Below are 72089 nucleotides of genomic sequence, written 5' to 3' on the forward strand. Positions count from 1 at the left end.
TAGAGTTGGACTAGGCGTATGCTACTACTGTGGTGGAGTCGGGCATCTGTCTTGGAATTGTCCAAAGAGGAAGAGACAGGAAGATGAGAGAGTTCATCAGTAGGAATATGTGTTTACTATGACGACGGATGGTGCTAAGAGGTTAGACACTCAGATTAGAGATAATTGTAAAATTGGTGGTAAAATCTTAATTGCTTTATTTGATACTGGGGCAACACAGTTGTTTATATCATTTGAGAAAGCTAGTGAGTTAAGATTGAAGATAACCATGTTGGCCTATGATTTGCAAGTACATACTTCTACCTCTGAGGCTATCGTAACTAGATTAGGCTATCAATAAGTTTCGTTCCAAATTAAGCACCGAACTTTTGTCCATGATTTAATTTTTTTGCCGATGATTGGCCTAGATATCATTTTGGGATTGGATTGGTTATTAAAAAATCATGTTCTGCTTGATTGTTCTGAAAGATTACTGCAGTTTATGTTGGAAGGTTCAGAAGGACCGGTGGTAGCGAATGGATATTACTTGAATTCTGTCATGGTGAATTGTAGTAGAAGTGAGTGTTTTGGATTCGTACTATTGGCTGCCAGTGTATTGGGCGATGAACAAAGTTTGAATTAGATTCCAGTTGTGAATGAATTTCTAGAAGTATTCCCTAAAAATATACCTGAATTTCCTCCTTCTAGAAAAATTGAGTTTGCGATTCAGCTGGTTCCTGGAGCAGGACCAATTTCAATTCACCTTACCGAATGTCGCCTTTGGAGCTAGCTGAATTTAAGGCTCGGTTAGAGGAGCTAATGAGTAAGAACTTCATTCGTCCATGCGTTTTTCCATGGGGAGCACCGGTATTGCTTGTTGGTGAAAAAGAATGATGGAAGTATGTGGGTGTGCATAGATTACAGACAACTGAATAAAGTAACCGTAAAGAACAAATATCCATTCTCGAGCATTGACGATCTGATGGACCAATTGTAAGGAGCTGGTGTCTTTTCCAAGATTGACTTAAGGTCTACTTATCACCATATATAAGTGAGAGATAAAGATATCCTGGAAATTACTTTCAGAATTGGATATGGTCACTATGAATACATTGTGATGTCATTTAGGTTAACCAATGTCCCTGCTGTGTTCATGGACTATATGAACCAGATATTCCGTTCTTTTCTGGATAAATTCGTCATCGTCTTCATTGATGATATTCTAATCAACTCTAAGACTGAGGAGGAGCACGCAGAACACTTGCAGATTGTGCTGCAGATTCTGAAAGAGAGGAAGTTGTATACTGAACTTTCTAAATGTGAATTCTGGAAGAATGAGGTGAAATTTTTAGGTCACGTAGTGAGTAAGCGGGGAATAGTTGTAGATCCTTCTAAGGTTGAGGCAGTAATGAATGGGGGATAACCTACATCAGTTACGGAAATTAGAAGCTTCTTAGGTTTGAGAGAATATTATCAGAGGTCTATCAAGGGATTTTCACAAATTGCATTGTCTTTGACAAAGTTAACTCGAAAGGATGCGCCATTTGTCTGGACATCAGAATGTGAGGAGAGCTTTCAAGCTTTGAAGCAAAAACTGACTATAGCGCCTGTGCTTATGTTAGCTGAACCTAATGAGCCTTTTGAAGTGTATTGCGATGCTTCATTTAAAGGTCTGGGGTGTGTGTTGATGCAACACCGAAATGTGGTAGCTTACGCATTGCGTTAGCTGAGACCTCATGAGATGAATTACCCAATTCATGACTTGGAATTGGCTGTAGTTGTATTTGCATTGAAGATTTGGAGGCATTACTTGTATGGAGTGAAGTTTTGAGTCTTCTCTAATCATAAGAGTCTCAAGTATCTCTTTGATCAAAAGGAGCTCAACATGTGGCAAACGAGGTGGATAGAGTTGCTGGAGAGTTACGACTTTGAGTTAAGTTATCACACAGGGAAGGCGAACGTTGTAGCGAATGCCTTGAGTCGGAAGTCGTTGACGGTTACCTGGATGATGATTAAGGAAGAGGAGTTGGTGAGCAAGTTTGGGGATTTGAGACTGGGTGTCAAAGAATTTAATGGGAGTGTATGCCTGAACCAACTGTAGATCTCTAGTGATTTCAAGTCTGAAATTTTAAAAACTCAACAAAACGATCAGGAGTTACAGAAGGTGTAACTGGCCATCGAAAAGGGATAGTGATGGGGAGTTTTGTGGGACGAAGATGGAATATGAAGGTACAAAGGTAAGATTTGCGTGCCAAATGTTGGGAGTTTGCGACAAGATATCTTGAAGGAGGCGCATAGAAGCGGATTCTCTATCCACCCGGGAAGTACCAAGATGTACCATAATCTAAAAGCAATGTTCTGGTGGCCGGGAATGGAGAATGATGTGGCGTTGCATGTTTCAAAATGTTTGACTTGTCAGAAAGTAAAGATTGAACACCAGAGACCGTCTAGAATGTTACAACCTTCAGAAATTTTGCAATGGAAATGGGAAAGTATCGCAATGGACTTTGTGTCTGGATTGCCAAGGACTCGGGCAGGATTTGACGTAGTATGGGTAATTGTGGATCATTTGATGAAGTTTGCACACCTTTTTCCTATCCGAATGAGTTATACCTTAGAAGAGTCAGCCCGTTTATATATCAAGGAGATTGTAAGACTGCATGGTGTTCTTACAACCATAGTTTCTGATAGAGATCCTCGTTTCAGTTCAAGATTTCGGGGAGCATTTCAGAAAGTGTTTGGAACTCAATTGAGCTTAAGTACCGCGTACCATCCTCAAACTGATGATCAATCAGAGAGGATGATACAAACACAGGATTAACCGGTGAGCTAGAATCGTTATATGCCACTAGTAGAGTTTGTGTACAATAACAGTTGTCATGCGTGCATCGGAATGGCTCCGTATGAGGCTCTATATGGGAGAAAGTGCCAATCTCTGCTATGCTGGTATGAAGTTGGGAAAACAAGTTTGTTAGGGCCTAAGTTAGTAGCTGAAACTGCCAAACAGATTAAGAAAATCCAAAGCAGAATGCTTACTGCTCAGAGTCTTCAAAAGAGCTATGCCAATTAGAGATGGAAATCGTTAGAATTTGATGAAGGAGATCATGTATTCCTAAGAGTTACTCTAACAGCAGGAGTGGGTAGAGCGATCAAAGGAAAGAAATTGAATCCTCGTTATATCGGTCCATTTCAGATCCTGAAGAGAATTGGGCCGGTGGCGTATCGGATAGCTCTACCACTGCATTTTTCAAACTTGCACGACGTGTTTCACGTGTCGTAACTTCGAAAATACACTTCTGATGCTAGCCATATTTTAGAACCTAAATTAGTTCAATTGAAAGAGGATGTGACACTTCAAGTGACTCCAGTTTGAATTGACGATACTAGTATCAAGCGATTACGAGAAAAGGAAGTCTCATTAGTAAAAGTTGCTTGGAGTTGAGCTGGAATTGAGAAACACACTTTGGAACTTGAGTCAGAAATGAGAAAAGACTATCCGCACCTATTTTCAGGCAATTGAATATGAATTTTGCGGGCAAAATTCTTAACTAGGTGGGTAGGATGTAAACCCCACAAAATTAATAAATAATTAGATAATAAATTAATTATTATTCAAAGAAATTAAGAAAATCAATTTTTATAATTTAGAGGAGTACAAATATATTAAAAATACGAACTTTGACACTAATTTTAAAGATTTTGACCCAAAAACGGACCAATGGATTGAACTGGTCAGACCGGGCCTAAACTGGGTCCAAGGCCCAACCTATTAAACACCGTAAAGGAGCTTCATCTGCTTCACACCTACAAAAAAGTTGAAGGAGAGAGAAATTAGCGTAAAATCCCTACCCTCACCACTGTTAACTTCCGTTGTCCATAACTTTCAATCCGGAGCTTTGATTGACGAGCTGTCAGCGGCTACGTATTTATCTTGAAACTCTCTTCAATTATATCTGAACAAAGTAGTAAGAAAGTTGCATTTATTACACAAATCTTCTTCTCCTTAATTTCGAGATTTTTGAGTTTGGGTGTTGAGAAATTGAATGATTTTGATGGTTTAGGTGAACTCTACCAGCAAAAAATCATTGGGTTTTGTCCAATTAATCTATGGGTAAGGTAAGAAACTGTTGAATTCTTATGAATAATTGAGTTAGTGAATTCTATAATGATTATAGTGATATTGTATGAATTAGATTGTGTTCTTGTTGATTTAGAGTTCAATTGGGTGACTTGGAACAAAATCCAGGTGATTAAACTTGAGAAATTGATGTTTGGAAGCTTGTAGCTTGTGAAAGGAAAGGTTTTTGAGGTGTTCCAAGCTTAGGAAAGAATCGGCCAAGGTATGATTTTGGCTTCTCGTAGTTAATGTTTATTGTCAAGTGAAAACTTAGGCTAGAAGACCTTAAGATAGGAATGAACTGAATGAATTATTGATGGATTGTGTATATAGTATGTGATGTGTGATTCAATTTTGTAAGCAATTTACTATTGGAGTTGGTTAGTTTTTGGAAAAGATTTAATATTGGAATTGGTTTGATTTTGAAATAATTTGATACTGGAAATGATTTGAATGATCGAGAGGAATTTGGTTTGGTGGTTGGGACCCTTAAGAGGTGGCAAAAGTTCAAGCTTTAGAGGAGATGTTGTCGAAGTTTTTATGAAAAATTGGAGGTTCCGTTTGAAGTGGTTATTTAGAAGGATTTAGGTTTAAGGATTTTATGATTTGATTTTGAGTTTGATTTATTTTGAAAAGAATGAATTAAGTTTTGAGTATGAATTTTTTATGAATGATGATGACATTGAAACTAGTTATTGACCCTCTGTCGCAAGATGTGATCAGACACTTTAACTCCCCAGGTTCCCTCATGGGCATGCATATATATATGGATTTTGAATATTATATTATTGAGCTTGGAGTTTGACTTTATGGAATATTATTGAGCTTGGAGTTTGACTCCATAGAATATTATATTTGAGCTTGGAGTTTGACTCTTTTGATATTATTTTGAGTTTGGGGATGCGCGCACAGAGGGACTGTCCAATGGTTAACTACCAGGACATATCGGGTTGGCTATATAACTGACAGATGAGACTCATCAGCCATAGGACAGGCATACATCATGTGCATTTGTATATTTTTCTTGGGTGTGCATTGTTTTGGTTTGCTTAATTGCTTAACTCTGCTTATTTGCTACTTATTCTATTTGCCGTAATTGCACATCTGTCTGTGTTTTTCTTACTTGAATTGTATGTGTATGTTTTCTGAGAAACCCCACTTTGTGGAGGTGTGAGGGGGGTTGTTCCACCGGTGCTTCGGAGGGTTTGAGGAGACAGAAAGTGAACTGTTAGGTTAAAGTTAGATTTAGAACTTGAATACCTTAGATAACTTACTTAATTTCTGGTTTAGTTTGACCTTTAAGTTGAAATCTGAGTGTCGAAGTTCAAGGAATGCCTCTAGCTTTCCCAGGACCTTTTATATTAATTATGCGGGCACCTTTACCATACTAAGAACACCCGGTTGTCATTTCATACATATTTCTGTTGTTTTTCAGATGCAGGTCGAGAGGCACCACGTTGAGTGTCTGGAGTTTCTTGTGCGAGCGAAGTTTGGTTATTTTGGGATGCTGTATTTTATATTTATGTTATGTATATATGTATATAGATTCTTTTCTGTATATATTTTATGTTTGTCCTTCTTAGAGGTTAATTTGGAGAAACATGTGTTTATTCTATAGTTTGAGTGTTATTTTGGGTTATATATATATATATATATATATATATATGCTCTGGCCGGCCTTAGCTTCGCATGTCAAGTCTGGAGTTTGATATATGTGTTTTGGAACTCTGATATGTATATTATATTTTCAGGCTTCTTTTGATCTTGTTCATTCTGTTTTATGCTTATTTATACGGGTGTGACACGATTTTCTATTTTTTTCTTTTTTTCTTAGCTTTTTTTTAAGGCTCCTCATTATAAAATTCTTTAGAGGTCATAATACCTCGCCACCTCTGCTTTACGACTTAAGTGTAAGGCTCTGTGTGGTAGGGTGTTACACCTCTCATCATCGTCCAGCTCCTCCCTTACTCCCTCACTTCCATCCAGCCGTCGGCCTACTACCGCTGCCATCGCAACTTCGAGCTTCGAAGCCACCATCGCAACTTCCTTCCCCTCCATCGTGTAGCCACCGTTTGTGCTTCGAAACCACCGTCGTTGGTCTCGCCTCCTACCTCCGTCACGCAGCCATTGTCCCGCCGACGCCAACTCTGTTCCACTATGTAAGTCACTATCTTGCTTAATCTGCTTATCTGTTTTGCTTTGTTCTAGCTTCTAGTCCTAGGTATTTTTTTTGTAACAATAATTGTTGAATAATTATTGTTAGTTAATCTGTGAACCTTGCTGTTGTTACTAGATTGAATAATTGTTGTTAATTAATCTGTGAATCTTGCTGTTGTTACTCGGTTGAATAATTATTGAATAATTTTGAATAATTATTGTTAATTAATCTGGGAACCTTGCTGTTGTTACTGGATTGAATAATTATTGAATAATTGTTGAATAATTTTGACATTAGATATTACTAAGGTGGAGTGGCTTAGTATGATATTGTAATTGGATTGTATTGTAATTGAATAATTTTGATGAATACTTAAGCTGCATCTTCTTTTTGCGTCCGTCTGGTGTGTCTGGTTGCATGTTGTGTTTCCTCTTGTCATTGAATTTTAGCATTTGTTTTCCACATGTAAGATGTTGTTTTAGATTTCATTTTGAATTGCTTGATTATTTCTGTGAGTCTTGTATCTAATCTTGTTTGGATGTTTCATAAAGTTGTGCTAAAATGCTGGTTTGGAAGGGTGTTCGTGACGCCCAAAACCAATGGCTGACATGAGTGACTAGTAATGCAAATTTGATCTTTATTTTTGCTTTTGTAATATGATTGGACTATGCTGAACAATTGTAATATGGTGAATACTTGATATTGTCTCGTCTAACCTCTGAATCCATGTTTTGTTAAACCATGAAGGGACCTGGCATCCAAATACAGAAGAAAATGTATGCAATCATCCGCAGCCTCCTTCCTATTTCTTTTTGCATATACTTTTACCTTTAGCAAAATATTAGTGCTAGATACGTAATATTTGCATCACTAGCAGAATTAATGGCATGCAGCATTAGTATCAATTACATTGTGGTTTATGGCAGATTTTGATGATTAAAATTTGGATGTTGACATTTTATGTTTGTTTTTTTTATTATTATTTGATTTGAGTTTGTATCTGAATGAGATCATAACATTGTGGTTTATATAGTATTTTTAAATTGGATGATATTTTTAAATTTATATTGGATTATAATTATATTTTAGTGTTTTTATTTATATTTTATTTATTATTTTATTATAAAATAATTTTTTTGGTCGACTAATATTGATTAAAAAAATTGGTTACTTAGTATTATTTTTTATTATGTTTTTGAAATTGTTTAAATGTGCTTATCTTCTTAATCTTTTAAAATAATATAGTGGGTTAAATACAATTTTGATCCTTAAGATTGAGGTTGGAAATTTTATTCGTTCCCAACATTTTTTTACATTCAAAGTCGTCCCTAGAGTGCTACTTGATTTTAAAATCATCCTTTAGACCAAAATACCCTTCATCTACAGCTTCCTCTTCATCAGTACATTATTCTCCTTTCAATTTCTTTCTTCCAATTTCCTTCTTTCTCTCTCGTAGCCCACCTCCTCTAGATAATCTTCGTCCTCGGCCTCCTTGTCGCCCTCTTCGCTGCCATCGCTCCCGCCCGCCCCTGTTGGACCTTCGTCATCTCCTTTTACATTCATCACTTTCACCGAAATCCACTCCTTCTGCCCATTTCCCTCTGAGATCTTCTTCGATTGCACCATCGAGGACTCCTCCGCCGCCATCGAGATTTATGGCCGCCCTCATCTTGCCGAACCCTCGCCTCGCCTCTCGCATCGTAGGGCATCCTCTCTGTCGTTGTCACCCTCCTCTTTAGTGTTAGTTGCAGCGCACTCATCGCTCTGAAATTTTCATTTTTTTAAATGTCTAAATTTTTTGTTGTTGATGATGGATTTGAAGGATCTGATGTTGCATTTAAAACAATAATTTTTGAAGCGTTGTTGGTGGTGGTGGTGACCATAGCTGAGCTTTTTGCTTCTCTCTCTTTTTCTAATTTTTTTAATTTTGTAATTCTTTTGTTAGGGATAATTTTGTCCATAAATTTAAGATTTAAATAAAAATGATGATTTTAAAACAAGGTTGAATCTTAGGGACAAATTTAAATGCAAAAAAAAGTTGGGAATAAAAAATTTTCAGTCTCAACCTTAAGGACCAAAATTGTATTTAACCCTAATATATTCATTAACATTTAAATATTTTAAGCATAATTTTTATAATTTACTCACTAAGGGTGCATTTATTTTGCGTTTTTATTTTTTGTTTTCATTTTCAGTGTTTTCTATTTTCTGAATATTGTGAAAAAAAATGAAAATAGGAGGTAAAAATAGAAAATAGAATTTTATTGTTTTCACTGTTTTTAATTTTTTCTTCACAAAATGTAAAAAACCAGAAAACACTGAAAATGAAAACGCAAACCAAATGTACTCTAAAGTTGCGAAATTGTAGCTTATATATATATGTGTGTGTGTGTGTGTGTGCAGTCAACTTTATGTGAAGTTGATAACTAAGAGCGGTTAAATAATTTGAATGATTTGCCTAAATTTTCATCTAACGACTCTCAATTATCAACTTTACGCGAAGTTGACTGTACATGAATTTTCACCATATATATATATTGATATAAAGTTTATATTCTTTTTAATTGTTGGACGAATGAATCTTGGATTTTTTATTTAAATTAAATAAATATAATATTTACGAAATGAAGAAACAATGATGTAATTAAAAAAATATATTTTGGAACAAATCTCGGATATTTAGGGGGTAATCACAAAATGGGAGTGTTACGAGGGTAACCTAAAATAGATGGATTGGGCTTGGATGGAAGGCCGAACGTTACAAGGAGGTGGTTACCGACTTGGTTTGCGTCTGGGAACCGCCGTCCGAGTTGTGAGTATTTGACAAAATGGCCGGTGGTACCTGCAAAGACACTCTGATGCCTAAGTTAGCAAGGGGGTAAACAGGTTTTGAGAGTATTAAAACTTTGCTTTACCTGAGTGTATCAGTGTATTTATAGGTGATGATCCAATAACCACCGTTGGAGTAGTTCTACTTCTGAAGGTGGATAACCATCCTTTTATTTTAGGGTTGTTGAGATATCTCTTCTAGAAGTAAATGAGAGATTTTAGAGGACAATTACTTATTTGAATAAGCGTTATCTGCCAACTCATGTCAAACCCGACTTCTTTGAGGAGGTCGGGTAGGTGGTAAAGGCCAACCTTTGGATTGGGCCTTTTTTAGCTTACTTGGGCTTGGACCATAGTATTGGGTCAGGGCATGAACATTGTCCCTACTCGAGTCCGATCTCTTAGGTATGAGTTGGATTTAAGTATTAATTAAACTCGGGTCCATTCAAGTCGGAAAATGACGTGATTTTAGCTTAAAACCGATGTGATTTTGAATTTTTTAAGCGTCGTGTCTAATCAAATGTCGCGTCCGTTTGGGATTTCGCATTTACACTTGGGGGCAGTTACATCGATAACGGCGTATTTCTTTAATGACTGCGTCGTTTTACTGTTATTCCCCTGGTCTGTTATAAATACTTTTTCCTCTTCTTTCTTTGTTTTCTTTCGTCTTCTCTTCGAAGTTTCTTTCCTACTCTCTCACTTTTTCACTCAAAAACTCCTTTTGGTCTTCTGTTCTCGGGTGCTTCGTCGCTTTCTTTTGCCGTGACTGTTTCTCTTCGATTCTACATAAAAGGTTGGTTCTTCTTTATCTTCCCTCGTCATTTATGTAGTGCTTTCTTTATTTCTGCTTGATGCACTTGCATGTTTGAGGGAAGTTTTATGCCTTTGTCGTTCCTCTGCTAAGTTTTAGAATTTTTGCCTGTTTATTTTTCAAAAATTGCCTCTTTTGCCGCCTAGTGATTGTTTCCTTATTTGCCTTGGAAGAAACTGTCTTGTTTTTGGGGCCCTATTTTTTTATGATTTTATTTTTCTTTGTAGGTTTTATTACTTTTATATACACTCACTTATTGCTGAAAAAATATCTTCCCGTATCCTTGAGACCCTCTTGAGATGGGTAGATGATTCCGTACTTATTGAGAAACCTCTAGTGGATACTAACTTCATAACCAAGCTTCGTACCCATTATAGGATTTGTAGACTTGAGGCTGACGAGCACAAGTATGATTTAGTGGCCCCAGATCCTAAGGACCGGGTTTGCTGTGGGAGAATTGCTGATTCTGATTCTCATTTTTTCTTCATGTACAACTGCCTTTTCACCTGTTTAGGAGTTTTCTTTCCTTTTTCTGATTTTGAAATGGAAGTTTTGTCTCACTGCTGAGTTGCCCCTACCCAGCTTCATCTTAATTCTTGGGATTTTATGAGGATTTACCAAATTGTCAGCCAAGAGCTTGATTTTTCGACCTCTTTAAAAATATTTTTCTATCTCTTCCACTTGACTAAACCTTTCACTGCTTCCAATAAACAAAACAAAGAGCAGTCGGTGTCTTTCTGGGCTATTCAAGGTCAAAAAGTTTTTTCCATCTTTGATGAGTCTTTTCATGACTTCAAAAACTTTTTCTTCAAGGTCCAGGCCATAGAAGGCCATCATTCTTTTTTCTTGAATGAGAACAACCAGCCCCGATTTCCTCTGTATTGGTCGGAGGCCTCCCCCGTTGAGAAATACAGCCTGAATGATTTGGATGAGATAGAAGAGGCCATTGTTGGATTTTTTCGAGAGGCTTGTAGGTGAGCTCCAAACCTGGATACTAAAAAATTCCTTGTTAGCTCTCCAAGATTCGTCCAAACTGAGCTAGGTAATTTTTGTTTCTTTGTGGCTGTTTTTAACGAGTTTCGATTTGCAATGTGCTTTCCTTCGATTTGTAAGCTGATTGACTTTTATTCTTTTTTTCAGAAATGGTGAAAAGCGGATCGAGTGTTACTTATCAAAAGGTGCAAAGGCGAAGAGGAAAAATTCGGACGGCTGGGGTCTGTATTGCCCTTCTTGATATACTCGACAAAACTTTCTTGAGTTCTTTTCAAAAATCCATCGAGGACCTCCAGGGGAGGATTGTCTTGTATCAGGAAGAAGAGAAGAGGCTGCAAGAGGAGAATTCCTGGCTGAAGGAGGAGCTCGCTTGGTTCCAGGATAGGGAGAAAAAGTTAATGGCCCAATGTGCATTGGCTGAGGGGTTGAAGGAGAAGGCGGAGTAGAATTATGTTAGGCTTTTTTTGAGAATATTGATCTGTAGAAGTAGCTAGAGTTGAATCAGGAAGCTTATCAGGACCCGAAGGATTCTTTCACGGTGTTCAAGGAACAAGTCGGAGTTATCGCTCCTGACTTGGACCTTTCACCTCTCCATTCCGACAAGGTCGTCATCGATGGGGTGATTCTCTCTCCTCCTCATCCTGAAACCAATTTTGAGCTGAAGACTCATGGGCAGCGTATTGTTGAGTCTCCTCCTTGTGAGGTGGAGCAACAGGAAGGATTCCTGCTGAGCTCTTCTAAAGCTCTGACTTCTGCCGCCGAAGAGATCCCTCAAACCCTTCTGATTCCTACAACAGACCCGATTTCCACTCCTGCCAATGATTCCAATCCTCTTCTTGGTTTCCAGTGATTTCCAGCTACTAGTGCCCGGCTTTTGGGCCTTTTTTGAACAATTTATTTTTATATGTTTGTTTGATATGGTGGTTCCTGACATTTGACCCTTAATAGGGTCATTAACAAAAATTATCTGTTTTGCTGGTCCCTTTTTTGGATAAGGCCTTTTAACAAAACATTTTGATTATGTATGTTTTTTATGCTTGACGGAAAATAATTTTTTGTAAAATGATCTTTTAAATTTATAAGGCTTTTTGTAAAAAATCTTTTGTTGTTTTTGAGCTTCTCAGTTTATAAAGGAATTTTTTCGTCTAAGTTAGATAATTTCACTATCGTCCAAAACTTTTTGAAAAAACTTTTTGCAGTGTGATTTTGAGAAAACCTTCGTTTCTATTCTTGGGGGATTTTTGTATCTCTTTTGTGTTCCATTATTTCGATTTTACACATTCAATTTTGTTTATTGAACTGTTTTCATAACTTAGATTATTTTTGTGATGCATTTTTTTTCTCGGGCTTTCCGACTTGTTAGTCGTTAGCGATATTGTTTCCGAGTTATCATGATTGTCTTTTACAACCTCTTTACACCCTCTTTACATCAACTTGTACCTCGTCATTTCATCTCGCCGACCACTCAAGTCAGTCAAAGGATTTTCACACTTTTTTTAACTTAAATCGGTGCGTTTTGTAGAATAATAATACTAATGGAATTATGAAGAGATAAAATAAATGCTTATTGATTGATGGAGATAACTTTTACAAAAAGTTGCTTTAGCTACTAAGGGATTTTCAACTTTTAACCCTTAGTCTCCACTTTGATACCTCGTTAAAACCCCTTTTAGGAAAACCTTTATTTGGGGAAACACCATGAAGTTGGAAAAAAGAGTACATCAGGAAGTGGAGTTCGCTTCTAGCTATAGTTTCTCCTCATGTTGCAGGCATGCCACGACCTAGGGAGCTCGGTACCATCCAGGTCGGATACTTTGTAATACTCTTTTTGGAGTATTTCAATTATCCTATATGGCCCCTTCCAATTGGCAGCGAGCTTTCCTTCAACTGACTTGTTCACGCCAATGTCGTTCCTAATCAAGACCAAGTCATCTGAGGTGGAGCTTCTACGAATGACTTTCTTATTGTATCTGTTCGTCATTCTTTGCTTTAGTGCTGCTTCCCTTATCTGGGTCTGTCCTCGGACTTCCGGGAGTAGTTCGAGTTCTTCTCTATGTGCCCTAAGATTGCCGACCTCATCATAGAACCTCACCCTTGGACTTTGCTCGTTGACTTCAACTGGTATCATGGCTTCTATGCCATAAGCAAGTCGGAAGGGTATTTTCTAGTAGCTAATTGAGGTGTGGTTCTATAGCCCCACAACACTTGAGGGAGCTCCTCGACCCAAGCCCCATTTGCATTTTGAAGCCTTTTCTTCAATCCTGCCAGTATGACTTTATTGGCTGCCTCAGCTTGCCTTTGCTTGTGGGTGTTCAACCGAGGTGAACTCGTGCTTGATATTCATACTGGCTACCAAGTTTTTGAATATAGAGTCGGTGAGCTGGGTACCATTATCCGTGGTGATGGAATAGGGAATGCCATATCTGGTAATGATATTCTTATAGAGGAACTTCTGACTTTCCTGAGCTGTGATGGTGGCTAAGGGTTCTGCTTTGATCCATTTCGTGAAGTAGTCCACTTCCACTATGAGGTATTTTACTTGTCCAAGCGCTTGGGAAAAAGGTCCGAGTAGGTCTAATTCCCATTTTTACAAAAGGCCATGGAGAAGTTATGCTTATAAGTTCTTCTGGGAAAGTGACATAAAATTTAGCATGCATTTGGCATGGCTGACATTTATTCACGAATTTGGTAGCATCCTTCTGCAAGGTCGGCCAATAAAACCCAGCTCGGACAACTTTTCTGACTAAAGACCTTGCTCCGAGATGGTTTTCGCAGATACCATTGTGCACCTCTTCCAAAACTTCTGTCGTGTTTGAGGTCGGGACGCACTTTAGTAATGGTATGGATATTCCTCTTCTATAAAGAATATTTTTCACCAAGGTGTAACTTTGTGCCTCCCTCCAGATTTTCTTGGCTTTTTTTCCTCCTTAGGTAGGATGTTGAATTTTATATATTCGATTAATGGGGTCATTCACCCAAGGTCCAAGTTGGACACCTCTAGGAGATCTTGTTTAGCCTCTATTTTCATTACAGAGGGCCCTTGGGGAGTTTCTTGGATCAGGTTTCTGTTATTTTCTCCTAGCTTGGTACTTGCTAACTTGGAGAGGGCGTCTGCTTTGCTGTTAAGATCCCAAGTTATATGTCTGACCTCGGTCTTTGAGAATCGCCTAAGGTACTCCAAAGTTTTGTCTAAGTACCTTTTCATATTTGGGTCTTCAGCCTGATACTCTCCATTGATTTGAGAAGTCACCACTTGAGAGTCACTGAAGTCCACTACTTTGGTTGTACCGACTTCTTCTGCTAGCTTTAACCCGGCAATCAAGGCATCATATTATGCCTGATTGTTGGAGGCCGAGAATTAAAATTTTAGGAAGACTTCTATTTGGGTTCCTTCTTGGTTGACCAGTATTATGCCTACACCGCTTCCGACTTTATTGGAAGAGCCGTCGACATACAACTCCCAAGTTGTGGAGGCGTCTTGATCCCCCGCGTATTCCACCATAACGTCGGTCCGACACTGAGCTTTAACCGCTGATCGAGTTTTATACTTTAGGTCGAACTCGGATAGTTCTATAGCCCATTGAACCATTCTGCCCGCAATATCTGTTTTTAGAAGAATTTGCTTCATGGGCTGGTTCATTCGAACTTTTATTGTATGAGCTTGAAAATAAGGTCGTAGCCTTCAAGATGCAACTATTAAGGCATACGCAAACTTCTCGAGTTTTTGGTATCTTAACTCAGGGCCTTGCAGAACTTTGCTAGTGAAGTATACAGGATGCTACCCGACCTCATCCTCCCGTATCAGTGCTGACGCCACAGCCATTTCGGCTATAGACAATTACAGGACGAGCTCTTCCCCAATTTTAGGTCGAGTCAGAACAGGAGGTTGGCTAAAAAACGTTTTGAACTCCTGGAACTCCATTCGAACTGACATCCTTTTCTTAGTAGAAAAAAAGTGGTAGGGATCTCAATACTGATCCTGCCAAAAACTTGGAAAGAGCTGCAAGTTGGTCGTTCAGCTGCTGAACTTCCCATAAATAGGTCGGGCCCTTCATTTCCAGGACTACTCTACACTTATCGGGGTTAGCTTCAATCTCCCTTTGAGTTAGCATAAATCCTAGAAATTTATCAGCCTCCACTGCAAAGGTGCACTTTGCGGGATTTAATCTCATCTCATGCGCCCTTATAGTGCTAAAGACTTGTGAGAGGCCAGTCAGGAGGTTGGCCTCATCCTTGGTTTTTATTAACATATCGTCCACATATACCTCCATTAAACTTCCAAGGTTAGGTGCAAATACCTTGTTCATCAGCCTTTGGTATGTGGCTCCTGCATTCTTTAACCCGAAGGGCATGACCATGTAGCAGTAATTTACTCTAGGCGTGATGAAAGATGTCTTTTCCTGATCCGGCCTGTACATTGCGATTTGGTTATATCTTGAGTATGCATCCATGAATGACAAGTATTGATATCCCGAGCTGGAGTCTACCAGGGTATCAATATTTGGAAGAGGATATGGGTCTTTTGGACAAACTTTGTTCAAGTCGGTGTAGTCGACACACATCCTCCACTTGCCGTTCTGCTTCTTGACTAGCACCACGTTTGCCAGCCAGGCCGGATACTTGACTTCTCTGATAAAGCCGGCCTCCAAAAGGGCTTGTATTTGTTCTTCGACCACTTGAGCCCGTTTAGGGCTGAACTTTCGTCTTCTCTGTTGAACAGCTCGAGATCCTGGGTACACCGACAACTTATGCGTCTTGAGCTCGAGATCTATCCCAGCCATGTCGGAAGCTTTCCAAGCGAAGATGTCAGAATTTTCTAGTAAGAGCTTTATCAACTTCTACTTCAAATCTCCTTTTAGATTGGCTCCTATGTTAGTATTTTTCCCGTCGTCTTGCCCGATCTGAACTTCTTCAGTCTTTCCTCTGGGCTGTGGTCACAACTCCTCCTTAACTCAGATGCCTCCGAACTCAATGATGTTCACCTCCTTGCCTTTACCCTTCAGGTTTAGGCTTTCATTGTAACACTTTCTCACCAGCTTCTGATCTCCCCTGATGGTTGTAATTCCCTCTGGTGTTGGAAATTTTATGCAAAGATGGAGGGGTAGATACCACTGCTCTAAGCCGATTTAGGGTCGTTCTACCTATCAAGGCATTATAGGCCAAGCCCACATCGACGACAATGAAGTTGATGCTTAGAGTTTTAGATTTCATTCCCTTTCCAAAACTGGTATGTAGGAGTATGAATCCCAGTAGTTTTATTGGTGTATCCCCCAATCCGTAGAGGGTGTCAGGGTATACCCTTAACTCCTTTTCGTTCAATCCAAACTTATCAAATGCTGGTTTGAACAGGATGTATGCTGAGCTTCCCTGATCCACCAGAGTTCTGTGTAGATGGGCGTTGGTGAGGATCATGGTAATCACCACCGGATCATCATGTCCTGGAGCAATACTTTGTCCGACTTCTTTGGTGAAAGAGATGGTTGAAAGGTCGGGTAGTTCACTCCTGACTTGGTAAACTTCCTTCAGATGTCTTTTACGAGATGATTTGGTGAGTCCTCCACCAGCAAACACTCCCGAGATCATATATATATGTCGTTCCGGGGTTCGTGGTAGTGGATCTCTCCTATCTTTCTCATCTCGCTTCCTCTTTCCATGATTGTCCAGCCTTTCTATGAGATATCTGTCAAGCCAACCTTCCCTAGCTAGCTTTTCTATTACATTTTTTAAGTTGTAACAATTATTGGTAGAGTGCCCATATAATTTATGATATTCACAATATTCGCTACGACTCCCCCCTTCTTGTTCTTGATAGGCCGGGGGGGAGGTAACTTTTCAGTGTGGCAAATTTTCCTGTAAATATCGACTATGGAAACTTGTAGGGGAGTGTAAGAATGATATCTTCTGGGCCTTTCAGACTCGACTTCTTATTTCTTCTTGGGCTCCCTCTCCTTTTCCTTTGATGAGTTAGGGTGCCCGGATCGCCAGCTCAGTTCCTGCAGTCTGGCATTTTCTTCCATATTGATGTACTTTTCTGTTATTTCTTGTACATCTCTCAAAGAAGTCAGATGCCTTTTAGGGATGGACTGAGAGAAGGGGCCTTCTCAGAGTCCATTTACTAAGCCCATGATCACTACTTCTGTAGGCAGGTCTTGAATTTCTAAGCACGCCTTATTGAATCTTTCCATGTAGTCTTTCAGGGTTTCTCGAATCTCCTGTTTTACTCCCAGGAGACTAGGCGCATGCTTGACTTTGTCCTTCTGGATTGAAAACTGCATAAGGAACTTACGTGAGAGGTCATCGAAGTTGGTGACCGACCTTGGGGGAGGCTATCGAACCACTTCATCGCCGCCTTTGTCAAAGTTGTTGGAAAGGATTTGCAGCGGGTAGCATCAGAGGCGTCGACTAGATACATCTGACTTTTGAAGTTGCTCAAGTGATGCTTTGGGTCGGTAGTCCCGTCGTACAAATCCATGTCAGAGCTTTTGAAGTTCCTTGGAACTTTTGCCCTCATGATGTCTTCGCTGAATGGGTCTTCTCCCCCCAATGGGGTGTCTTCTCGGTCAGCGTGAGAATTCCTATTTTAGAGGTGAGATTCTAGTCTTAAGAGCTTTTCTTCAAGCTCTTTTCGTCGTTAAGCTTCTCTCCTTAGGTTTCTCTTTGCTTTTTGCGCGTCATTCCAGTTCTTGCCCCAGCTATTCTAGCCGTCCTTGGTGGCCGTGTAGCAGCCCCAAGAGATCGACAGAGTGAGGTTGTCCCTCTTTCTCTGGTTTGTGCACTTTAGAAGAGATTCTTCTTGGGTCTTGCATGCCTGAGGGACCTTCTCTATGTTGTCTATCCACTCCTTGCAGAGATATTATGGCTCTGTTATTATTGACTGCATCTTGATGCTCTTACTTAGGTTCCGATGCAGTATGTCCGTCCTTGTTCTGGTCTTCTGCCATTATGGATTGATCTCCCAGGTCCGTGGCAACGGTGCCAACGTTACGAAGGTAACCTAAAATAAACGGATTGGGCTTGGATGGAAGGCCCGAACGCTAGAAGGAGGTAGTTTCTGACTTGGTTTGCGTCTGGGAACTGCCGTCCAAGTTGTGAGTATTTGGCAAAATGGGGGTGGTACCTGCAAAGACACTTCAATGCCTAAGCTAGCAAGGGGGTAAACAGGTTTTGAGAGTATTGAAACTTTACTTTACCTGAGTATATCAGTGTATCTATAGGTGATGATCCAATAACCACCATTGGAGTAGTTCCACTTCTTAAGGTGGATAACCGTTCCTTTATCTAAAGGTTGTTGAAATATCTCTTCTAGAAGTGGATGAGAGATTTTAGGGGGCAGTTACTTATTTGAATAAGCGTTATCTGCCAGCTGATATCGAACCCGACTTCTTTGAGGAGGTCAGGTAAGTGGTAAAGGCCAACCTTTGGATTGGGCCTTTTTTAGCTTACTTGGGCCTGGACCATAGTATTGGGCCTGAGCATGAACAGGGAGTATCTCAGATGCCATGATTCCGTTATGTGATAGGGTGACGGTGAATCACATCTTGGGTGCACCGGTGATATGCATAAGTGCTGATATCGAATACTCAGCATTTGCTCAAAAAATGATGGGGTCTCAGCACTTGAGATAAGAGCAACTCCGTAATTTCTCTCTCAGAGTCCAAGATGTAGTTAAGAACTCATGGTACAAATGAAACTGGTCCTAATGATTAGATTGTTAAAAGTTAAAACTCATGGGTCGCTGAATGGGGCGAGGGAAAAAAGCATATGTGATGGTCTTCGATTATGTGAAATCGCCATTAATGCTTCGTAATCGTATCCCACTGTTTGCCTATTTTCGGTGGATTCAAATTTTTCTAACGAATATTTTGAGAATATTTTTTAAAATTTTTATTTATAATAAATAATAAATTAATTAGAAATTAATTTTTTTATAAAAAAGGTATTTTGATAAATAATGAATAGGTATATTTTTTATTGAAATAAATTAAAATTATAAAAATATTTCATTTAAAATTTAGATAATTCTAGTTGAAATTAATAATTTAATTTAATTCAATTAAAAGAAATATACATATATTGTTGTACTAGCTATTTATGAATACTGCAAAATTAATATGGAAGATAGACGATTTTATCTCAAGTGACGTATTTTAAAATTGCGTAATTTAAAATTATCCATTTAAAACATAGCAATCAAGTTACGTAATTTAAAACTGTCATCAAATTATTTTTCTAAAAACCATCTCATTTTAAATGACGTGTTTAAATGGGTAGTTTCAAATTATTTGAGTTAAAATTGCTCATTAAAATCGTCTATCTCCCATATTAATTGAAACGTTCCAATTAAAATGATTATATCTTGGAGCCCTCATCCAAAACAATTGCATTTAATTGCATTTATCTCGGATGTTCAGTATCCAATATCAACGCATGTTCTTATCACGATGCATCTGAAATATGACTGACAATCACTCTATCTCTATCACAGAATATCCGAGATATACTCATTTTTTAAACACCCCTTGGCATGTGAAATATGAGCGAGTATGATTTTTGTAATTACTTCACTGATTATTTATTTTCGTAAATATTATATTTATTTAATTTAAATAAAAAATGAGTAAACTACCATTTTTATTCACGAAAGTTTTATACACTGACAAATTTATCCACAAAAAAAAGAAATTACTATTTGTACCCATAAAACATGAGTTCCATATAACAAAATTATCCAAACGTTGAAAAATAACCTAAAAACTCTAAATTACCCTTTTCCTAACCCTAGTCTCAATACCCCTCTCAGCAAATTTCAATCATCTCTTTATTCTTTTCATCAATTTTACCACCCCCTTCACCAACACCATCATCACCGCCACTGTCACCAACCGTCAGCCTTATCTTCCTCCTTCTCCACTGTCACAGCTATAAACAACAACAACTTCACTCTAACTTTTAATTTTACTTCTCATCATCACTTCTACTCCAATCCCAAATCATATCAATACTATTACCACCATTACCATCACCACCCTTCCTCCATTACTTTCAATATAATATCGGAAGGAGAAGCACCTTTGGATGCTGAAAATTGAAAATTTGGTAAGATCGCTTTGGTGGGATCGCATGTGAATAACACAGGAATCTTGCACATGATGGTGGTGATTTGAGAGAGTGAGAAATCGTTGACTTTGAAGAAGAGATGACGAAATCTGGTTTGATGGGGTGTCAAAGAGAACGCGCTTGTGTGCTCTGAGAAAGTTTTCATGGAAGAAACCGCACTTAGCGGTGAGGTAGGAGATAGTGAAAGAGTGGCGGTCATCGAAGTGGAGGTGGTTGAGAAGAGGAATGAGTGGCGGCATGTTTGTGATAGAAGAGGAGAAAAACGCAAGGCGTAGAGCAGATGAGCAGTTGTAGGAAGCAAAGGTTGCAATAAGCAAAGGATCATCACTATCGTTGTTGTTTATGGCTGTGGAGAAAGAAAAAAGTGAGGTTGACGGTTGGTGGCGGTGGAGATGGTGGTGGTGTTGATGAAGGAGGTGATGAAATTTCTGAAAAGAATAAAGAAATGGATGAGATTTGGAAGAAGGGGGTTGAGATTAGGGTTAGAAAAGGGGTAATTTGGGGTTTTAAAATGATTTTTCAACATTTGGATAATTTTGTTATATGGAACTCATGTTTTATGGGTAAATGATAATTTCCTTTTTTATGAATAAATTTGTCAGTATTTAAAATTTTTGTGGATAGAAATGGTAGTTTACTCTAAAAAAATCCATGAATCTTAGGAGAAAAGTCCTAAAAAAATGAAATAAAGAAAGAAAAGCTAGCAAAATAGTAAAGTGAATCCGTGAATAAATGTGATGAATCTAGATAATTGTCAATTTACTAGCAACAGAGACAATCAAACACAGAGAGCCTGTTTCTCTTTCAGTTCAGCCCAGCGTTCCCTCCTAATCCTCTCAGTCATTATTTATTTTTGGAGTAGAGTGACAATTAGGTCTCTGAAGATTATAATTTGGGACTAATTAGTTCTTAGAGAAAAAAATACCAATTTGATTATCTAGGATAGCAAATGGTGAACACATGATGTCCTTTTATCAATTCATCAACTAATATATATATGGAAAAAAGACAGATAGGTCACTGACTTTTTAAATTTTTGACAAATACATCCCTGACAAAATTTAAATACAAAAAGTTCCTGACTTTAACAAACGGAGGACAATTTAGTCCTTCCGTCTATTTGCCTCTCATACACCAAACGGAACTGGCTGACGTGGCTGAAACGGTGTCCAGGTGTCCGTTATGGTGCCACGCTGGAAGGAGAATAAAGTTCAAAGGACAAATAAGTCCTTGACGTCATTTTGCAAATAAAATTCGAAGGACAAATAGGTCCTTGAGAATTTAGTTCATTATACTTCTATTATACTTCTATTATGAGAATTTAGTTTATAAAATTATGCTTGTATTTTGAAATCTAGTTAACTTGTTGTATTCTGCAATTTAAATTATTTGTATTAAAATTGTAGAAATTGGGCTTATTCTCTTTCTACTTTTTTTCTTAAATTGCATTGTTTTAGTGCATTTGTGTATTATATTATAATTTGTTAAATTGTATTAGTTCAGTTTTTATCATACCAGTGGCATTAGTTAGCATCAGTTCATTTATGTATCAAGTTAGCATTAGTTCATTTGTGTATCATTCATGTATTAAGTTATCATTAGTGTATTTGTGTATTATATTAGAACTAGTATTTTTATCCATAATAACATTACGAGAATATTTTTTTTTAAATTATAGTTCACTTTGTTCTAACAGTATAAATTATGCATGGCACAAAAGATTTATAAAATCAAACTACTTTTACAAAAAAGTCGTAATTTGACAAAAATCTCTGGCTAAGAAGACCAAGATATCTACAGATAAAAAATTAAATAATAAGATTTTTAGTTATTATTTTTATATGAAAAAGTCTAATTTTTTATTAATAATTAATTTTAGCTTTTGTTATCTAAAATTTAAAATAATTTAATGTGTATATTTTTACATTTAAAATATTTTAATTGTAAAAAATTATCGGATGATATATTTTGATTTGTCAAATTACTAATATAAAATATAATTATATATAGAGTGAAAATAATAGAGAGAAATAGAAAAATGGAGAGAGGTAGATGAAAGAATTTAGGAAAGGAGTTTATTAATTTTGAAAAAAAATATTTTCTCTCAATTTTAATAAGAGTGTCATGTGACACATTTAATTATTAAATTAGATAGTAATATATGATACATATAGAAGTATAATGAACTAAATTCTCAAGGACTTATTTGTCCTTCGAACTTTATTTGCAAAATGACGTCAATGACTTATTTGTCTTTCGAACTTTATTCCCCTTTCTGCGTGGCACCGTAACGGACACTTGGACACCGTTTCAGCCACGTCAGCCAATTCCGTTTGGTGTATGAGAGGCAAATAGACGGAAGGACTAAATTGTCCTCCATTTGTTAAAGTCAAGGACCTTTTTGTATTTAAATTTTGTCAGGAATGTATTTGTCAAAAATTTAAAAAATTAGGGACCTATCTGTCTTTTTTTCTATATATACTGTTAATTACTCTAACGTGTCTATTTATGAAAGATAGTCATGTAGCTAATAACTTTTGGAGCAAAATTTCACTTGTTTTGATAGAAATTGTGATAAATAGAGAGCATTTGATAATCGATATATGAAAACTCAAAAGATAATACATATTTTACCGTTCAAAATTATATTGTTTTCCTGCTTATGTGATAGTAATGAGATATGCACCATTGTAAATAACGAAATACATGCATAATTTCGTTTCATTTCACATTATTGACTGACAGAAGGACATACATGTCTACCGTTTATTATCTTAGAGGACCTAATTAGTATTTTTTTTAAAGATTAACTAGTAGTCTAAGGTCAACATCTTTGAGAATCTAACCGGTCACTAGGAGTGTTCAAATCGAAACCAATCCAAATTGAACCATTCACCCAATCCAATTCAAATCGAAAACCGATTAAAACCGCACTAATTCGGATTTGATTGGATTATATTTTTTTGCAAACTGCTGGATCGGATCAGATTTCAGATCTAATTTTCATAATCGATCCAATCCAATCCAAACCGTACAATGCGCTATAATATTATTATTTTATTATTATATTTATAATTATACTTATAACATGTTTAATTTTTTATATATTTTTATATTATTCATATATTATTATTATTTAATAAATAGTTTTTGTTCAAAATGTTATTTATTTATTTATTTTAACTAACCTATAATTTTATTTATATTGTTATGTTATTGTTGGCTTTTTAAGATATTGTTGATACTTGTTATGTTATTGTTGTTTATTTAAAATTTGATGTTGAGACTTGTTATATGTATTTAATTTTTTTAATTTATAAAACCGCAAATCCAATCCAATCCAAACCGATTGAAATTGGATCGGATCGGATCAGATTTTTTTTTTTAAAATATCCAATCGAAATCGCACCGTAAATAAAATCAGTGTTCGAATCGGATGAATTTTTGATTCAAAACAGATCCATATCGCACCGCGAACACCCCTACCTGTCACTTACTCACTTTACTCTTTATTTTAAAATTATTATTAGTTATTAATTAATGAAAATTTAGTAACCCAAAAAGAAAAAGGAAAAAAAAACCGAACAGAAACGAGACGGCGTTCTCTTGGCACATGCTTGCAGCTATGGCTGATGCTGCAGCTGTAGAGTGTTGTGGTACGCAATATTCATGCGACACAGCGAGCAACACCCTCTCATGGATCAACGCCATCGTCGACTTCATCGCCCCTTTCAACTCTTTAATTAATGCCCACGTCGTCAATTTCTTCACGGTGCAGTCACCACTAACAGTTTCTTTCGAGAAAGGGAAAAGAAATATTTTTTTTTTCAAAATTAGGGCTAACTTGGTATGGTTAAATTTCAGGATAGGCTGTGGGAGAATGTTGACAAGGAATGGATGGATTGTCTCCGCAGAGAACCTGTTCAGAATCTTCTCTTGATACCATCTGGAGTGGTGCAGGTTATTTTTTTGGTTACATACTTACATTCCTCATTTATTTTGATTTTTTTCAAATTGAATTTTCTATTTTTAGCTGGGGTTAGGGTTCAAGTTGTAGGATAAATAGATAATTGCACTAGAATAATTGAATGGGAGTTATGCGGCATTTTTTGCTTTTGGTGGAGTTATCCCTTTGGATTTGAAGGCTTAATGCCCTAGCTTATAACGCAGGTAAATAGGCGTTAAGGAATCCTTTTTTTTTGGTCTTTAGGTATCCTTTGATGCATTGAGGAAGCAAGGGTGTTTTTTTGGATTTTATTTTTTTATTTATAATAGAAAAAAAATCCGTGCTTTTTTTTTTTTTAGTGATAGGTGTTTTTGATTCAACAGATTTTGCCAGCTTTAAGGTTAACTTAACTTTGCTCAGCTGAGTTAGGCCATGGGATCTAAATATCTAGTGTGATATGTAAGCTAGGGTTGAGTGACAACCAAGTGCCGCTCTGCGGTGGTTGAAAATGCTTGAATTGCTGCTGGTTCTGTAGATTTCTTTCTGTAGTGTGGTATTATTAGATGTTCAGCTCGTGAGATTTTGGCATTGTTTTATATGATTTTCATAGATACTTAATTGTGCCGCGGTGGTCATGCTCTGTTGGGAGTGTGTGTGCGTGATTCACACAAAAGAGCACAGTAAATGTAGAAGATAGGTGTATTGAATTGGGAATTCCTTCACAATATATCAAGAATCCTAGGTGATACCAAAGTGGATTTCTCTCTGCTGGGGGACACCCTCTAAAATGCCGTCACAAAATACTCCTAATTAACTCTGTCCCTCTGTTTTTTACAAGCGTTTCCTCTACTCTTTTGGTCTTCCCTAACCATTTTTACCACCCAACTAAGTCAATTGAGTTGTCCTATTCTGGCCCTTTCCTCTCTTCTTGCTATATACTTGCTCAAATTATTCCTATTTCCTACCAGAGTCTCTGCGTTTTTATTCTTGATGGCAAGTTCATCTTCTTGTGTGTGCGCGCTTTACTTTAGCCTCTAGTTTCCAGGTCTTTATGATGTTTCTTGATTCCAGTCCTAGAACTCTAGAAGGATTCATGGAGTGGTGATTTTTCTGTCCGAGTTCTTTCTGAATGATAACATCCTTTTGTGCTTTCTTCCTTTTGGAATCCTTCTTGTGTTTACTCTTGGAAAAAAGTCTACCTCCTTGCTTGCCGAATTTGAATAAATTCCTTCTAATCCTATTTGGAAAGAGCAGGTTTTTATATGCTAAATTAAGTCTGTAATTTCTGCCACCATTTTACTTAATTGTATGTTTAGTTGTTGTTATTTATGCATTTTGTGTTTTATAATTCTTACAGTGGTTTTCATTTATTGTCATCTTTCTTTATTTCATTTAGTTTTGTGTGCCAATGTTCTGCTTGTTTACCCATATTTCTCTCTAATGAAAAAATTTTCTGGCAGGACTACTGGCCAGCTTCTTTGAAGCAATTCATCCTAAAGTTAAGGGCTTTAGCACTTTGTCAAGAACAAGTAGATGTAAACACAGTATGTTCACCTTTACCCTTTCTGAACAAGGTTTATACATTCTATTTCGTTATTGCTTACTAATAATTAATATCACATGCAACAAAATCCAAGGATGGCATTTGAATTAACTTTTTGCTTGGACTCTTGGGTAGTTTTTACTGTGAAATAATCTCTGTTGGGGTAGTTTGATATTGATTATGTTTTTGTCCCCTTATTTATGAGCTGATAGAAACTTGGTAACAAGTAGCATTAATCTTTCAGGTGTTTTGGTTATATCAATCCTAAGTCATGTTGATTATCTTTTGATATTTTTGTTTGTTCATTGGATTTAGTAACACCAGATTTAGGCCTTTCGGGAATGTTGGTTTGTTTTCAGTTTCAATTTTATGTTAATTAGTTCTCACTGATATGCTGAAAATAATGCTATGTTTAAATTATGTATTTCTTTTCCATTATTTTTTTGAAGGAAATAGATAAAAATAAAATAATAAATCTTGTTTTCTCTATTTCCTTAAAAAAATGCTTAAAACAGGAAACTAGATCAAAACAAGCTAGCAATTTTGTAATTAATAATGACGATATCAACTTAAAATAAAAATAGAAGACAAAGCAAACAGCTCTTGTTGTGCTCCATGGCAATTTGTTTAAGTTCAAAATAATCTTGGAAAGTTTTTTCAGAACATAATAAGAAAAGTCATTTGAAGAATTAATATACTTTCTGTGTCCAAGCCAAATGGCTGCTTCAAGGATTTTGAATTCGCAGTTTTAAATGTTTTATACTTGCAGGCATTACCTGGTCCGTATATTACTTCACTTAACACTGTTCTTGCTCAAGGCATGAACGTGAAGAAAAAACATGAAGTAAGTCAACGTTTATCACGCTCTTGTATTGCTTTCTTTATTCCGCAAGTTGTTCCCCTGAACCAAAGGCTTTAATAAGAAAGTTTTGAATATACATTTCACTTTCATTTTCAGCAAAAGATTTATTGGCTTAAAATGTATCAGGTAAATAGAGTTTAATTTGTGCAGGTAGAAATACTTTCGGCTGTTGTAAGCACAGTCGCCAATAATGTTAGAGCTGATGCTGTTATTGATGTTGGTGCTGGTCAGGTGTGGCTTCATGTACTCTTGCTTACATTTTTTACATGCATGATGCTGAACGCAGGTGGGACGAGGCTTTGGGAATTTGGGTAGCACTTAGAAAAGACAGTTGAATTTAACTTCAGTGGTTTGTGCATGGGTGGATATGGTCTGTAAAAGCTTGCACAAGGTTAGGATGTTACATGGAAGTTAGTCCAATAACAAGAGATAGAGGGAGACCTGTAAAAACTAACATGAAATTGTTACTAAAGATTTTTTAGTGTAATGACCAAAATATAGGCATGATTTATGATGGGATACTTTCGCTTTGTCTAATCCACTTAGTTAATCCATCTATTGGGAAAAGATGGTGGTGGTTGTTGATGATGATGATACTGATCCTAGGCAAGTTGAGGGACATGGTATGGTACTCTGGTTAGAACTTATCTTCTTTTGAGTCCTTAAGAGCTAGTTGCCTCAATGTTGTGCCTTCCTCTATTGATGATTGTGGTATGATAATTTACTTCTTTGTCATTTGCAATCCCTCGTTTTCAAAATTGCAAATCTGTGATTCACTACTTTGTTGTTTCCATTAGTTCCATCAATACCAATGAGGAAATTTTGTTTGTTTTATGCTCTATTTATAGGGTTATCTTGCACAAGTGCTTGCCTTTCAATATCAGCATCCTGTCATTGCGATTGATGCATGTTCTCATCATGGAAGTGTTACTGATGCACGTGCAGAACGAATTAAAAAGCACTATGTGTCACAGATGTTAAAATCTGGGTATGTTCTCCTTATTTACTGCAATGTTCACTTATATTTTGGGGTACCTATGAGATCCTTGAGGTTGTACAAAATGGCAAATGTATGATAAGGAACAGAATGAAGTAAAATAAGCATGCTAGGAATTCCAACCATAACCATTGGATATCACATGACAAATATACAAGTTTAGGGGAAAAAAGTGATGTGAATATGTCAATATTTGTGTTCGGGAGGATGATTTGCATTTGACGATGTCTCAATAGGTGGTCAAAGTTGTCCATATTATTATTTTAATATCTACCGATACTATTATCATTAATTATTGTTGTTGCTGTTGTTTTTATGAAAATTCATTTATGTGTTTACTTTCTTTTTGCTCTAGATCAGGCATGTGGAGTTTGAATGTTCCAAAGACAATCACATGTCATGTATTGTCAATTGATACATTGAAAACTTTGGTTGAAGCATCTTTGCCTGTAGATGATGCTTTGCAATCCACATCAATGGGGAACCAAAACAAAGATCAAGGGAAAATATGTTGGTCCGGTAATGCAAAGAGAAAACCTTCGACTGTTCTTGCTGGGCTTCATGCCTGTGGTGACCTTTCAGTGACTATGCTGAAGTTAGTTCCGAAATTTGGATAAGTTGCTTTGTTTCTTCCTCTTACTATCCTTGAATCTCTTTTTAGATTAAACAATAATTTTCAGAAAGAAAGGTAGAGAGCACGTTACAAGGAGACAATAAAAGAAGTCAGTGAAGCAAACATTCCAATCCCTGAATAATTTTAAAATATAATCAAGAAAATCCAACCACCCAAATGATATATAATTTCTTTAAAACTCACAACTTCGGGACTTCTGTCCAAACAAGATATCTGATAGTTGACTAATATCTGATCCATTTCAATTTTTGTCCATACATCAAAGCACCACCTTTTCTTCGCTGTGACCATTGATTTTTCTCCATGTAAAGTTGAGAAGCCTGTTTTATATCATTGCCATTGTTTGTGTGTGTTACTTTTATTATATATTATATAATCTACAATTTACATTCTGCAAAGTTGTAATTCATCCAAATTCTTTTTTTGTTAGGACTTTCATAGAGTGCCAAGATGTTAAAGCTGTTGTTAGTCTTGGTTGCTGTTACAATTTATTGTCAGAAGGAAGTGCTAAGGATGGTGAATCTGAATTTGGGTTTCCAATGAGTCATGCTGTAAGATCTGCGGGTTTATCACTTGCAAAAAATGTGCGTGATCTTGCTTGTCAGGTAAGTGATATTTTTGGTCCCCTCTTCACCTTTTTATATACTAGCTTACTAAAGGGAGGGTGAAACAGAGTTATGAGAAAATGACTAATGTTTTGCTAATTGTGACACCTTTCTTCAGTCAGGCTTGTAAGTTTTGATGCCATTTAAAGGCATAGAAATCTCCTAATGCTTTTCTCCTTTCACTATCTTGAACATGCAGTGCAGTTATTGAATATTGTTCAATTAGTGTTACACTACTTATTTCATTGATATGTAAGGTATTATTAGATAAAGACCATAATTATGCATAACATAGACCATTTAGCTTATTTGATTAATAACCATATTTGTGAAAAATAGTTACATACCCTAATGAGGAAGTGGCTCTGCTTTTCTTTCTGCAGGCAGGTTCTTGCACAAATTCAGTGCATGATTCAAGTAAAACAATACAAATTAAAATTTAGGAATATAATGATGCATGACTAACTGAATAAACAATGGTTTAAGCTGAAGAGTACCAAAGTGTGTTGTAGGTCATTTAGAATCATATAAGCGTTGTCTTCCTAAACAGAAAATTGTGCTCCTGTCATTTTTCTGCAAGCGAATTCTATGAATTTACTATTTTCTTTATCCTTTTAAGTTTTTACTTTAAGTTCATGTGAGAAACATACCACACCAACTGCATTTTATCTTGCTAGAGTGCAGATAGATGGAGGAGCTTGGATATGCATGCCGGAATTCATAACTTTGAGTTGCATGCTTTTCGTGCCGCATTTCAAATGGTATTGAATTATCACTTAGTCTTGTCATCTAATTTATGTGTTACTTTCTGGATGTCTTTTGGATGAGTGGTACACATTTCATAATATAGGAAGATCTATTGAGGAAAAGATGGTAAAATCTTTCCTTGGGCAATTTAATTTTGTCATGTATGGAGAAGTTCAGTAAAAGTCTTAAGAAGTAGATTGGATGGAAGGTGACATTAAGGTTAGATGTTGAAAGCATTTAGGAAAAAAGTAGAAACAAAATCCAGTTAAGAAGTACTATTTTGTTTTTATTGAATGGGGGCTATCTTGGGATTGAGTCTGTATTTGTCAAATAGGAAGTGACAAATAATTAAAGTGAAATCGGTAACATACGGAGACAGAGTGCTTTTCTTCTTTTCTTCTTTTCCATTTCTGATCAAGAGACAAAGATATTCATTTAACGATGCATTCTTCCCTTGTACGTAGATATAACATCTCTATGTATATTTGTGATGGCAGGTTCTTTGTAAATATTATCCAGATTTCACAATAAACACTCCTTCAATTGGCCGTAAAGGGAAGGCTCTGCGTCGGAGACATCAAAGGAGATCTGCAGAGTCCCATCTGCATCTTAAAGGAAGTACTGGTCTCCTGAGGCAAGATTTTCTGCCTGTAGTTTCCACGGAATCTGAAGCCGGTATTTGAATCAATCTCTTTTGAGAGTTTATGGCTGTTATTGTTGAAAATCCATTTTTTCTGTCAACTTTTCACCCAATGAATAGTTGGACGAACAAGGAACTTGAGATGAAAAGAGATGGGAAGTTATGATCTCAAACTAGGGGATGAAGTAATCTTCTTGGCTACTTTATGGCTATTGGCAAGATAATGGCTATTTTAATTAGATTTCTCCAATGGATATGCAAAAAATTGGAAATCTTTGTTTTGTTTATTCTTGTCCAATTCTTGTCTTTTTATCATTTTGTAGGAGACCTTTTTGTTTGTTATTATACATGTTACCCATATTTGATATTCATCTCTCCGTGAATCTAGAAAACCTTGGTGAAAAACTATCTTGCAATTACAATAGTAGTTAGTAGACACTTAAAAAGTTGATAATGAGAGTATATTTGACACATTTCAAAGTACCTTGTGATTGTTTGGTGATGTGCGGTGGTGTTGGATTCACTGATGTACATGCTTAGCCTTTCTCAATGTGTTACAGACGAGATTTTGGCCCCTCCAATAGAAGTACAAGCTGGGTGTGGAGGGACTAAATCCCGCGACACATTTTTACATTTTGAGAACTTCTGCCACTCTGGATTGTCTCATCTTGGTATTAAGCTTTCAAATGATGTAAACCTTAAAGGCATATGGAAGGAAGCAGAACCATTTTTGGTACGTCACTTTCAATTTCTTCCATTATTTAAAAGTTCAAATGTCTGTGGTTATAAGGTCTGTAGATCTTAGTTTTATTACTTTGTCTAGAAAGTTATTATTTCTTTGCCATGAAGGGTGCTTGGGTTTAATTTTGCAGAACGGAGGGAAGAGAAGGAATTTTATAGTGAAGTACTCTTCAGTCTTCACCCCTTTCCTTCCCACCCTTCCCCTTCATAATTTTGTTCACAAACACAGACTACATTTTTTCTTTACCTTCCAGTGGGGTTATTATTATTATTAATTTTGTTAATTCAATATTATAAATATTAATTTTCATTAAAAGCAGGATGCAAGAGTTATTCTTATTTCATTTATTACTTGCTTAGTTTGATGACTAAATTTGCATATTCTATTTATATTGACATCGGCATCATTTAGTTTGTTTAAGCTCCAAAGTCCAAACAGGTCCTTGGGATTGTAAGCATTCAACTTTCATGTGTGAACGAGATTTGTTAGTGCCAAACAGTTGGTTGGGTTGGGTGGAGCTTTAGTTGGATTAATAGGGCATGCAGGAGATGAAATCATGAATCCAGCCCCCACGTTGTTTTCCATGTTTCCAGTCGTCTAAGAAGTATGATTAATTGGATTATCTTATCATTAAAGTTGGATTTATTAGGACAATAAATGGAATCTATGAAATATGTGGCATGAAATAAAAATCGCATTTGGACAGACTGAATATTGTTTAGTTATTCTAAGTTGCAGTTTTTTTTTGCCAAATACATAAATGCTATTTATTTTTTATATTGTGCTTTTAGAAGGATGGCATCACAATTTGATTATAAAGGAAATCATTTTTCTGCAAACTTTATAAAAGTTGTTTTAACTGCTTTTTGATGTTAGCTAGTTTTACAAGAAAAGCATGAAAATTTTCATAGGCCTAGTTTGGTAAAGTTTTGACTTTTCAAAATTGCTTATTAAAGCTAGCATTTCAAAGATAGTTTCCAAAAGTTGTAGTAACTATGTTTGATAAATAAAAATAAGTGACTTTCAATAAATACAAACTATAAAACTTGTGTTTAGTAAAATTATTTTTAACATTTAAAATTACTTTAAAAGATATAAATGTAATGAACTGCAAAAATAAATATAAATATTCCTTAATATATAAGGCTATATTAGGTTTTTTAGCTTAAAAAGTATAAGCTAATTTTGAAAAGTATTTCATAGGTGCTTCCAAACGCAAAATTTTCAAAGCTAAATGCGATTTTTTTTTATTTACCAAAACAAAGTTAGTTTAGGTCCAAAAAATTTTACCAAATCAGTTATAGTCTTCTGATTTAGTTATTTTTTATGCCATAATCCAAACATGAGAGAACTGCAAAGTACTTAATGTAGCAATTATGTGCAGGACCTTATAGGACCCTTTTGGTCACTCAGGGCTTCTCTTGGACCTCTTTTGGAAACTCTGATTCTGCTTGACAGACTACTGTTTCTTCAAGAGCAAGATAGCACAGTGGAAGCCTACTTGTTACCCATTTTTGACCCAATGATATCTCCAAGAAATGTGGCCGTAATTGCAAAAAAGACTGACAAACATTTAAGATCCTCCTGTTATTGAAAGGTAAATAGCTTCTGTCTCTGCGCAATTGCTTGTTACTAAGTGTGTGTCTTCTGGTCCTGTTATTCAACCACAGTTATCCTTATATCCTTGTTTTGATCTATTGGCAATTGCTGCATTTCTCTTTTGCAGCTTTTATTAAAGGTAAGGAAGCATGAACATGAAGCAAGCTTACTGACTGGCATCAAAAAGGTTTTTGAGATTTATATTGAAAATTAAAAATGTTGTACTAGTTGTTCTTTATTAGATATTTTTCATTCACTTAAACCATAGAGAGTACTAGTAGAATAAGGTTGTGTTGTTGTAAATGATATACCGTACTAGTATTGCTTCATCAACACTTCGCTGCCGAACGGACTTGTGATTTCTGTAGAACTTCTCAACCTCAGTTAAGAGGATGAAATAGTGCCAAAATGGTACTTCCATTGCTCAATCCCATTTGCTTCCCTTGTAACAACTTTTCAGCTGGTTTATTTGTAAGAATTGTTATGTGGTTTGAATCTTAATATATTTTTACATTTTTTTTTCTTGTATGAATAATACATTGCCATTCTTCTCAGATACTTTGTGTGGTTTAAGTATTACTTTGTTACTCAGATTTTATTCTCATGGGAATTAAATATACTCATGGAGAAGGTAGAAATTGAAATGATGATATTTTGATTGTCTGAAATCAAATTTGCTTGGGAATAACTTTTCAAACTTTGAACTAAACATGGAAATATGATATTTCTATCTTAAAATTCCTAGAAATTATTTATAATTCTCCCAACTACATATACCCATAAATTATTTGGATTGACAGGCAGTAGAAATATTTACAAGCAATTAAGTGTAATAATCATTCAATACAAGCAACTATGGAATGACATAATGATGACGAGATTATCCAGCGAAATGTTTGTTTTGCACACTTCATATAAAACGTATAGTCTCGTTTATCATTCATAATTCTTAAATGAAAAACATTATTCATATATTGAAATTCTTGACATTCGCATAAAAATATAACTATTATTAATTAATTGTATATTTAAATAATTTTTTAATTAATAGTTTTATGTAATTGTTAAAAAAATGCTGATGTTAAAACAATATTATAAAAGATGTAGACATACCAGAATCGTTCTTAAATCAATGTTCTACGTAAAATAAGTACAGTTAATAGTTTAATACAAAAATGCTTGTAACATAAGACGTGATTAAATAGCCTAGTACAGACTGTATATCTATCATGGCTGAGAATGAGATTCTCTGCCATGGGATATATACCTAAATAGACCGATTATATCCACTTATTTGATAAATGATATGATATATTAATGTAAATTGGTCTATAGAAGCTGCTTGATTGAAAACCGAAACATAGTTGATAATTGAAGTAGATAACTCCATATTTCTCCAGTTAATCAATTTATCTTAATTCAGTCATTCCGTGATTCTGTCTAGTACTTGTGTCATCAATTCTTCTTTATCATGAACCATGATGCTCCAATAGCTAACCAGTCAAATTTGTTCTTATACACGCGTGCATTTCAAAATTGAAATGTCTGAACATTTTTCAGAGGCGATAAGCTTTTCTTTGTCAACATTGGTGGTAATTTTGGAAAAGACGTGTTTTTGACATTAATTGCGCTAAGTTCAAAGTTTGAACGACTTGTCACTAATGAACAAAACTATTGATGCCTTTAGTATGTGGCTGTTTTGTCACATTATTATAAGATAAATATTATGTTAATATACATTTTTTTTAATCATTGGATAGAATAATGGATAAATAATTAAATACTGACAATTAAGTATGGGAATGGATAAGCAGAAATAAGTAAATAACAGAATTCTTCTAAGAAAATGATACTAATGTTGCCATCAACAAATGGTAGAACAACTCAAAGTAAGGTTTGTTATCCAACTGAGATGACTTCAAAGCCTTTTCCATAGTTTCAAATAGCCAAGACATCAGAGTCATGAATTAGTCAATTATCATGTTAAAAACAATGACCACATTCTTTGCATTTTCTATATAATTTCTGCCTTGTGCTCTGATGTTGCTACTCTTTTTCGTTTAACTTCTCTTTTATTTATCTTATTTTTTTAAAAAAAGTCATTGCATTATATCCATTATAATATCATATATTTTATTGATTACATTTTGTAGGACATTTTAAATTTTCAAGAGTTAGTGAACCATCATTATCTTAATAGCATATCTGTATTTTACCTCCCTTAACATAATACATTAGTATGTCACATTGAATTGATGATTGAGATTGTTGTTTTTTTTTTTATGTATGAACTGCTTTATTGTTGTTAATAGATTTATAATTTTCTGAACCGATGAATTGATGATTGAGTTAGCTGGTTTTTTTTTATGTATGGACTGTTTTGCTGTTAATAGATCTTTAGAAATAAATTAATGATGTGCATAATATTTAAATTTGCACTAAATAATTATTTAAATTTGTATCATTACACGAAGGGAGTACTATCACCTAGTTATAATTATCGACTAAGATTTTTATGTTGAAAATTTTTTAATTTTGTTTTATTTTAGTTTATATGTTGGATATTTAGTTGAATAATGTTGAACTGGGTTTAGTAATATTGAATGGGTTTGAATTGGATTTAATACTTTTTAGTTGAATTGTATGAAATTTTATCATGATTAAATTTTTTTTAAGTTTAATATCCACAGGTACTCGTACGTATTCGCCTTCTTTCTGAGAGAAATAAACGAGGATCAACGACGGAATAGGGCGGGGACGGGAGCAGTTTTCTAAATGGGAATGAAAGAAAAGATTCCCTTCCCATGAATACCCATTGTCATCCTAGGTGTAAGTGAGTGCGAATAATCTGATTGATAGATTAAAACGAATCAATCTAATATAATCGATTCTAGTACTCAACGGGTAAGATAAAACTCGATTAAACCATTCTGTTTTGGACTAGATATCGAATTCAATCTTGCTGAAACGAATCCAATCTGAATACTCGATTATCTTGTATATTTTTAAAAGATATAATCTAGAGTATTGACATGTGATGTTTCTTTATAGTTTTAACCTGTTATATTAATTTGTTACACTGATAATCTATAATGATAATTCCTAGTTTTAATTGGTCAACACATATGACATGTTTATTATTCCTTATTATAATGTATCATTTAACAGAACATATTAGCAAACAATGATAGTTGACAGCTGATAGTTGAGACTAAACTACTCTACTAAAACACTACTGATACTTTTAAATTCTTGAAGATTATCATAAACTATATTTTTATTTTGTAAAAAGAAACTGAATCATTAAAAAAAGAACTTTTTATTTTCTTTCGAACCGAATAAGATACTTTTGTTATTAAATTAAATTTGAGATACATTTAGCCTAACCAAATTCTTTTTTATTTTTTGGACAAGAGCTTAACCAGGTTTTAAGTGCTGTTTTGATATATATATATATATATATATATATATATATATATATATATATATATATATATTTTTTTTTTTTTTTTTGAGGAAACGGTTGTAAATTATTAAAGTGGGATTCCCAAAATATGCATAGCAGCCTGATTACTGATATCTGATGGTATTTCTTTTAGCCGCAAAGTATTTTGTCTTGTAAATGTGAGAAGATATAAAACATTGTAAAATAACCTCACAATTAGAAATTAAAAGTCCAAATATGTGATCTTGAGTGTGTGTGGCCCGCAGTGCATTAGCAACAATGATACTATCTCCGCGACTATATTCCATTTCGAGTAGTGCTAGGTAAACAATGAGTCAATGATTATTTTAAATAATATGAGCAACCATCAACCACATAAAAATCTGCTACACCTTAATTTAATGCTACTAATTAAATTTATTCTTTTAATTTTATTAATTTACACTGTTTATACATTATTCAAAAATATTGTTGGTTACCTATATTTTTTCATTCCAAAAACCACAGTGGAGATCAAAATCAAGCCCCAAAATGCAGGCACGAGCTTCCGCAATGATGCCGTCGTGATCGAAACGGTGACAACTCCGGATTCGCTCCAATGTGGCGTCGACGTTCACCTTGAAACTTTCAGGCGGCATTGCTTTGGCTCCCTGAAGGAGGCGCGGTTGATCCCGTGGTTGCCGTCGTGGCCGGTGCTTGTGCGGCGAGGTACTCCACCCATCGGCGTGGGACTCACAAGCAGGGGCTTCTGGTGAGTGATTATTTTTTTGGTGTACTTTCTGGCCAGTGATTTTGTTCTGCAAATATCAACTTGTTTCTTTGCATCCAAATGCTATGGACACCAATTAAGAACAATGCTCCTCTTTCTTTGTGAATATGCTGCAAATTGAATAAAATCCATTGGGTCATTTTAGGACACTACATACAAATTGGGCCGAATGCCTAAAGTGGCACATACGGTCCAAATGGCCCAAAAGGCCCATACGGCCCAAAAGGCTCAAACGGAACACAAGCACAGACTACTCCAGTCCCCACTTACCTGCTCGGCTGCTCCACAGCACGCAGACCACTGTTAGGTTTTCTATTTTCTCTCAATTCCTTCTCTTCTCTTATTCTCCCAATATATCTTTGACCCTTTCATCTTCTGTTCTCAGCACCGTAATCTCCGGCGACACAGATTGTATTCCCACCGGTGGCGTTAGCTTCTTCTCCATTTGCGGCGACGAATTCTCAACTATTCACGGCTGTATCATCTTCTTCTTTCGGGGCACGTACGGATTAAAAACAAGTAACTGAATGCTTTCATTTTATGCATTTTAACTTTCATAATTTCTAGTAGCTTGCTTCTGCTTACAGATCACATTCTCACAACTGTGTCAGTTTTTTTTCTCTCTCTCTCTCTCTCTCTCTCTCTCTCTCTCTCTCATTTTTTATTTTTAAATTTAGTTTGTGATTGAATCTAGAGAAATTACTACGAGTGTCATTTTCTCAGTTTGGTAAATGCTATTTATTGTTTGAAAATGCTGTTAATTAATCTTGATTAGTTTCTTAAGGCATTCTTTTTTCTTTAACCTGATGAGATTTTTTATTTTTGTTCTTTTACATATGTCTAGAACTATGGCTGGTAAAGCTGAAGGTAGTGATCACAGGGAGCCAGTTAATGAACAAGCAGTTGCGAATATATATGCGGCAATGAGGTCTGAACTCAACCAAATTCACTCGAAAATCACCGAGCTGGAAATGGAAGTTAGCGAGCACTCGCTGGTAGTTAATGCCATTCAGCCGCTCGATCCCTCTAGGCGATGTTATCGAATGATTGGGGGTGTTCTGGTCGAGAGGACTGTGAAGGAGGTCTTGCCTGCGGTGCTGCGCAACAAAGAGGGACTCGAAGAAGTTATTAGCAGGCTCAATGAAGCATTGGAAAAGAAGAAAAAGGAGATTGTTGAGTTTGAGGCTAAATATAAAATCAGGATAAGGAAGGCTGATGCAGAGGTGAAGGATGAATCCGGTAGGAAGGAAGGCACTGCTCAAGGCGTTCTTGTTGGCCCTGCAGGTGGAAGTGAAGCATAGATCAGGTTTTACTCTGTTTTCTGAGAATGTTAGCATGAAGTCTTCTATACTCTTGTACTTTAACATGTTGTGGTGTTCTGATTTGTTTGTGAGGATTGGCTTAAATAACAAATGTTACATCTTTTGATCTTCTGTTCAATTGCTTTTAGAGGAACTTATGTTGAGCAAGTCTTATGTAAGAAACTGTTCTTAGACATGTTCTCATGTAGGATTTTACTGTAAGTGCATATGATATGATTAGTAATTGCTTCAGCTATTTTTGGTTTTGTCTGTCACAAATCATTTCTATAACTATAAGTACCCATTTCTTTAAGTTTCTTTTTTGAGGATTAGAAAGAACAGTAATCTTGTGTGCAAAGATGAAGCCTACCTTTGATGAAATGTTGAAATGCTTAATGTGTTTCGTGTGCATAATTGTAGGCCCTATGACTGTGTTTGGGTACCTAATGATAAATGGAGTGGGGTGAATGAAGTGGAATAAAATTAAAATTAAAGTTTTACTTGTGGAAGGTATTCCATGAAGATGATTCCATATATCCTTGATTTGAGAAATAAGCAACTCCTTCCTCCTTCCATATTCAAGGTGCAATTGTGCAACAGGAGATTTTGCTTGATGTGCTCTCTAGTACTTCTGTTACCATATCTCTTGAAAGCCAGGTTGTGAAATCGTGTTTCTCGCAATATCAACCCCATGTCCTCTTGAATTTTTGTTTGGGACTACATAGCCAAGATCTGTATGAAGCTATAGTTTGAAGATAATTCCGAGTGAGGAGTCTAAATGAAGCAACCTGTAGAGGTGTCTTTTTAGCCTTGCATCTGGTGTCAGGTAGCCTATTCGAGCTTAGTTTAATTGATTCTCCATTGTTTAACAATTTGGCTAGATTGATTCTCCATTGTTTAACAGTTTGGCCTGTTCCGATTTCGGAGTCAAGCTGGCCACTTCTTTTTTTCAGTTCACAAGAATCTGTCTCTATTTGTGTAGGAACTTTAGTTTGGTTGATTTACTAATGTCGTTAAACAGTTTGAATCTACATTGTGGTGTAAGAGTTTCGTATATTGGATGAGAAACTGAAGCTCTTTGCATTTAACAATCATACTCTAAGATGATGCATGTATCCGATTGTGTCTATTGATGATCTTGTCATTACCAGCACGATGATTAAGCGTCTAGAAATACTTCATATTCTATTGCATGTTTGAAAGCTTTATACTCTAGAGGAAAGGTTTTGGACGATTTTTTGTTTTAGGTACTATTTTAATCTTTTCTTTTTATTTTTTTCTTTTTTATTTTTGGTAGAAAAATAGCTTCCAATATTTCAGATAGAAAATTGAAAATTAATTGTGGGACATTTCTAATTATACTACCTCTCTTTTATCTTCCACTGTCCTTGCAAAGTCTCACCTTGATCAAATTGTTATACCAAAGCAAAAATTAACAATAAAAATGAACAATATATAAAATGTGTATTGTATTATTTAGTAATAATTATTTGGAAATAATACATTTTTAATATGATTTAGATTTTAAAAAGTTATAATGACGTAAACGGTAAACCTTTAAGGGTGATTGAAACATATTTAAAATATTAAAAATAAAGTTATAAAATTGAATGTTAGAAATAATCTTAATTTTTTTTTTCTAAAATTTTAGAAACAAAAATGATATTTAAGTTGACAAGGTAATGATCAAATCAGTATTCGAAAGATTCAAACGCTGACATTTTGGTACTTTGCTATTGTTATTTACAAAATGATCCTTAAAAGATTTTAAAATTTGACAAGCGTACCCACGAGTTCGTCAGAGCACATCTCCGGCAAGCACAGTGTTGACATGGCCACTACATTTTGATGACATGGCAAAAACCCTCCCCCTTTTTGAACCTTAGTCCCCTTCCCTTTTCTCTTTGAATTCTAATCTCTTTTCCAACACAGTGTCTCACACTCTTAATTCACTCTCCCCCAAAACAGCAGTGGAGCTCAACACTTTTAGTATGATGTCGTCTATCTCTTTCTTGGCATTGTGTTGTCTATGTGCCTTCACTGCTATCGCCGTCACTACTTGTATCTACTTGCTACTAGCACCCAGTCGCTGCCATGCCTCTTCTGTCTGTGTTCCATCTTGGAACCATTGTATTGTGCCCCCTCTGGTGTTCTTCTTCTATTATTGTTTTGGTGGTGTTTGTATTAAGTTTTATTTTATTTTATTTTGATTATTGTATATGAATTTATTTGTTTTTTCTGAATTCTATTGTTATTAATATTTTTGAATGATAATTTAACCTAAAAATTTGGGACAATTCATGATTTGGGACAACTCTATTGATGTTGAGGTTGTTGTTGCTGTGAATGGTGGTGTTGAGGGAGGGAGAGGAGAGTGTGCGTTAGAGAAGGGGGAGTGGTGGAGATTATTGTTGATGATAAGGAAAAATAAAAACAAATGGATAGATAAGGGGGTTTTTCTATTAGACCTCTAAGAAACCTGTTCTTAGCAACCTAGGTCACCGGAAGGGGCTCCCTACTAGACCTTCAAAGAACTTGTCATTGACAACTTAGATCAGAGGGATGAAAATTGAATCACTCAATTTTCTCCATGCAACAAGGGAAGCAAATCACTCACCTCACTTAATCACACAAAAAAATGTGCATAAAGCACTAAAGAAATTTTATTCATCAAAAGTTATGTAAATTGTCTCACCAAAGATGTTTAAATAGGCACCTAACAAACTAACTAAAAGATAAGATAACTAATTTAAATCAGATTTGATCTTATTGGATTAGATCAGATTTGATTTAAATTTTAAAATCCTAAAGATATGATAATTAATTTAAATCAGATTTGATTTAAATTTAAAATTCCTAAAAATATTACTATGCAAATCAGAAGTAATTCAAATCTTCCAACAAACTCTAACAACAAAACAAACTAACATAAATGCCTAAAAATTAAAAAATTAATAATAAATTATGCCTCCCATCGAATTTGAAAAGCATTATTGGGCTTCTTGCTGTCCTGACTTAGCCCAATGGTCCTTATGAGTTGTCGCCCTTTCAGCACCACTGTTTTTGAGACGGACTCTTGGTCTTCTTAATGTCCAAGACTGGCATGGTACAATTCTTCTAGTATTCAGATCCTTGAATATGACAAGATTACCATTCCGTCCCTTAGTTCTAAGATGACGAAAATGCCTTCCTGACCACGTATCAGTTGCTATTGATATTAAGACTATTGTTATTGCGAGTAGTGGGGTTGAGAGAAGGAGGGGTAGTATGCGTTGGAGAGAGATAGTGGTGGAGGTTGTTATTGCTGTTGATGTTAAAGTTGTTGTTGCTGTGAATGGTGGTGTTGAGGGAGGAAGGGAATGTGTACGTTGGGAAGGGAGTTGTGATATGGCGGAGACTGCGATGGAAAAGAAGTGTGCGTTGGGGATGGGGGCTGCGACAGGGAGGGAGAGGGAAGGGGAAGGAGTGTGCGTTGGGGAGGGAACTTTGAGGGTGGTTTGCCAAGTCATCAAAATACGGTGGCCACATCGGCATTGTGCTTGCCGAAAATTTGCTCCGATAAGCTTAGGAGCATGCTTGTCAAATTTTAAAATCTTTTAAGAATCATTTTTTCAATAACAATAGTAAAATACCAAAATTTCAGCGTTTCATATACTAATTTGGATATTACCTCTTAGAGTAAATACCCTTTCCGGCCCCTGTCCATTTTGAAAATTGACTACACGCCCCCTGACGTTTATAATTTATCAAATCGGCCCTTATCCATTTGCTCCGTGATACCAATGAGCCCTTGAGTTGGTTTCTCCGTTCAAAGTCGACGGAAAACGCTGAGGTGTAACGTGCAGGCCGTGACGTGGCTCTGGATCATCAAACGTGGATTGCTCTGTAAGCATGTGGACAAATAAGCCCCTGCAGACTCAGCAAAGCGACGTCGTTTTAAAAAGAAGTCCGTTTGCTCGATTAGGGCGAAATCTCAGTCTCCCCATTTCTGAACCCTAACACTAGTGCCTGAAGCATGAGCGATCCAGAGCAATCTTCAACCTCTAACACACGCCGTTTTAGAAGGAAGAATTTGGTGGGTTCGAGTAGCAATGCAAGTGAGGGCAAGAAGGTCAAGTTTCAGCACCCTAAATGCAACTGTGGCACCTATGCCGTCATGCAACAGTCTAGGACAGCCAAGAACCCAGACAGAATCTTCCTGGGTTGTTCCTACTATGGCGTAAGTGTGCACCCATCTTCAGTTTATGTAATCAACTTCCTACGTTGTTTAACAAGTTGTATTCACTATAATGGCAATTGCAGATGGAGCAACGTCACTGCAACTTTTTTGTTTGGCTGGACGAACTGATTACTAAAGGTTGTGGCAATGAAGATGACAATGATATTCAAGGAAGAATGATGATGATGGAGAAAAGGTTGGAGCAACTGGAATTCAAGATTCAAGATGAATATGAAGCAAAATCAAAAAGATGTAGTAATAGCCATAGTGTGTTTGTTACGCTGGCAATGTTAATTGTATTAACAGCAGTTGTGTTTGTAGTGTTTTAGGGTATATTGTGTTGCTTTAAGTGATGCATGGATATCTGTTATGATTTGGGTTAATTTGCTCTGTAATTGCTGATTCTAAATGAATTGTATGTGAATTTTTCTTTGTAATAATGTAAAGACTGAACCCAAGATAACTCTGCACAATGCTGTATAAGGTAAAAGCATAATGTTTATATTCATACTGCTAAGCACAAAGGCATTTACATAGTGAGCCAAAATCATCAGCACATGTCTGAATTCACAAAACAAAAAACATGTTCCATATTGTTTAGTGTATTACTTCCAATAAGTTGACAATCAAAAAATTTTACACCAAAATATTCATAACTATAACTAGGATTATGTCATTTCTGAATTCTTGGTGGCCTAAACCCATATGTTGGCTTGAATTTGTGGGGGTGCATTTAGGCCTGGTGTGGGGATAAACATGAAGGAAATTGTGGTAGTCCCTGAGTCAGTTGCTCCTTCAGGTGGAAGTTGTTGTTGAGTTGATGGTTGTGAGTTTGGGGTTGTTGCTTGCTCTAGAGGTGGTTGAACTGTTGGGGCTGTGGCCTACTGTTGAGGGTGGTGCACTGTAGGTGCTGGAGGTCTAGTTATAGCTTGCTTGGGTCTGAAATTTGGCCCGTGGTTGAGTGCAGTTGGGGCAGCAGGGTTTGAGGGCTCAGTATTGTAGTCCACACCCTAAACCACATGAAAACAACTCAATTTATTGTATATGCTCTTGGGCCAAGTAATTTTATAGTTAAAGGGCATGAATCTGTAAAATAAAGAATTATCTCTACTGGTGGTGGGGCAGGGAGTGAAGATTTAGTGTCAACCCTTGTCTCTCTCCATTAGGCCCACTGTTTGGCTCATTCTCTGCTTCTTGTTGGGATAGAACATGTTTTCTTTTTCTTCTAACATACCTCTTTGCCTTCTTCTTCTTAGTCCTAGGAGACATGTCCTTATCACTAAAAATACCAGGTGGCACATTCTTCTTCTTCTTAGGTGTCTGTTGTCCAACACAACTCTTCTTCCTAGCACCCTTTTGTCCAGCATCCATTGCCTCTTTCATCCTCACACTAGGCTGCTTCTTCCTCACACTCTCTCTCACACTCTTCCTCTGTACATTTACTTCCTCATCACTACTACTACTATCAGATTCTAATCCAGTTGGAGGGGGTTTGTAGGGTTCATCTTCAGTTGTTTCATATCCGTCATCGGAAGAAGGTGAATCTACCTCAACAACATCAGGCCTATATACTGGTTGACTAACATCATGCTCAAAGTAAATAACCAGCAAATCCGACTCCACATTCTCCATCTTTTTATCACACATTTCATTGATTTCCTTATCCCCTTTGAGAACATGCAACCCAGACTCTAAATCAAGGGCACTGCCATCATACCAATACATCTGTTTGTAACTTGTATACCCTAAACCCTTGAACATTTCCTCCAAATCCTTGAAATTAACATAATCTATGTCTAACGGAGGAAATGTATCAACAATTTCGTTGCGGTAGAACAATGCACCATCTTCATCCCGGTCAAACCAACCCCCATAATGAAAAACAGGGACTATTTCATATGACATCTATTAGAACAACAATATGCAATAATTAGAAATTAATTAACAACTTCCATCAGGCCTCATTTTAACATTTTAGAACATGCATGGGGTGATCACATCATCATTAACAATAACCAAGTTCAGTAAAAAAAAAATGGAGCAACACAAGCTAACGAAGCTTCAAGATCAGAGAGCGACACTAACCTTAGTAGCGCCGTCACTTCCTCCATCTGCAGCACCGTCAACACCTTCCTGTTGGAAGTCTCTGTCAGCTTGCTTGGAGGGAGACGTCTGGGTCTCTTAGGGTTTCTTCGTAATTTTGAGGAGAGAACGAGGGTGATGTATGGTGATTGGGGTGTGCACAAGGGGGAGAATGGGATTTCACCCCAAACGAGCAAAATGATGCCAAGCAAAACGACGTCGCTTTGCTGAGTCTGCAGGGGCTTATTTGTCCACATGCTTACAGAGCAATCCACATTTGATAATCCAGAGCCACGTCACGGCCTGCACGTTACACTTCAGCATTTTCCGTCGACTTTGAACGGAGAAACCAATTCAAGGGCTCATTGGTATCACGGAGCAAATGGATAAGGGCCGATTTGATAAATTATAAACGTCAGAGGACGTGTAGTCAATTTTCAAAATGGACAGGGCCAAAAAGGATATTTACTCTGCCTCTTATGTTGGCTCATTTATTCAAAAAGTTAGAAGGTAGCTAAATCCCCTTCGACCCTTCTCCATGTGCATCGATAAATTTGTGTGTATCGTCAAATACTCAGGGTGTGTTTGGGATTCACGTTGAGGAAGAGAGAAGTCTGTTTGAGTGTCTTGAACGTTCCACTTTTATGTTTGGCAATCTTTTGGAACTCTCAACCTAGAAGTGCTTATACTTCTAAACGTACGTTTATGAGAAGCAAAAATTTCTAGCTTATACGTTCACGTTGGAAAAGTTTGGTTATCATTAAGAAATTAGATGAGAACTTTTTTCCTTTTCTACCAACTTTATCCTTTGTTTTCTTCTATAAAAAAATGCAAGTAACCATATAACTTTTACAATAGTTCTTTGTATATGTTTTTTGTTCCAATTTTTTTTCATACAAATTTATTTCAATCACGCTCCAGATAAAAAATTTATTATTTTTTATTTATATAAATTCTTTTTTCTATCCTTTATTATACTATATTTATGTTGTGTATAAATTTTTTTATTTTTTTATTTGGTTTTATTCGTATGAATTTTATTTACTTTTTATTATATTTTTTTATATAATATATGTTGTTGATCGTAATTATTATATATGATGTTTGCATGTTTTTTCCCTTTTTATTGTACTTCTGACTGTACTTTATTTTCGTCTTTATTATATACTAATTATAAGTAACAAAAGAGTCATAAATAATAAAAATTTATAGTCTAAAATAATACTAAATTAAAGAGTACTAACGGTACTAAAAAAATTATAGAACATCTTCGTTTTCTTTGACATTATAAAATGTATAATACTATCTTTCATATTTTTATTTTTTATTGTATTTATTTTATTTATATGATAAATATTTTTATATTGTTTTTTTAGTGTCCTGTTTTTTCATGTATATTATTATTTTTAATTGTTTTCTAGTTCATATGATTTTTTTTATTATATAAATTTTTTTATGATATCTCGTATTATTTTTTATGTATTTTATTAGTGTTTTATCATGTTTCTTAATAAGATCTATTCAAATATCTAAAGTAAAATAATAGAATAATATAAAAAATTATTTAAATTGATGTCTCTTTCAGTAATTTTTCATCTAAAAGTGGTTTTGAGTAGTATAATCCAAACAATATTTATTTTACTATAATCTATTTTGATATAAAAATTACCAAACATAAATCACGTTAACACAAACTTACTTTTTATCAAAAGCAAGTTTGCAAAATCAATTTTATACAAACTATAGTTTGCAAACTGTAATCCAAACACACACTCAATAGTGTGTACGTAAGTACGTTAACCTATTTGATTTGAGTTAAGTATACGTTCACAAATCAAAACGACGTCGTTCAGGTTCTTTTAATATTCCAGAATTCCACTTCTTGTTGTGCAAAAAACCCTAGTGAAAACAAAAACCCTTCTCCACCCCTCTTGTGCAGGTTTAAACCCCAATTCTCACTGTTCCGCCATCAATGGCTTCTCCGGCAAACCCTCCAACTCAAAGCATGGTATCAACCGAAACCATTCAGAAAGCAATCGACGCACTCTTCAAATGGCGCAAATCCAATTCCACCGCCAAACCCCAAAAACTCTTCGACAACGACGAGGAATTTATCTACCTCGTACTCACCCTCAAGAAGATACCCCAAAAGGATCACACTAACGTAACCCCACGCAAGATTCCTCTACCCTATACCCTCATCTCCCCTTCCTCTGAAACCTGCCTCATCGTCGACGACAGGCCCAAATCGGGCCTCACCAAGGCCCAAGCCCAATCTAAGATCCAGGCTGAGAAGGTCGCCGTTTCGAAGGTCCTCAAGCTCTCGAAGCTCGCCTCCGATTACAAGCCATTTGAGGCAAAGCGGAAGCTATGCGACTCATACGACTTGTTCTTCGCGGATAGGAGGGTGGTTCCTCTTCTTCCGAGGCTGTTGGGGAAGCAATTCTTGAAGAAGAAGAAGGTTCCGGTGCCCTTGGATTTGAAGAAGGGGAATTGGAAGGAGCAGGTTGATAAGGCGTATTCCTCGGCGTTGTTTTCTGTTGGGAATGGGACTTGTTGCGTTGTCAGGGTCGCTAAGGTGGCGATGGCGAGGGAGGAGGTCGTGGCGAATGTGACCGCGGCAATTGAGGGGATTGTGGATGCTGTGCCGAGGAAGTGGAAGAATGTGAGGTCGTTTCATGTGAAGCTGTTGGAGTCGCTGGCACTGCCGGTTTATCAGGCTGTTCCGGATGTGAGGTTGAGGATTGAGGGAGGAGACAGTGAAGGAGAGGCTATGGAGAAGGAGGAATTGAAGAAGAAGAAAAAGAAGAAAAAGGGGAGGTATATGGATAGTGACCTTGGCGAGGATCATAGCAAAGATGAGTTAGGTAGTGATGATTTTGAGCATGCGGATAATGATAACGGTCGTGACTTGGTGAGTTTGAAGATGAAGAAAGGAGATCAAGTGAAAAATGGGGCTTTGAGTGGGTTGAGTAATGTCAAGCGAGAGACGAAGAAACGCGGGTTAGTTCAGTGGAATGGAGCAGATATGGCAAAGAAAGTAAAGCATTAAATATTTTTTGATGCTCCAGAGGATTTTGCTGGAATTCACTGATTCTCTTTTATTTTTCGAATAGGAAGAATTCACTGCTTGTTGAGTTATCTAGCAGATTTTGTTATCAGCATTCTATAATTGTGTTCTCTTCTGTTGGTCATTTTATCACTTGCTAATCCAAATATCCTATACTTGAGCTTAAACAAGTGTCTTCACTCTTCAGTCCAAATATCCTTTTAACTTGAAGGTTTATGAATGAAATGATAGTAGAGTCACAATAACACACTTGATTGTGCTTATTTCACTTGGACCATTCCAGATATTTTGCTCTTCTTTGTATGCTTCTTCCATGAAAGATCTTGTTACCGTATTTGTAGACATTTATGATTTGTCGGGCTTAGCTTCATTTGTTTATTGGTGCATCCTTCTGAGAGATAGTCCTTAGAAATTCGCAAGAGAGGTGACTACCTGGAATGAGATGGTACATTTCCTATATTTTAAAGCTATTTTGAATTTTGTGGTTTGAAGGGTACCCTTGGATCAATGGTTGAATTGTCTCTATGTGATATAAAGTCATGGGTTCAGGTTATGGATTCAGCCATGGATACTTATATCAGATTAAACTGCCTACATTACACACCCTCTGGACGTGGCTTAACGTGAGATGCTTTGTACTAGACCGGACTTTTTTATTTTATGGTTTCCCATATTAACTAGTCAAAAACATTGTAAAAGAGAAAGAATCTGCAGATGTCTGTTACTCATTGTACAAGATGGGCTTCCATGTTGTTATTCTTGTTGATAAGCATGTATTGATTGCTGCCCCTTACCAAGTAGTAGCTAGTAATCCTAGAGATTAAACAGATTAGTTTGTTATGCTAGTGGTTTTATTCCACTGAGCTGACACACCCCCTTTCAATGTTTGTGCAATTGTGGAATACGAATTATGAATAGAATACTGTTCAATTCCCAAATTTTCTCTGGAACTTCATTGTTTTGCCGAGGTTGCTAGAATGGTATCTGTTTATACCCTGGCCCAATAGTAAAGGCCCAGGTCTAAACGAAGGGCCTAATCCAAAGGATTGAGCCTCACCCAGCACCGATCTTTGTCTTACGAAGTCGGTCATCACCACGACTAGCTCCAAAGAAGTCGGGACGAAGGTTAGCTGGCAGATAAGCACTCATTCAAATGAGTAACTGCCCCTAAAATCTCTCTACTCACTTCCAGGAATCAAATCTCAACTTCCCTAAGATAAAGGGACGGTTATCCACCTTAAAAGGTGAAACTACTTCAGCGGTGGTTATTGGTTCACCACTATAAATACACTGACACCCCTCAGGTATCTCTAAGTTCCAATACATTCTAAACCTGCTTAATCCTTTGCTGACTTAGGCATCGGAGTGTCTTTGCAGGTACCACCCCCCATTCTTTCCCGCACGCAAGTCGGACGGAGGCCCCCAAGGTGCAGACCCACTCGAAAGCCTCCTCTTTCAAGCGATTGGGTCAACTAACACCATCCAATCCATTAATCTCCGGTTACCCACCGTAACATTGGCGCCGTTGCTGGGGACCCGAGAGATCAACCAGTGATGGCGGACAGATCCCTCGAAGAGGGTCATGTGGAGTCAGATTCTGAACAAGAGAATCTGGACACAGGTAATAATGATGCAGACTTGACCCTCCACCAGGGAACCAATGATCAACACAGGGAAGGTACCTCCGGAGTAAAAAACTCAAAAGTGAATTCTTCAGAAGAGCGCGAATCAGAGAAAGAGGGACCCTCCCATGCAACTGAACTCATGAAATTAGTCCACAGTCGCCTGGAACAGTTAGAACAAGAACGGGAGCGACAAAAGGAGACTGAAAAGAACCTAAAAGAGGAGATGGAACGACGAAAAGAGTTAGAAAGAAAACTCTTAAAGTTAGAATCCTCCCTCAAAGGTCGGAACTCCCGTGACGAGCAAGAAGAACCGCCCCTAGGAGGGGAGGATCCTTTCAGTGAGGACATAATGAGGGCAAAAGTTCTGAGGAACTTCAAAAGCCCCGATATGGACCTCTACGATGGAACCACGGATCCGAAGCATCACTTAAGCAATTTCAAAAGTCGGATGTACCTAGCTGATGCTTCCGACGCTACGCGATGCAAAGCTTTCCCAACCACTCTATCGAAAGCAGCGATGAAGTGGTTCGACAGCCTCCCCCCGAGGTCGGTTACCAGTTTTGAAGACCTCTCAAGGAACTTTTTGATGAGGTTCTCTATCCAGAAAGACAAAGTGAAACATGCACCGAGTCTCCTGGGAATAAAACAGGAGGTCGGAGAATCCTTACGAGCCTATATGGAAAGGTTCAACAAAGCATGTTTAGAGATTCAAAACCTGCCCACAGAGGAAATCATAATGGGGTTAGTCAATGGACTTAGAGAAGGTCCCTTCTCACAGTCCATATCTAAAAGACACCCCGTCTCTCTAAGTGATGTACAAGAAAGAGCTGAAAAATACATAAATATGGAGGAAAATGCTAAGCTGAGAGACCCGAGTTAGCGACCTAGGCACCCTCCCTCAACAAAAGAGAGGGAGAGGAAAACCAAGAAAAAGGAAGAACTCGGTCTCGAGAGGCCAAGAAAATACCACTCTTATACTCCTCTAAAAGTTTCTATAGTGGATGTATACAGAGAGATTTGTAATACTGAAAGGCTGCCGCCCCCTAGACCCATTAAAAATAAAAAAGGGGGGAGCCGCAGCGACTACTGTGAGTACCATAAAATATATGGTCACTCCACAAATGACTGTTACGACCTTAGGAATGTGATAGAAAAGCTGGCTAGAGAGGGTCGGCTTGACAGATATCTCATAGAAAGGTCGAATGGTCACGGAAAAAAGAAGCGAGATGATGTAGATAGAAGAGATCCACCACCACAGACTCCGGAGAGACATATACATATGATCTCAGGAGGGTTTGCAGGAGGGGGCCTCACTAAGTCCTCTCGCAAGAGACATCTCAAGCGAGTCTACCAGGTCGGAGGTGAATCCGCCGACCTCCCCACCATTTCATTCACCAAAGAAGATGGGTAAGGAATAATCCCTAGACATGATGATCCAGTGGTAATAACTATGATCCTAGCAAATGCCCATCTCCACAGAACCCTAGTAAACCAAGGAAGTTCGGCGGACATCCTTTTTAAGCCCGCTTTTGACAAACTAGGGTTGGATGAGAAAGAACTAAGAGCCTACCCCGACACCTTATACGGGTTGGGCGACACGCCAATAAAGCCACTAGGATTTTTACCCCTCCACACCACTTTTGGAAAGGGGAAAAAATCAAAGACTCTGAGTATAGACTTCATAGTCATCGATGTGGGGTCAGCATATAACGCTTTAATCGGCAGAGCTACTCTTAATCGACTCGGAGCAGTGGTATCCACTCCCCACCTTTGCATGAAATTCCCGACTTCAGCGGGGATAGCAACGGTAAGGGGAGATCAAAAGTTGGCAAGGAAATGCTATAATGAAAGCCTAAACCTGAGAGAAAAAGGTAAAGAAGTTAACACAATAGAACTCGGTGGCACCAGGGCTAGAGAAGAGCTGCGACCACAACCGGGAGGAAAAACCAAGGAGATACAAGTCGGTAAAGAGGAAGGAAAAAATACTCACATAGGAGCCAACCTAGGGGAAACCCTAAAACAAGGATTGATTAAGCTCCTAAGAGAAAACTCCGACCTCTTTGCTTGGAAGGCTTCCGATATGCCTGGGATAGACCCCGAGCTCATGTCCCACAAACTCTCGGTCTACCCGGGGTCCCGACCTGTACAACAAAGAAGACGCAAGCTCGGCCCAAAACGAGCCCTAGTAGTAGAAGAACAAGTACAGGCGCTCCTAGAAGCTGGCTTCATCAGAGAAGTCAAGTACCCAACATGGCTAGCCAATGTAGTACTAGTCAAAAAACAAAATAGCAAATGGAGAATGTGTGTCGACTATAGCGACTTGAATAAGGCATGTTCCAAGGACCCTTATCCACTGCCAAGTGTTGATACTCTAGTAGACTCCAGCTCGGGGTATCAATACTTGTCGTTCATGGACGCCTACTCGGGGTATAATCAAATCCCGATGTATGAGCCAGATCAGGAGAAGACATCATTCATCACACCCAGAGCTAATTTCTGCTACGTGGCCATGCCATTTGGATTGAAAAATGCAGGGGCCACATATCAAAGGTTGATGAATAAGGTGTTCACCTCTCACCTTGGGGGCCTAATGGAAGTATACGTCGACGACATGTTGGTAAAGACCAAGAAGGAAGTCGACCTCTTGTCAGACCTTTCACAAGTCTTTGACACCATAAGGCTGCACGGGATGAGACTAAATCCCGCAAAGTGCGCCTTCGCGGTGGAAGCAGGGAAATTTCTAGGGTTTATGCTAACACAAAGAGGGATCGAAGCCAATCCCGATAAGTGTAGAGCTATCCTGGAAATGAAAAGCCCGACATGTTTGAGAGAGGTCAAGCAGCTGAATGGCCGACTTGCAGCCCTCTCCAGATTTTTGGCAAGATCAGCACTAAAATCCCTTCCACTGTTCTCCTTATTGAGAAATGGATGTCAGTTCGAATGGACCCCTGAATGCGAGGAGGCGTTCCAGGAGTTCAAAAGGTTCTTAAGCCAACCTCCTATTCTGACCCGACCCGTAGCTGGAAAAGACCTCGTCCTATACTTATCTGTAGCAGACAAGGCTGTCTCATCAGCCCTGATAAGAGAAGACGAGGTCGGCCAACATCCAGTATATTTCATCAGTAAAGTTCTACAAAGCCCTGAGCTAAGATACCACAAACTAGAGAAGTTTGCCTACTCCTTAGTAGTAGCCTCACGAAGGCTACGACCTTACTTTCAAGCTCACACAATAAGAGTCCGTACGAACCAACCCATGAAGCAAATCCTCCAAAAGACGGATGTTGCAGGAAGAATGGTTCAATGGGCAATAGAGCTCTCCGAGTTCGACTTAAGATATGAAACTCGGACGGCGATTAAAGCCCAATGCCTCGCCGACTTCGTTGCAGAATACGCAGGGGATCAGGAGGAAAAACCAACTACATGGGAACTCTATGTAGATGGATCCTCCAACAAAACAGGAAGCGGTGCAGGCATAATATTAGTAGATGAAAGAGGAACCCAGATAGAGGTTTCGCTAGAATTTGAATTCCCAGCTTTAAATAATCAGGCAGAGTATGAAGCCTTGATTGCTGGATTGAAGCTGGCAGAAGAAGTCGGTGCTACAAAAGTGATGATATACAGCGACTCACAAGTGGTGACCTCCCAAATAAGTGGAGAATATCAGGCAAAGGACCCAAATATGAAGAGGTACTTGGAAAAAACTCTGGAACACCTTGGACGCTTCGCAGAAACCGAGGTCAAGCACATAACTCGGGATCTGAATAGCAGAGCAGACGCCCTATCCAAGTTAGCAAGTACCAAGCCAGGAGGAAATAACAGAAGCCTGATCCAAGAAACTCTCCTGGAACCCTCAGTGGTAAAAATAGAAGACAAACAAGAAATCTTTGAAGTGGTCGGATTAAACTTCGGATGGATGAACCCCTTGGTCGAATACATGAAATTCGACACCCTCCTCAAGGAGGAGAAAGAGGCTAAGAAGATCCGATGGGAAGCACAACACTACACCTTGGTGAGAAATATTCTCTACAGAAGGGGGATATCAACACCATTGTTAAAGTGCGTACCGACCTCAAAAACCACCGAGGTGTTAGAGGAAGTCCACAGTGGATTCTGCGGAAATCATCTCGGAGCAAGGTCACTAGCCAGGAAAGTAATCCGAGTAGGATTCTACTGGCCGACCTTGCAGAAAGATGCCACAGAATTTGTGAAAAAGTGCCAACCATGTCAGATGCATGCAAATTTCCACGTGGCTCCCCCAGAGGAGCTCATCAGTATCACTTCTCCATGGCCCTTTGCAAAATGTGGAATGGATTTGTTAGGTCCTTTTCCCTAAGCGCCAAGACAAGTCAAATACCTGATCGTGGGAATAGATTACTTCACAAAGTGGATAGAAGCAGAACCATTGGCCACCATCACCGCATAAAGAAGTCGGAGGTTCCTCTACAAAAATATCATCACAAGGTATGGGATACCTCATTCCATTACTACAGATAATGGAACCCAGTTCACCGACTCTACCTTTAGAAGCCTAGTAGCCAGTATGAAAATCAAGCACCAGTTCACCTCGGTGGAGCACCCGCAAGCCAATGGGCAAGCCGAGGCAGCCAACAAAGTCATACTGGCAGGGCTAAAGAAAAGGTTACAAGATGCAAAAGGAGCCTGGGCTGAAGAGCTCCCACAAGTGCTATGGGCTTACAGGACGACCCCCCAATCCGCCACTGGAGAAACACCCTTCCGACTAGTTTATGGCGTAGAAGCCATGATACCAATAGAAGTCAACGAACAAAGCCCAAGAGGTGATTCTCCATGACGAGATCGGAAATATACAGGGGCACAAAGAGGAGCTCGACTTGCTCCCAGAAGTCCGAGAAAAAGCCCAGATAAGAGAAGTAGCGTTGAAGCAAAGGATGACTACAAGATACAACTAAAAAGTCATTTGAAGAGCATTCACCCCAAGTGACTTGGTCTTGATCAGAAACGACATTGGAGTCAACAAATCAGAGGAAGCAAAGCTCGCTGCAAATTGGAAGGGACCATACAAAATCAATGAAGTCTTAGGAAAAGGCTATTATAAGGTGACCGACCTGGACGGCACCAGTTACCGAGGTCGTGGCATGCTTGTAATATGAAAAGGTACTACAGTTAAAAGCGAACCCTACTCCCTGATGTACTCTTTTCCCAACTTCATGATATTTTCCCAAAATCAAAGGGTTTTTTCTGGAGAAGGATTTTTAACGAGGCATCATAGTAGGGGCTAAGGGAAATAGATTGTCAAAAACCCTTAGTAGCAATAAAGTACCTCCCCAATTAATAAAGATCTTTTTCATCTTACAAATATCTCTTATAAATTCTTTTTTTGTTTTCTTTCTCTTTTGACGAAACGCACCGACTTAAGCTCGACAAAACGTAAAAATCCCATGAACCGACCTAGATGGTCGTCAGGATAAAACGACGAGGTACAAGTCGGTGTAAAGAGGTTACAGAAGTTGATCATGATAAACTCAGAAACATTCCGACTCATAAGTCGAAATGGAAAACCGAGTAAAGCAAAAATGAATCACAAAAGTAGCCTAAATCATGAAAACTCAATAAAACAAAATTGAGTACTAGGAATAACAAAAGAGATAGAGAAAAAAAAGATTGAAAGGCTGTCCTGAAAGATCAAAAAGTCTCAGAAAGACAAAACAAGCCCAATAAAAGGTTTTTTTTTCCAGAAAAGATCAAGGGAAATTCGAAAAAATTACAATCAGAGAAGCATGCATGCATAAGGTAACTTAAACCCTTATCCAAAAAAGGGTATTTATTTTTTAACTTAAACCCTTATTAAAAATGGTATTATAAAGTGTTTTATTTACGGCCTTAAAAGGCCAAAAAATTGTTCAAAACATCACCACCAACACAAATAAAGAAGTCTAAAAAAGAGGGGACCCACAGGCCGGGCCCCCAAATAGCCAACAAATTACTTTTTCGGAAGAGGAATAGACGGATCACCACCACCAGGACCGGGAAGAGAGGCATACATAGGAGATGAAGAGGAAGTCGGAGGAACGGTAGAAGAGCTCGGAGCGTCCTTAGGGCGAGGAGGGAACTCAATGATCCTCTGCCCGCGAGTCAGAAACAATTCTGACTCGGAAACAATCACGGGGGCAGGAGGATCCACAATGGCACCATTAATGACGACTTTGTCAGGATCTAAAGGAGAAAGGTCCAAGTCAGGAGCAATGACTCCGACCTGCTCCTTAAAGATCCTCCAAGCCTCCTCGGCGCCATCAGCAATAGAGTCCTCCAACTCGGTATAGGCCTTCCGAGAATTCAGCAGATCATTCTTCACAGACACAAGATCATCAAATAAACTTTGGTAGCTGGCCTGCGCAGTTTTCCTCAAGTCCACCTCCATGTTGCATTGGGCTTGCAACTTCCTCTCCTTTTTCCGGAGGTTATCTCTCTCCTCCTTCAACTTGGCGACTTCCTCCTTCAACTCCCTCTTATGCTCTTGAAACATAAGAAGCCTCCCTTCCAGCTCTTCAACCCTCGAGGTCATTCCCAAAGAACTGAGTGGAGCCTTCTCAAAAATATCCAAGAGTTTGCTACAAACCCCCGCCGCCTTGAGACTCTCCTCAACCAAAGTGGTAAGGTGGTGCCGAACAGAAACATCATCCATGCTTATGTGAGCATGGGGGTAGATGTTCTTTCGGACGAATGCAAGAGCATCCGCCTTAACCTCACCAGAAGAGCCAGACTCTAAGGTCTTGTGCTTCTTCTTTTCTGGCTCAGGAGAAGGTCGAGCGGAGGGGGGCGGCTGAGAGGAAACCGAAGAAGAAATCACAATGGGCTGGGAAGGAGTCCCAACGTTCCGAGGAGGAGGGGGAGGAGAGATAACCGCCTTGACGCCACCAGTCCTGGCGCGAGACCTTGCTTTGGCCTCCTGGACTCTCTGGTAAGACTCCTGAGCATTTGTCTTCGCCATCTCTGAAAAACAATAGCTAATAGATTAGACAAGTCGGAAAGATCAGTCAGACAAGTCGGAAATCTAACAAACAAGTAAAAGCTACCTAGCTGTGCCTGGACAAAGGTCGGAGACCCCTGGAGAAACTTTTTAGCGTCCAAATATGGGACCCTCCCCCACACTTCTCGGAGGAACCCCACAATGGCCGCTTCTACTTCATCCAGGTCATCAAGACCATATTTCTCACAAGGGGAGGCCTCCAGCCAGTATAGAGGAAAGCGAGGAGAAGAATTATCATCCAAAAAAAAGGGATGGTGACCCTCTACACCTTGAACTTTGAAAAAATAATTTTTGAAGTCATGGAATGATTCGTCAAAAATGGTGAAAACTCTCCGACCCTGTATGGCTCGGAAAGACACCCACTGTTGCTTATTGTTTAGCCCACTGAAGGGTTTGGTCATATGAAAGAGATAGAAAAAAATCCTCAGAGAGGTCGGGAACTCCAAAGCCTGGCTAATAAATTGATAAATTTTCAAAAAACCCCAAGAGTTGGGGTGAAGCTGGGTAGGGGCAACTCGGCAGTGATGCAAAACAGACATCTTAAAGTCTGAAAAAGGAAGAAAAACACCCAAACGGGTGATCATACACTCATACATAAAGAAAAAATGAGGGGCCGCCTCATTGGCCCTCCCAAAGCAAACCCGGTCTTCTGGACCCGGGACTACCAACTCATACTTCGGCTCGTCCTCCTCAGAAGTACAAATTCTGTGACGAGTACGAAGGTGGGTGATAAACTCAGTATCGACCAAGGGTTTCTCCTCTAGGACCGTGACATCAACCCACTGGGAGAGAACATCTACGAAAGCCATTTCTTTTCTTAAAAAAGGTGACAAAAACCTACAAGGAGAAAAGAAAAGAAAAATAAAAAAAATACGGTCTCTAAAGGGAGGGAATACGGAACCAAACAAAAATCTACAAACCAACCTACTTATCTACAAAATAAAAGCATGCAAATATAAGGCATGTTACAGAAGAAGAAAAAGCTAACCTTTATCTGAAAATGAAGGTTGGAAGAAGCGAAAGTCTTCGGAACACAAGAGTACATCACGAACCAATGAAGAGGAGATTTGAAAAATCGCAAAAACGAAACAATGGTAAAAGCGGGGCAGTCATTAATGAGAATGCACCGTTACCAAGACCATCAATCCCTACGCACATCCCTAACGGACACGACGCTTGATTAGACGTAACTGTCAGAACCAAAAGGCTACGAAAAGTCACGTCGGTTTTAGTCCATCACGTCGGTCCTCCTACAAGTCGGCTACGACCCTGAGTAGAATACTCGAACCCAAATCTTAAAAAGAAATTGGGCTCGAGTAGGGGCACTGTTCATACCCTGGCCCAATAGTAAAGGCCCAGGTCCAAACGAAGGGCCTAATCCAAAGGATTGAACCTCACCCAGCACCGATTTTCGTCTTACGAAGTCGGTCATCACCACGACTTGCTCCAAAGAAGTCGGGACGAAGGTTAGCTGGCAGATAAGCACTCATTCAAATGAGTAACTGCCCCTAAAATCTCTCTACCCACTTCCAGGAACCAAATCTCAACTTCCCTAAGATAAAGGGACGGTTATCCACCTTAAAAGGTGGAACTACTTCAGCGGTGGTTATTGGTTCACCACTATAAATACACTGACACCCCTCAGGTATCTCTAAGTTCCAATATATTTTAAACCTGCTTAATCCTTTGCTGACTTAGGCATCGGAGTGTCTTTGCAGGTACCACCACCCATTCTTTCCCGCACGCAAGTCGGACGGAGGCCCCCAAGGTGCAGACCCACTCGAAGGCCTCCTCTTTCAAGCGATTGGGTCAACCAACACCATTCAATCCATTAATCTCCGGTTACCCACCATAACAGTATCCAATCTTGATTCTACCAAGAAATTCCCAGCTAAAAATAATTAAGGCTATAATCTATCTTTATGGATTTTTGCCTTTTTGGGACATGGATCGCTAAGGAAGTTGGTTGACATTACAGCAAGTCTCATGGTCCTTCATGTTACCAATTACAAGATTCATGGGAACTTGAAGAGTATGACGAGTTATTATTGTGGTTGACACTTGTTCTGAGATGTTTTATAATTTGAGCGAATACTCTGTTCTTGTTTCTGTCGTTTTTTTTTTTATCATTCGCGAATCAAAATTTCCTGTACGTGACTATGTAAGATCTATATGCTTTTCAGAAGGTAAGCTTAGAATTTGAGAGAACAAAGTGGCTGCTTCATTTTCAACCATTTATATGATCAGGTAAACAAATTTGTGTGACCAAGTCTTTAAGTTACAAAAAGGTTATTTTTTAAAAAAATTTCAACTCAACACAACAAAAATTTAGAATTAATATAAACATTCTGCGAAAACAATATACAAAATTTTTTAAAATCAACACAGAAATTCAAAAAAACTAACACAAATTATAATGAAATAACACATGAAGAGAAAGTGAAGCAGGGGAGGAGAAAATATGCTGAGATTTGACTTGTGGTTTTAAATTAACTTGATTTTCAATTATTATTTGGACATCTAAAATAGAAATTTATAAGACAGTAGGGACGGATCTAATTATATTGTAGCGAGAGCAAGCGCCCCACTATAATTTGAAAATTTTTTGAATAGTACCTCATAATAATATTTATTTGTTCCCATTAAATTATTAAATTTGATTTCACAATAATTTTTTATTCAATATTTGACATTTGATAATCAATTTAAAAATTTTCATATTAGATATGCATTATAATTATAAATTCTCAAATTTAAATGATATTGGTGTTTTTTCTTACAAATCGACTTGAAAGAATATTATCTATCCATTGGTGTTTTTTTCTTTTCAAATTAGTTTTAATTTTTTTCATAACGATTACACTAATTGAATGAATTTTTTTAACTATAAATATCATTAAGATTAGAGCTAATTGTATGAAAAGTGAGTTTTTAAATAATTATTTAACAATATATATACAAAAAAGAGATATTTTGATTATATTATCAATGAAAAATTATTCAATCTTTTCAAAATATAAAAAAATAAAATTCTAAATTATATGTTATTATTTAAACTATTATTTTAATTTTTTAATTTATAATTAAATATTTTAAAAACTAATCATATTTTATAATAACAAAATATAATTATACCAATAATTATGTTATATATACATAAAAAATAATTATTTATATAAAATAAATTTTAAAATATAAAATATATATTAAAAATAAATTAAATAATATATATTTATATATAAATTTATAGTAGATAATTTAATAACTAATTTTTTTATATAAATATAATATTTTTATTATAAAAATTATCATATATATTTTATCTTTACTATCAAAATTTTTTAGGTTAGTCATTGTATAAAGACACATAACAAGTTCTAGGGATTGAGATAAGAGTTTAAATACAGGTACTGGCAGAAACAGGATAGTCCAAACTCCTTAGTAGTTATTTTGGGGAGTGACCTAAATAATGCAAGCTTATAGAGTTTATTGGCCAACGTAATTTGCATTATTCGGTTACTAGAATATTTAACCCCTTCAATGGTTCCTCGCACCGTGTATTTCTTTGCCGACACATGACAAATTTCAAACAAGACATTTATTTAACGATTAAGTGGCAATTAGAAGAAATAATTTTATCAAGTAAAGTTGATAAGAATGAAAGATTTTGTCGTGTAATAGTGTTGACGTGATTATGCGTCTTATAACTTAATTACGATTACAAAAATGATGCTAAGACGTGTGTAAGTAGGTATGCTAAAGTAGAATCTACGCATTGGGGGATTGTTAATTGCCGTATGGCATGGGGTATATTCCTACTAGGCTTTCATATTTTTCCACCGATTAGATGGTTGATGGTTCAACTTTGAAGTAGATATTAGATAACCACAGTTACTATTGGCTATTATATTTAAAAATAAAAAAATATAGGTAGATAATAAAAATATTAAATAATGTAAATAATAGATATATAAGATAATTATTTTAATATTAAAATTTAAATAAATAATTTGAGATGCAGTATATTTTTATTTTATTGAATTAATTTTAAAATTTATTATTTACATTATTCACAAAATTATTGTATATCTAACAAAATTTTTAAAAATATGTCATGTACGTAATTTCAAATTCCACCGAATTCTTCTCCGCTTTGATAAATATACAAAATACTTTTATGTTAGCATACTCTGCTCATTTTTAGACTTCATTGTTTGACTTTCACTCTAACACCTACTTATATAGTTTTTTTTTTGGCTTGGATTTCTCAAAAATATTTGAATCTGTTTTCCTTTTCTCCATGTAGTATATTTTTAGGATGTGTTTAGTTTAAATATTAGTTGTTTATAGAATTTTGATCAGGTAAAAAAAAAAAGAGTTAAAATTTATTAAAAAAGGTAGTCTTCTTTATTTCTGTTTAATATACAAGTAGTCCGATCCTATTTATTTAAATAAGTAATTATCTTTTATAAATATTTTTTTATTATATCTATCTCATTTAAAAAGTAAATCTTAGCATTAGTTTTCATTCTTAAAAATATACAATGTCTAAGAATGAGGTTACTTGGCATGTAACATTTCTATATTTGGTTTACAAAATCTAATACTTTAAAATCTTGTATAATATTTATGGAAATGAATAATTTTTTGTTTGATTAGATTTAAATTTTTGGTTGATGGTTTCAGTGGCTAAGAGAAGGGGGTTGAATCTTAGCCCCCTTTTTACGATGCTAACACTTGCTGACCTTCAGAGAAGACTTTTCTGTTTTTGTTCGTTATTGGACACGAGCAACTTTGTTTTGTCTCGTCCCTTGCCACGAGACTTTTCTTTTTGTCTCGTCACTTGGCACGAGATAATTCTGGTTTTTGCTCCTGTGTAGTAGAAAACAGAAATGGAGTAGAAAGGAGAAGAAGATTGCACCCAGATATATCCTGGTTCGACTGCTAAGCGCAGTGCAGTCTACATCCAGTATCCATCACAAACATGATGGAATTTCACTATAATCAATCTGATTACAACTTGTAAAGTGCTAACCCAACTTACAAGGGGATTCCCACAGAATCATGAAACACAACACAGATGTACAAATGAACTCTAAGACATCTATGGCTTTTTCTTTTAATTTTGCACTCTCTGCCTTTTTCCGCTCTATGACTTTTTCATACAAACTCACTGTTTGCCTTTTTCCATGAGACTCAAGACATGACAAAATTAAACAGAAAAATACTAAACAGAATACATTGAAGGAAAAGAGAAATCTGTTAGCTCAGGTAGCTCTGAGAACTCTGTGCCTTGCACTCTCAAATTTTCTCCTTGCTTCAAACAGTGGTTGTCCACCCTTATTATAGAAGAAGGGAGCCTCCACTTATTGAAGCCAAAACCAAACCAACTTCTTCCTCCTTCAACAACACAGAACCGGTTCGGCCACATAGAGAGAGAAGAGATAACCATGCAAAACCTAACATGCAATTACCTCTAGTCCTTCCTTGATCATCACTCTTCATCAATCTGAGCACTTCATCCTTTGCTTCCTCTCCAAGATGGATTTCTGGCCCTTGATGCTTCATGATGATGATGACTTCATCTGCTTCAATCTCTGCCTTCAACCATCACTTCGCCACTCTAGCTACTCCCTGTGGTGGTTGAGCAGAATCAAAGACAAGCCATGCTTCAAGAATCTCTCCTCTTGGCCGAATCTACAACTTCCTTTTTGAGCATGAAGAAGCCAAGATCTCATCACAAAATCTTACCATAAGTGATGCAAATCTTAGCCACAGCATACTTTTCTTTTTCTTTTTCGTGCCATCATCATGATGGTCTTGTAGCTTGTTATCCCTTCCTTTCGGTAGCTTACATTTGCTTCCATGGCTACCAATATTTTTTGTGTATTAACCGAAGTGAGAATGAGATGAGAGAGAGGAAAGAGAAGTTAATAATTAATGAAACAAAGATAGAGAATAAAGTAAATCAATTTCCCTTTCTCTTTGCTGGCAAGCGTGTAGCTTTAGTGCTTGTAGTCAAATCAATGACACTCATATTTTCTCTCATGTTTCCAATGCTATCAAATTAAATTTGGAATCCATTCAAAGAAGAGAGATGGGATCCGTTGGAAAGCATGAAACAAATGTTAACATTTGCTTTCCTGATGGACTTTGGATTCGGATCATGCATGGAAACATTCATCAAAATTGAAATTGGGCTTTGTTGCAATAAAGCTTAATCTGACCCAATAAAATTTTGATTCAATCAAATTAATTGGGCTTATGATAATGTTTGAGTTTTGGCCCAATTAATTTATTTTCCATTCAGCCATAAGAAACTAACTCATATTAATGCTGAATATTTTAATCATTGGGCTAGCAACATTTCCTTTTAATTCGGCCCAATATATAAAACCTGCAACAAAATTATTAATTTAGCAAATATGAATTAAGATCAAATTAATAATTTTGTAATTAAATATTTTAATAATGTTTGTTCATCATCAAAATTAAATAAGAGTTTTCCAAACTCATCATTGGTTATATTATATAATATATCAAAATTACCCTTACTTATTCAAATTAAAAAAATTAATGACTAAACTTAATAAATACATAAAAAATTTACATATAAATATATTTTAAGATAAATTCAATATAATCATTTTTAGATAAAAAATTTATTTTTTTTCAAAAATATCTCTAATATCAAATTTTTTTTATTTTTCTTAAAAAATTAAATATAAATCCAATTAAATATTATTATTTTTTACATTGAACTTTTTTTTGAATTTACAAAAATATCTCTAATAATAAATTTACAAAAATACCCTGTTAACAAATATGTTTAATTAAAATTAATATTATTACAATTAAATTTACTAAAATATCCTTAATAAAAAATATCACAATTAAATTAACACAAAATACTTATTTAAATTTTCAAAAATTCCATAATCCTTAATTCGTCTCATAATTCATATTTGAACTTATACAAAACAAATCTCAACATTTTTAAACATGTGTTAAGAACTTAAAATTGATAATCTAATATAATCCATAAAAATTCAAAAATAGCAAAATTTAAATCAATTTATTCAAAAATGATAAAAATTCTCCCAGTTGAAGTTAGAACATTATGTCGATCAGATTATTGTCCCTTACAATGATAAGAAATCCTTCATTCTATCTTCAACACCCAAATCAAGAACATCTCTCAACAGTGCCATTAGCTTCATTCTATGCACAACTTCTTCTTTCTCATATTTCTAATTGATTTTGCTACTATGTCAAGCGTTACCTTTGCTCTCTTTTTTTCTTTTATTTCTTTTTCTAGTAAATAAAAAACTAAGAGCAGCAGAAACACTAGAAGCAGTAAAAACACCAGGAACAGCAGAAACACTAAGAGTTGAAGACTCCTAAAATATAATAAACAATTCAATAAAAGACTATTTATTTTTGTACATAACAGTAGAGTCAACAATAAGTGAATTATGTACATGAATTAGAGTCAATTGCTTACGTATTTAAAAATCACCTTCATATTTGTAAAATCCACGAAATTAACAAATAAATAATTTATAAATTAATAATTAATTAAAAAATAGAAAATTTACAGTTTAAGGAGGTAGAAATAATTAAAATACAGATTTTGACAATAATTTTAAAAATTTTGACCCAAAATTAGACTAACGAACTAAACCAATTGAAACCGGACCTATATTGGTCCTAAGGCCCAACCCATTTAATCACCCACAATGAGCTTTCAGCTCATTAAACATTGAAGAGAGTGAGAAGCACGGTGGGTTGAAGGGAAGCAAAACCCTTAGAAGAGCACTATTCACTCCCAACTCATTTCGTTTATAATTTTCAATTCAAAACTCTAATTGACGAGCCGTTTGTGATCACGCGCTTATCTCAGAGTCCTCTTTAATTTTATTTAACCTAAATGGTAAGTCTCTCTATAATTCGCTCCCAGTTCTCTGTTCCCCTTTTCTCAACAAATTGGTTTGAGCTTTTAGTGATTTTGATGATTTTGGTGGTTTCGGTGCAATTTAACATTGGATATTATTGGATTATACTCTAATCATCAATTGATAAGGTAAAAAAATTTTAAACACTTGTGGTTTGTCCAATTTAGTGTACACTAGTGCCAATTTAGTGAATTGTATGAATTAGATTGAATTTATGTTAAATTGGAATTTGAATTGGTGAATTGGAGCTCTTGGAACAAACCCTTGGTGGCCGAAATTATTGGAGTTAATTGGGAATCTTGGAACTTAAATTTTGGTGTTTTTGAACTTAGGAAGAAATTGACCAAGGTATGGTTTTGGTTTCTCATAGTTAAGATATAATATTGCATGAAAATTTAGCTTAGTTGATCATAGGATAGATTGAATTATGTGAACTTGTTAAGGTTTAGTAATTTTGGTGAAAAAGTTAATTTATTATGAGCAGATATGATGATTGATGTGGATGATGATTATGAGGATTGATGATGATTTTGAGTGGTGATAATGATATATGTATGTTGATGAATAATGAATTGTGTGGTATTGATTAAGAATCATTTGGGTTGGAATTGCTAAAATGGGATAATTGGTATGTTGTGAAACAGTTAAAAAAGATATGAATTTGGACATGTTTGGTGCTGTTTTGATTAGGAAATAAGGGTTTTGGAATTGAGAATTTGAAAAACTTGTGGTTTGGTGATATTTTGTAAAGCTTTCTTTTTAACCAACTTCGGCAGTCCATAACTTTAACCTCGGATTTAGGTTTTGAATGAAATTTGTTTCAGATTAAAGATCATTTCAAAAGCTTTGAAATGGTATAAATTGCATGGGAATTGGAGTTTTGTAGAGGAGGTTATGAATGTCAGAAGTTAGGCGCAAAAAACTGAATTTATGGACTTAACAACTTTTTACCTATTCTGTGTAGCTCGTGTACGCGGAGTGGTGACGAGTACGCGGGATGCCCATTTTCAAAGTCGCGTATGCGACTATATGGCATGCGACGCGGGGAGAGCTTGCTGTTTGAGAGGCTCGCATACGCGGACCAGTGACGCGTACGCGAGACAGTCCAAAGTTGCACTTCCACATACGCAGACAGAGTGACACGTACGCAGAACTCCTGTTTTCTAAAAGGTGAATTTTTGAAGTTTTGAACCATTTCTATAACTTTTCAAACCTCTATAATTGCTTTATTTAAGCTTTAGGATGAGTAAGGGTATAATCGATAGGATAAAAGAGGTTATTTCTGTTTAATATTTACAGCCGGTGACTTATGATTACAAAATACTATGAGTAGGTTAACTAGGATGGTTTAGTGAGAGTTGCATTAATTAAAGAATAGATATCATAGTAGGTTATATATATATCATAGTGCATTAATTAAAGAATAGATATCATAGTGCATTCATAGGGCTTAGGGTTTAGGGTTTAGGGTTTAGGGTTTAGGGTTATATATATATATATATATATATATATATATATATATATATACTTCTTATATTATAAAACGGATTAAAGAAAGGAATAAATGTTTCATCTGAGCACTTTTTTTTGAAAGTTCGACCCCAGGAGATGGTAGAAGGTGAGGATCCCCTTCTTTGTTCCTCCTGGTATTGTAAAATTGCTCCCAACAAGATGGTGGGAGGTTAGGATCCCCTCCTTTATTCCTCTTGGGCATATGAGAACGTACCTCCTGGGTAGACGCAAGGGTTGTGGTTTCGCCCCACTTGCTCTAGGTTGGTTAGTATAGAGGCTCCTCGAGTAGTTGCATGAGTGTGGTTTGTCCCACTTGCTCTGGGTTATGATGAATTATGTATAAAAAGTTAAAATATATGATTTATATGTGTTGTTATAGCTAAAATGAATGATTATGAATGAATATGAATGATAGTGAGGCTTTTGCACTTATTTTATTTAGGATACGAGATTCTCTGGGTAAAGAGCAGTGGCTTGCCACCACGTGTTCCAAGTTGAGACTCGATACTCTGTTGACCCTATGTTGTAAGGGTGACTGGGCACGTATAAATTTCTGGGAAGGATACCCCCAATGAGCAGATTTTTAATATATGAAAAAAATTTATGCATAGACTCTTGGGGATAGATGCACGATGGGGGACAATCCAGGATTTAGCAGCTGGACTTGTTGGGTTGACTTGATAACCGACAGATGAGACTCATCAGTCATAGAACAGACATGCATCATATGTATATGTTTGAATTGCTTGCTTTTGCTCTAATTGAAAATGCCTATGTGACTTTAATATGCTTAACTGTTATTCGTGCTATCTGCATTATTTGTATTCTAATTGTGTTTGTCATTGTCTTCTTGTTTGTTTGTGCAGTTCCACCAGAGTTAGAGGTTTTGGAGGAAAGTAGATGATGGAGGGTTAGAATAAAGTTTTGGTTAAGTTTAAAACCTTAGAGGACCACCCCATTTATGATTTTTTTTTCGTTTTAAATCTTTACGTTTTATAATCTGAGAGTTGGAGTTCTAGAAATACCTTTGGCTTTCTTGGGACCTTATATATTATATATGTGGGCACCTTTACCATGTTGAGAACTTCTGGTTCTCATTCCATACATGTTGTTGCTTTTCAGATGCAGGACATGACGCACCTCGCTGAGCGTGCTAGATTTGCTTCTTGGAAGCAAATATTTATCTTTTTGGGGCTTTTTATACTATGTATATAGATATATATGAGCTTTTTCTTCGATTTTGTGTAAGAACATGTTTTATCCCTCCCAGAAGTTGATTTTGGAGAATTAGGTTTGGTATTTTGTCTTTTGGTTTAAGTTGGATTGTATCTATATATTCTAGCCGGCCTTGCCTTCGCAGGTCAAGTCTAGAACTTGATTATATTATCCGTTGGAACTCTATATTTATATATATGTCTTTTACCTTCTTGTATAAGCTTTTTATCTTATCATTTTTTGAGCGATACAAATCTTTAATTTGTTTTGATCGTATCTTTTTCTTTTAAGGTTCTTAGATATATCATCTTTATTATATATATATGTATTTAATTTTTAGAAATTATAGCATCTCACCACATTTGATTTACGACTTAGGCGTAAAGTTTTGAGTGATAAAATACTACAATATTCAATATCTCTTCCAAATTTACTTAAATATTTTCATTCACTTTTAAATTTGCTTCGCGTTTAACTTTCATAATAGCAACTGCTTGAGTTGCGGTTGAAAAATAACCTATCTAACTAATGTCTTATGTAATAATGATTATCCTTCTATTTAGTATTTACACTCTCTCCTTATAAATAATTTATTATTCTAAAAATTTGATAGATAAACAAAATTTACATGTTTAAAGCAACAAATTGTTTATTTAATTCAAAGGATTTATCGGATAAGTAATTAACATAATATTCTATATTCCATTCTATATATATAATATACAGAGTAACATTTTTCTAAGCCGAATTGTACTGACATTCTAAAGTTTCATGGAAATCATTACAGGGCAAACTCTAGTTACTATGTTGTCAGACCCAAAAGGAAGCCAATAATTAATTTACCAATACCAAAAAGCCGACCACATGACACAATAGTAGTGACTAGTTACCTTGTAATTAACCATAACATGATGCAGTAAGTTAGTAATATAGATATATACAAAACAATATTTCGTTTAGTCTAATAATAAATAGAATCAGAATGTCTAATTAACAAATTATACAATTATAACATACGTATATAATTATAAATGAAAAAAGAAACAAGTATTATGTTAAAAAAATTATATCTTATTAAGATTCCAAACCCAGACAAAGGAGGAAGATTATATTAGGTTTTCGACAATTAACATAAATAGTTGAATTCCCATGACATGAATCAAAAATATTATTGCGCTAAAATTAGTGTAAAGACTTAAGGTGGTGTGATAGAGAAATTTTTTATTGGTGTAAGATTACACCAGGAATCATCCTTAAATCCATACATTTTTACATTAGTCTTGGAAGTACTCACAAAGCACATCCAAGAGCTTGTGCCAAGGTGCATGCTTTTTGCCGATAATATCGTCTTTATGGGAGAGTCAAGAAAAGACCTAAATAAGAAGTTGGACTTATAGAGAAAAACTCTAAAAGTGTATGGTCTGCGCATAAGTCATAGCAAGACAGGATATATGGAATGTAAGTTCGGTTTGAGAAGGGAAAACCCTAATATAGAGGTGAAGATTGGAGAAAACATCATACGAAAAGTTAAAAGTTTTAAGTATCTTGGGTGCATCATACAAGATAATGGAGAGATTGAACAGGATATAAATCATAATATCCAAGCAGGTTGGTCAAAATGGCGAAGTGCATTTGGTTTTATATGCGACAAAAAAGTGCCTTTCAAACTTAAAGGTATATTCTATCGCATTGCTATAAAACCGGCTATGCTTTATGGTACAGAGTGCGGGCGGCCAAAGGGGAGCACGAACATAAGTTGAGTATGGCAGAGATGAAGATGTTGAGATGGATGAGTGGTTATACGCGATTGGATAAAATAAGGAATGAGGATATAAGAGAGAGAGTTGCAATAACACCCATTATGAAAAAGATGGTAGAATCGCGTCTCAAGTGGTTTGGACATGTGTGAAAAAGACTGACAGAACACACAGTCAGGAGGGTGGATGAGATGGATGATGGACAAGGGGTGAGAGACAGAGGAAGACCTAAGAAGACAATCCATGAGGTGGTCAAACGAGATCTACATGTAAACAGTTTCTCTGTAGACATGATACATGACAGAACTCAATGGCGTCGTTTGATTCATGTAGCCGACCCTACTTAGTGGGACAAGACTTTGTTGTTGTTGTTGTTAAGATCACATCCAAAACTCTTTTGATGAAGTATTTTTTTTCAAATATTTTCCATAACCAGATATAAATGTGCCATTATCACACTTCTAAGAAGTAGTTACAAGCTCTATCAAATATTCAATTAGTTTTGCATTTTTGTGTGGTGTCCATCAACGCTTAGATTGCTTTGAATTAGGTCGAGAATTTCCTTCTATTTTCTACCGTTCAATAAAAAAAATAACACAAATAAGACAATTTGAAGTATGAAAAAGAGGCCATTAGAAAAATCAGAACAAAAATAAACAAACTCTTCATCATTCACACAGAAGTTACAATGTTGTTCAAATATTTTAATTCGAAGGTTTGAGGGAAAACATTGCATAGAGTTAGGTGAGGGCTCCACAACTTCACACGTGTGTAAAATACATACCTTTGTAAGTAACAAGAAAACAAAGTAATTCTTACAATAATAATGTTGTTTATATGTATCAAATATTTTAGACAAAGTAGAAACAACATGCATTCATACAACAAATTAAAGAATAAAAAATCAAAAGAGGCTACAATCCGCTCAACTATGCAGATAAATGACCTATTTAAGTGTGAAGAAACAAGAACCAAATACACAATCAATGCCACAGGATTATTTGGCCAAGAGGTATTTTTTGGCACCAATGTGAAAACTATAAATCATTGAAAAACCAAAATGATTGCTCATGCATAATACACACAAGCTTTTAACTCAAATATAAACAAATCAGTCAAAAGCACAACAATTGTAGATAAAAAAAAAAAAAAAACATTTCAGCTATCATTTCCTATGTTCTTTTTTCATTGTCAGTAAAATTGAGCTAATTCAAAAAAATCGAAGTAGTGAAAATTACGAGTAAAAATTTTTCAATCTTCGATTTATTCAGCAAGCAAAACAATCAACAAAAAATAACCAATCTTAAAGCTCATTCATAGAAACAAAAAATCAGCAATATAGATACCAGTCTAGTTATAACAGAACAAGAAAATTGATAAGGAAGTCACTAATCCAATAATGTATATATATACATACCAATCTCTCAGCTATACCTTTGAATTAAATGCCTGAATGTACAAAAAAGAAAAAAGAACCCTGCAAACTAACAGCAATATAGATAGACTAATATTATACAGAATTTATGCTCAAACACTTCATTTGCATCTAATATAACCACATATTTTATTCAGTATCACAAATCAATCAACAATAAAATTAACAGCGATGAATCAACTATTTGACAAAATGTTTTAAACCTAACACAAATTCTGATGTCAATAAATCATAGCACAAACAGAGTTCAACAAAAAATAAATAAATAACAAATAAAAATAAAATTTAAATATAAACATTGTCAAACCACATATTCTAGCAAAAATCCAATTACAGTACTAACAGTTTAAAATTTTTAGTTGAAGAAGAAGATTCTGTACTTGAAAAAGATGAATAAAGTTGCAGAAAATAAATTAAACTCTCTTTGGTGGTTATTGCTGAGACACGAGGAGAGAGAGGGGAGAGAGGCGCAACGACGACACGAGCAGACACAAAGGCGAGGGACGTATGAGCAGCCAATCACAAACGAAGGAGAGAGTCCAGACGCGAGCACACGATGAGAAGGATCCGACCAAAGGCACGGTGACAGCGGTGAGCATGCCGTGGTGGTGAGAACCGAGATGATGGAACACGAACATGAACAAAAAAGAGATCGAAATGAATCTTTCCTCTAGAATGACGTGTGCGGTAGTCATGCAAACTCGAATCGACGGCGAAGCAGCGCCAATGCCGGTGAAACCTCCATGAATTTGGAGAAGAGGTAGAGAAAGTGTCTCTACTAGGGTTTAGTTTGAACTAGTTTTATCTCCCGTGCCAAGCACGGGCATTAAAATTATAATTGTAAATAAATATTATTCAATAAGAAAACGAATTAAATTATTTAAAAATAAACAATGCTTGCGGCCAGCAACGTTTATGATTGGCAGCATCAAATAATCATCAATGATGATTTAATGGTGGTAGATTGGTGTGAGATTTCATCAAATGACTCACCGCTCTCTACGGATTACATGCTGGCCAAAATTAAATAAAATTGCTAGTCCCCTAGAATTTTCCTTTAAAAATAATTGTTTGTATAGAGATGTATTATATAAATAATAATATTTAATATGTAATTAAGTAAGAGAAAAATGTTCTTTATTTATTCTTTAAGAGTTAGAAGAACTGCGTACCGAAAAGATTATAGAAGGAGCACATGAGAGATAAACCGATCAAGGGAGAATGTTAGGTAGCATCCCGGTAAATAACTTTATTGGCGTCTGACATTCTATTTAAGGCAGTCTCTTTTTTCCTAACACAGCAAAAAGTAAAGGCAAATAACTTGGCAAACCCAGTTGAAAGAAACACCCGCTCCCCCAATGGCATAATAAAGCAGTGTCAATAAGCATATCCAGCAGGTGTAATTCCATGTTTAACGACACACAATGAGCAGGTTGCAATAATAGGAGTGGACAGAAAGAGTTGGTGAAGGAAAAAGACAGAAGGCATAATATGTTAAACACACCAATAAGATTTGGAGAAGAGGATTTAGTTTGAATTTGAAATGAGGATGAGAGAAAAGTGAAAAAGGATATTAGGATTAGTTGAGTAAGGATAATTTAATCTTTTTACTTTGTTACTCAAATTTTATTCTCATGTGGATCAAATATATTCAAGAAAATGTGAAAATTAAAATGATGGTATTTTAATTAAGGCTGGCAATATATACCGTACCTAACCTGGATCAATCCGTTCAAGTAGGGTTGTCTACCCAACCCGGTGCAAGTAGGGTAGAGTACGGTGTGAGTTTGCCTGCGAGTAGGGTAGGGTACGAGTTCAGGGTATACTTTATCCTACTCTATTCGCATCCCTAATATATTATATAATATATATGTAAAAGTTATGTATGTAGTGAAAAAAGTGAGGGTTGAACTCACAATCTTCCTCTTATAAAAATTTGAAATAACCACTAAACTAGTTGATGATCATATAATTTGTAATTTTATGTTGGATTTTTTTAAGATTTTATTATTTTTAATTTTAATTTGAACTTAGTTTTTTATTTTTTATTTTATTAATATGTATGAAATTTGGAATGGTTGAATTTTATATTTGTTTAAAAAAAATTTATTTTTCTGCGGATATAGTCGAGTAGGGTAGAATTTAGAACTTTAGGATGCGAGTAGGACTAGAGTTGAGAGATTTTCAACCCATAAATAGAATAAGATACAATTTTAAAAAAGTTTTTAACCCACGAGTAAGATTAGAGTAGAGTCTAAATCCTACCCTATTCTACCCATTACCAACCCTAATTTTAATTCCCAAAAATTAAACTTATCTAAAAATAATTTTTCTACCTTGAATCAAACATAAATATAATATTTTTATTTTAATATTTTA

At 36.4% G+C, this 72089-nt stretch overlaps 3 protein-coding genes across 14 annotated transcripts; all 3 read left to right on the plus strand.

Moving 5' to 3' along the window:
- The first annotated feature begins 23548 nt into the window (after window positions 1–23548).
- On the plus strand, window positions 23549–32873 carry LOC112703409 (uncharacterized). 7 transcript variants are annotated; one of them, XR_011864132.1, is made up of 14 exons: window positions 23549–23776; window positions 23869–23964; window positions 25411–25524; window positions 26263–26337; window positions 26506–26586; window positions 27204–27343; window positions 27708–27947; window positions 28417–28591; window positions 29269–29352; window positions 29836–30013; window positions 30539–30711; window positions 31132–31324; window positions 32105–32317; window positions 32447–32873. XR_011864132.1 is itself a non-coding variant. In XM_072199624.1 (13 exons), exons 1-12 carry the CDS (start codon window positions 23618–23620, stop codon window positions 32312–32314), a joined length of 1725 nt encoding a protein of 574 aa, XP_072055725.1. In that variant the 5' UTR covers window positions 23549–23617; the 3' UTR covers window positions 32315–32317; window positions 32447–32873. The 7 variants fall into 7 exon arrangements, 2 of the variants coding, with proteins under 2 accessions (XP_072055725.1, XP_025610621.1); XR_011864129.1 differs by having other exon boundaries at window positions 31159–31324; XR_011864133.1 differs by having other exon boundaries at window positions 23550–23776; window positions 25411–25494.
- Window positions 32874–36033: 3160 nt separating this feature from the next.
- LOC112703410 (prefoldin subunit 2) lies at window positions 36034–38925 on the plus strand. Of its 6 annotated transcripts, none has more exons than XM_072199625.1 (5): window positions 36034–36515; window positions 36679–36840; window positions 36919–37035; window positions 37378–37839; window positions 38255–38925. In XM_072199625.1, the coding sequence occupies exons 1-4, from the start codon at window positions 36103–36105 to the stop codon at window positions 37832–37834; spliced, it is 1149 nt and encodes a 382-aa protein (XP_072055726.1). In that variant the 5' UTR covers window positions 36034–36102; the 3' UTR covers window positions 37835–37839; window positions 38255–38925. The 6 variants fall into 6 exon arrangements, with proteins under 6 accessions (XP_072055726.1, XP_072055729.1, XP_072055730.1 ...); XM_072199628.1 differs by having other exon boundaries at window positions 36251–36515; window positions 36679–36835; window positions 36919–37052; XM_072199627.1 differs by lacking the exon at window positions 36034–36515 and having other exon boundaries at window positions 36805–36840; window positions 36919–37052.
- Window positions 38926–45978: 7053 nt separating this feature from the next.
- On the plus strand, window positions 45979–47473 carry LOC112703412 (uncharacterized). Its single transcript, XM_025754846.3, has one exon. The coding sequence runs from the start codon at window positions 46108–46110 to the stop codon at window positions 47185–47187; it is 1080 nt and encodes a 359-aa protein (XP_025610631.1). The 5' UTR covers window positions 45979–46107; the 3' UTR covers window positions 47188–47473.
- Window positions 47474–72089: the final 24616 nt, after the last annotated feature.

The sequence above is a fragment of the Arachis hypogaea genome, chromosome 7 (genome assembly GCF_003086295.3).
Source record: "Arachis hypogaea cultivar Tifrunner chromosome 7, arahy.Tifrunner.gnm2.J5K5, whole genome shotgun sequence".
Lineage (NCBI taxonomy): Eukaryota > Viridiplantae > Streptophyta > Magnoliopsida > Fabales > Fabaceae > Arachis > Arachis hypogaea.

Bases quoted from the DNA above. Each gene is read 5' to 3' on its own strand.
- LOC112703412 (XM_025754846.3), top strand. From the start codon at position 46,108: ATGGCTTCTCCGGCAAACCCTCCAACTCAAAGCATGGTATCAACCGAA.
- LOC112703409 (XM_072199624.1), top strand. From the start codon at position 23,618: ATGCTTGCAGCTATGGCTGATGCTGCAGCTGTAGAGTGTTGTGGTACG. The intron at 23,777-23,868 runs GTGCAGTCACCA...GTTAAATTTCAG, and splicing joins ACGTCGTCAATTTCTTCACG to GATAGGCTGTGGGAGAATGT. The intron at 28,592-29,268 runs GTAAGTGATATT...TTATCTTGCTAG, and splicing joins TGCGTGATCTTGCTTGTCAG to AGTGCAGATAGATGGAGGAG.
- LOC112703410 (XM_072199625.1), top strand. From the start codon at position 36,103: ATGATTATTTTAAATAATATGAGCAACCATCAACCACATAAAAATCTG. The intron at 36,516-36,678 runs GTGAGTGATTAT...GGGTCATTTTAG, and splicing joins CTCACAAGCAGGGGCTTCTG to GACACTACATACAAATTGGG. The intron at 36,841-36,918 runs GTTTTCTATTTT...TTCTGTTCTCAG, and splicing joins AGCACGCAGACCACTGTTAG to CACCGTAATCTCCGGCGACA.